The sequence below is a fragment of the Nerophis lumbriciformis genome, linkage group LG08 (assembly GCF_033978685.3).
Source record: "Nerophis lumbriciformis linkage group LG08, RoL_Nlum_v2.1, whole genome shotgun sequence".
Lineage (NCBI taxonomy): Eukaryota > Metazoa > Chordata > Actinopteri > Syngnathiformes > Syngnathidae > Nerophis > Nerophis lumbriciformis.
The window spans coordinates 8,346,589-8,418,677 of NC_084555.2; the positions used below are offsets into that span (position 1 = coordinate 8,346,589).

At 40.2% G+C, this 72,089-nt stretch overlaps 2 protein-coding genes across 2 annotated transcripts; both read right to left on the minus strand.

The window, feature by feature from the left end:
• Nucleotides 1-631: 631 nt before the first annotated feature.
• e2f2 (E2F transcription factor 2) lies at nucleotides 632-36,963 on the minus strand. The gene is made up of 7 exons (XM_061967930.2): nucleotides 36,395-36,963; nucleotides 13,374-13,464; nucleotides 13,071-13,290; nucleotides 10,630-10,793; nucleotides 10,438-10,550; nucleotides 2,091-2,262; nucleotides 632-1,892 (listed from the first exon to the last, which is right to left on the minus strand). Exons 1-7 carry the CDS (start codon nucleotides 36,656-36,658, stop codon nucleotides 1,612-1,614), a joined length of 1,305 nt encoding a protein of 434 aa, XP_061823914.2. The 5' UTR covers nucleotides 36,659-36,963; the 3' UTR covers nucleotides 632-1,611.
• Nucleotides 36,964-43,349: 6,386 nt separating this feature from the next.
• On the minus strand, nucleotides 43,350-46,424 carry id3 (inhibitor of DNA binding 3). The gene is made up of 3 exons (XM_061968197.2): nucleotides 46,010-46,424; nucleotides 45,851-45,918; nucleotides 43,350-43,860 (listed from the first exon to the last, which is right to left on the minus strand). Exons 1-2 carry the CDS (start codon nucleotides 46,298-46,300, stop codon nucleotides 45,865-45,867), a joined length of 345 nt encoding a protein of 114 aa, XP_061824181.1. The 5' UTR covers nucleotides 46,301-46,424; the 3' UTR covers nucleotides 43,350-43,860; nucleotides 45,851-45,864.
• Between the last annotated feature and the right edge of the window lie 25,665 nt (nucleotides 46,425-72,089).

Below are 72,089 nucleotides of genomic sequence, written 5' to 3' on the forward strand. Positions count from 1 at the left end.
ATAATAAAGACATCATAACATACATCCATAAACGCATGTGAAAAAGTGCAATATATTTATCTGTACAGTAATCTATTTATTTATATATATTTATTCATTTTATATATATATTTATATATTATTTATTTATATATGCACCTTATTGCTTTTTTTATCCTGCACTACCATGAGCTGATGTAACGAAATTTCGTTCTTATCTGTGCTGTAAAGTTCAAATTTGAATGACAATAAAAACTATTGAAAAATAAACGAAGTCACAAACTGCTTGCCGTCATGTCAGTCCTTGGTGGTCCATGGAACCCCGACAGCGAGAGACTGTCACAATGTGATTCCAATATTCCAGTAGTGCGTAAATGTGTTCCTGTATAGTATTTCTCCAGCAATGGTCACGTGGTGACATCAATTATGGTATTTTGAGAGGTACTTATTGAAGTTGGACATCACTGAAGGCCTAGGTGGGAAACGCACGGTCCGCCACTGAGTTATACCAATGACATCAAAAGCTTAACAAAAAAGTGTTACAGTCGGTTTGCATGTGTAATGCATGGTTTCTGTGTTTATTTAAAAGTTTCAAAACACAATATTACAAAAATATTAAGTGCTGCAGGTCATACAAAAAAAAAGTCTTGTATGAAAACAAATCAGCAAAAATAATATAAATACAAAATCACTTATGTACAAATACCAAAAGAAAAACCAAACAATGCTTACTCAAATAACTATATGAATTCACATTTCCAAATCTAAATGATAAAAAAGTTAAACAGTAAAACACACGCACACACACACACACACACACACCTATAAAATCTATGAACTCATGCTGTCAAACTCACACCCAAACTTTCAAGTTTTTATGTTAGGACAGGACTGTTAGCTTATCTCCAACAGCTGAGGGGGGGGGGGAAGCCCATTGAATATCAATCACGTCATCAACTTTCCGTTTCCCAGGTGTGACAACGTCTCGGGATAACTCTGAACAGCTCAAATGGTTTCTTTTAAAAGTTGAACTAACCCCACATGTGGCAAAAGGGGAACAAACAAACAAACATAACACGACAATTTCAGAAATACAATACAATAGTAATTGTGCATTACTAAATCATTTAAAGCAATTATTAAACTACCACTGTGATTTGAAATCAAGGATTCCAAAGGGTAAGTGATCCTTTGCTGGGTCACGGCTTGTTCGGCGAGGACTCGCACGGTCCTGAACGCTGGTCAAAATGACAACAGACTGAAATAACTTCACGTAGTTAATAAACTACCGCAGGTGGCACGTGTTGTGTGCTCAGTGCTGGTATGGCTTGGAGTTTACTTCCTTCCAGTGATTGGTTTAAACCTGTAAAAGCTGCACGGCCATGGCTTTTAAAGCTGCCAGTAGAATGCTGCCCCCTATTGGCAAAGACATAATTCCTGAGTTCAACGCACTATAAACACGGTCTGCCCTATGTCATCACTCCTATGACCAGTTGATTTTGTTTCCTAGGGGGATTTGCAGCCAAATCCTATGAAGATGTGGGGGGGGGGGGGGGGGGGGGGGGTAAAACAACTCACAGCGGCATTAAAACGAGCATCATAGTGTGTACTTCCTAAATGTCCCATCACCTCTTACAAGAGATCGTTGAGGTCGTACGTGTCGAAGAAGTCGGACACTCCCTCGCCGTCCTCCAGGCTCCACAGGTAGCTGTGGTCCAAATGCGGGGAGAAGCTAACAAAGGGGGTGTTGGGGTCGGCCGTAAAGGACGTGCCGGGCAGCTGGTCCTCGGTGATCTGGAGCAGGCTGGGGGGCAGACCCAGAAGACCCTCCACATCCAGCAGAGAAGAGCCCGGTGCCGCGGTGGTGGAGGGGGAAGAAGAGGAAGAAGCTGGGGCTGGTGTCGAGCAATTTTCTGTAGGGAGTTCAAAAACAAACAAAACATATCTAAATCAAGGCTCCTTAGCGTTAAATATTGTTGCTTGTATATTTTTCTTTTTGGAATAACCCCCAATTATAAGAAATGTCTCATTGTGCAGGGTCCGGGAATGTATACTTGTAAACCAGCAGGTGGCGCCAAACGGCTTCAACCCAGCTTTTTTCTTCTGCTAACCTTCGACAGGTTCTTCTTTGATGCAGAGGTCTAAGGGCTGCACTGGCGTCGTCAACGGCTTTTCGGGTGTGACCGAGCACTTGACAGGACTGGCGTCTTCAAGGCCCTCCTCCGGACACAGGTACACCTCTATAGGGCCATTCTTGCTCTTTAGATAGATTTGTAATGACCCCTGGCATAGAAGAGAGGAAACATTTAGTCTTTGATGGACTCAAGGGCATTGTTTCCTACTTATTCCAAAGACAACAATTGTATAGAAACAGGAGCGCAGAACGTCCGTTTTTCACACAGAGATCCTGCAAAAGGGCCATAACAGTAAATCCTGTGACTTTTACACAGAACCTAACGAAAGCAGAATATTGCGGTGACTTTGTGCAGTTTCACACAGTGCACCGCCTCTGAAGTCAGAACATTGGATGGTAGACTTAGTCCCCTTCTCTAGGCCACCGTTAGCCAATGTTTATCTCTAGGAATTTCCCAATAGACATTTTTGGCTTCCGATCCGATTTTTTTTGGCCTCAAATCCAATCCGGTCGGTTGAAAATAAATTAGAGAACTGAAAATGTTTCATACCAAGTAACTAAAGTAATAACAGATTTTTAGAAAGCTTACATTATCTTATTACATTCAGAATTTGCTAGTATTGTTAAATATTAATTTCTGTGGTATTGAATGTAGGGCTGGTCGATTATGGCAAAAATAATATTCACTAATATTTTGATTGATTTTGTAATCACGATTAATTACACGATTATTCATCATTTAAATATAGTTTTTAAAAAAATGAAATAATTCAGTAACAATTAAACCACAAGTTAAATAATAATCATAGCAATAACAAATCATTAAAATAATAATATAATATATATATAATATAAAAAATAAAATCACGTTTTTGCATTTAATTTTTTTTATTTCGTTTTTTTTTATAGCTTTTATACTTATTCTACCACCATCAAATGTGTGCTTTTTGTGTCAAATAAAATGTTTGTTAATTAAATGCAAAAATCCTCACATTATTTGGTGCAATACATCTTTAGACAATTTTGACTAGTATTTAAGGTGAAAGCATAAGAATTGTGTAAATGTATCAGTAAGTTATTATGGTTGTGTAAGGTACTTTTTTGAAACTTTTATTTTGTCAGTGCAGTCATATCGGATGTGGCGAACCACGCTTTTATTGTGAAGGGGGAATTGTGCTGTGCTGTTGTTGAATAACACAATTTCACTCACATGCATGTCAATTTCCATGATATTCCGCATTTAACAGCGGGTTTCGTCCAACTATGTGACTTCTTCCAATGTTACGTAAACGAGGAAATCATATTGACATACTTTTTTTTGTTGAGTTTAGTGATTATTGATTAGGCATAAAATTGGCAACCATGGTGACATTTCAAACTTCTAGTAGACGTGGTCTTTTTTTCACTCCTTCACTGCACATCAATGTTACCGTTACAAACTACGGAATTTGCATGCCCATTCATCTTTTTTTTTCTCGATTATTATATTTTCATAATTGTGAGAAGCAAAAAAAAATCTAAACCAAAATGCGATTAATTGTCCAGCCCTAATAGAATGTTACGAACAATTATTTTAACAAAATAAAACGTTAAGTGCACAATAGCTAAACAAAAACAAAAACTACTATTGGCTCCCATTTACCGTATTTTTCGGAGTATAAATCGCACCGGAGTATAAGTCGCACCTGCCGAAAATGCATAGTATAAAAGGAAAGTTGCACTGGAGCCCGGCCAAACTATGAAAAAAACTGCGACTTATAGTCCGAAAAATACGGTAAATATTTTGGATTTTGCGGTCAAAGCCTTCCTGTATCTGAGACTTACTTATTATCTCTGTAGAGTAAACAATACAAAAATGACCAAAAATATTTTGTAATAACAATAAGAAAAATATCAACCAAATCACTTTAGTATTGTTTGTATACTGATACTATACTAAGTATCAATAGTACCGACATCTGGATCGATCACCCCTACTTTACACCAACGCTATAGCATGTAGCTTAGGGCTGGGCGATACGGCTGAAAACTGTATCACAATATACGTTTTTTTATATTGGTCGATATTGCTAATTATTGATATTTGTATGACCTATGGAAAATATGGACCATGAGAAAAATTTTACAAATGTTAACATTCTTTATTTCAAATGTAACCTTCCTCCGATTATAACCCCCTCAGCTATCAAAGCAGAAAGGAAAGAAAATGTCAACACAACCATGGAAAACACTCAAACAATGTAAACGAAATTCTAAAAATCCCCACAAACACAATAACCTGATTAGATCAAGGTGTAAAAATAAGGAATATGTAAGAAATGCTTGATAAAGTGTATCAAAATAGTGTAAATTGAAAAAAATGTTTTTTTTGCAGGTTTACTGGCAGAGAGTTACCGTATTTTCCGCACTGTAAGGTGCACCTAAAAACCTCCAATTTTCTCAAAAGCTGACAGTGCGCCTTATAATCCGGTGCGCCTTATATATGGACCAATATTGAGCCACAACAGGTCTCGCAACTATGGGATGCATAATGTAACCCCAGCCTCTACTGTAGCGTCTATTCTATGCGCCTTATAATGTGGTGCGCCTTATATATGAACAAAGTTTTAAAATAGGCCATTCATTGAAGGTGCGCCTTATAATCCGGTGCGCCTTATAGTGCGGAAAATACGGTACCGTATTTTCCGCACTATAAGGCGCACCGGATTATTAGCCGCACCTTCAATGAATGGCATATTTCATAACTTTGTCCACCAATAAGCCGCCCCGGACTATAAGTCGCGCCTACGCTGCGCTAAAGGGAATGTCAAAAAAACAGTCAGATAGGTCAGTCAAACTTTAATAATATATTAAAAACCAGCGTTCTAACAACTCTGTTCACTCCCAAAATGTACGCAAATGTGCAATCACAAACATAGTAAAATTCAAAATAGTGCAGAGCAATAGCAACATAATGTTGCTCGAACGTTAATGTCACAACACACAAAATAAACATAGCGCTCACTTTCTGAAGTTATTCTTCATTCATAAATCCTTCGTCTTCGGTGTCCGAAGTGAAAAGTTGGGCAAATTTACGATCCACTGGCAGATGTTGGCGTCGTCTGGCGCTGCCTCCTCGTCTTAGTGAAGGTGTGTTCGCCTTCTGTCCTCCATTGTTCCCACGCAGTTAGCAGTCTAGCTTCGAATGCCCTGTTGACACCAATATCTAGCGGCTGGAGGTCTTTTGTCAATCCACCCGGAATGACGGCGAGTATTGAATTAAGCGCGTAAGCGTGTCTCTCAATGTGCTGTTATGAGCTAGCAAATATAACAACTACACTACCCAGCATGCAACGATAGTTACGAGCATGCGCGGTAGCCCTGAGAAGCGTTGTTGTATGCTGGGAGTTAGAATGTGGTTATGAGCACGCTGTGAGTAAACGTTGAGAACTCAGTTAACACGCCTCGTCTGCATTATTTATAATTAGACAGACAACACACTTAATAGGAGCCATTTTGGGGTCTTTACATAAACACACAAATGGAAATGAAACGTCACATATCCCAGCATGCACGGCGCGCTTCTTCTACGGGGAAAAAAGATGGCGGCTGTTTACCGTAGTTGCGAGACCTAAACTTTATGAAAATGAATCTTAATATTTATCCATATATAAAGCGCACCGGGTTATAAGGCGCACTGTCAGCTTTTGAGAAAATTTGTGGTTTTTAGGTGCGCCTTATAGTGCGGAAAATACGGTACATAGCCTGTCTAATATTGAATTTTGTCTGTTATTCTCATTTCGGTATGAAAATGTATTTGTTATGCACTGCAGTAATGAATATTTAAATATTATTGCATCAAATTATTATTTTAAATTAGCAAATGTGTTACTTTTGTTAATTATTTAAGTTTTACAGTCCTGCACTTTTAGTTCCTAACTGTTGTTTCCGTACATCTGAAAAGGGAACGGACGAGGGTTAAAAAGAAAAGATGAGCGCGGCGAAGGACTGCGGTCCATTTGAAAAAATCAAAAAAACTGCCATATGGTCGAGGTGACTTTATTATTATTTTTTTAAATCGACAATTTCTTTGCTCTCTGCAGCACTCTTCTTTACTTTCTCTTCACAACCAAACGTGATATTTGATATTGTAACACGATTGGCTGTTTAGTGTGTCCCTCTCATTGCTCACTGACCACTTCCTGTTTTGCCAGTTTACCAGCGTGCGAGTGCCTTGTTCATGCAACAAACCATGCCTCATCCTTTTCGGTTTCTTTTGACTAAAAATATATATACAGTCGCGATCAAAAGTTTACATACACTTGTAAAGAACATAATGTCATGGCTGTTTTGAGTTTCCAATAATTTCTACAAGTCTTATTTTTTTGTGATAGAGTGATTGGAGCACATACTTGTTGGTCCAAAAAACATTCATGAAGTTTGGTTCTTTTATGAATTTATTATGGGTCTACTGAAAATGTGACCAAATCTGCTGGGTCAAAAGTATACATACAGCCAACGTTCCCTCTAAGGTGCGCGCCTGTGCAAATGCGCAGTGCTCAAGCGTCCTCTGCGCACAGCAAATATATGCCGCGCACCAAATCAAATCCCATCTGAATTCTAAACAAAATAAACACATTTGTTCTGTGTAATTTTGCAACGCAACTCTGAGTGACAGTGACAACAAGCGGCACTAACGGTGTTCGTCAACACCGTTCAATTATTGTAACGTCTATCGAGATGCTTCGAGGCCAGGAATTATATCGATCACTTTATTGTTTATACTGTTTATATTTGGCCATAACCACACCAAAAACATGAGTAAAAAACTTCTATCTCGAAAAACTAGTAATTTTCTGCCGTACAAACCAGGGCAAAACCAACTTGTCATCTGTCACCAACACGCATAGCACTAAGCCACTGGTGCGTTTATGGCTACACAAAAAGTCGGACAACTCAAACGCCACACAAAGTTACACTATGACTCCTCAGTCATACGTGTGCTTTTTCTACTGTCATTTATTATTAATGTTAATTTATTGATATTAATCATGGAATGCTGTTACTAGAGAAAGTTACAGGAATGCACACTTCATCCTATGCTTACATTTCATTGTGCAACATGAGGATGTTTAAGGGCAACTAAATGTGATCTCTGAAAGGGGCACAAATGATTTCCAAAGCAGGACCCCCACCCAGACATATTGTACAATACTAATCCATAGCTTATGAAAAACAAGATTTCTTTTATTTTCATTACAAGTGGGACAAATCACTAATATTACAAAATAATCTCATGAAAATGACTCCTCTCATTTGAGTGTTATTATAAAAGATTGGTTTGAGACAGGTGTGCTGCTGGTATTGCCACGTGTGCTCCATTGAATGCTCAGGGAGTTTTTGTGTTTGCTCAGACACATGAACAATTAGAGGGAACATTGCATACAGCAATGTTAATATTTGGTTACATGTCCTTTGGCGCGTTTCACTGCAATAAGGCGCTTTTGGTAGCCATCCACACGCTTCTGGTTTAATTTTTGACCACTCCTCTTGACCAAACTAATGAAAAGTACCGGTCCGCCACCGGATCTACACCCAGCATCCACTGTAATGATACCAAGTACAGGAGCGTATCTAGTCGATACTACTATGATTACGTCAATATTTTTTGGCATCACAACATCTTCTTTCGTTTTTTTAAAATGTATATTATGTTTGTAAACTCAAGAAATATGTCCCTGAACACATGAGGACTTTGAATATGACCAATGTATGATCCTGTAACTACTTGGTATCCGATTGATACCCAAATTTGTGGTATCATCCAAAACTAATGTAAAGTATCAAACAACAGAAGAATAAATGATTATTACATTTTAACAGAAGTGTAGATAGAACATGTTAAAAGAGAAAGTACCGTATTTTCCGCACCATAAGGCGCCCTGGGTTAAAAGCCGCGCCTTCAATGAACGGCATATTTCAAAACTTTGTCCACCTATAAGCCGCCCGGTGTTGTAAGCCGCATCTAACTGCGCTAAAGGAATGTCAAAAAAACAGTCAGATAGGTCAGTCAAACTTTAATAATATATTAAAAACCAGCGTTCTAACAACTCTGTTCACTCCCAAAATGTACGCAAATGTGCAATCACAAACATAGTAAAATTCAAAATAGTGCAGAGCAATAGCAACATAATGTTGCTCGAACGTTAATGTCACAACACACAAAATAAACATAACGCTCACTTTCTGAAGTTATTCTTCATTCATAAATCCCTCGAATTATTCTCCTTCGTTGTCCGAATTGAAAAGTTGGGCGAATGTGGGATCCAAAATGTCGTCTGGCGCTGTCTCCCTGTCTCCCTGTCTTGGTGAACGTCACGTGTGTTCGCCTTCTGTCATCCACTGTTCCCACGCAGTTAGCAGTCTAGCTTCGAATGCCCTGTTGACACCAATATCTAGCGGCTGGAGGTCTTTTGTCAATCCACCCGGAATGACGGCGAGTATTGAATTAAGCGCGTAAGCGTGTCTCTTAATGTGCTGTTATGAGCTAGCAAATATAACAACTACACTACCCAGCATGCAACGATAGTGACGAGCATGCGCGGTAGCCCTGAGAAGCGTTGTTGTATGCTGGCAGTTAGAATGTGGTTATGAGCACGCTGTGAGTAAACGTTGAGAACTCAGTTAACACGCCTCGTCTGCATTATTTATAATTAGACAGACAACACACTTAATAGGAGCCATTTTGGGGTGTTTACATAAACACACAAATGGAAATGAAACGTCACATATCCCAGCATGCACCGCGTGCTTCTTCTACGGGGAAAAAAGATGGCGGCTGTTTACCGAAGTTGCGAGACCGATACTTTATGAAAATGAATCTTAATATTTATCCATATATAAAGCGCACCGGGTTATAAGGCGCACTGTCAGCTTTTGAGAAAATTTGTGGTTTTTAGGTGCGCCTTATAGTGCGGAAAATACGGTAAGCAGATATTAACAGTAAATGAATAAGTAGATTAATAATTAATTTTCTACCATTTGTCCTTAATGTTGACAAAATAATAGAATGGAAAATGACACAATACGTTACTGCCTATGTCAGGGGTCGGCAACGCGCGGCTCCGGAGCCGCATGCGGCTCTTTGATCACTCTGATGCGGCTCAGATGCATACTTGCCGACCCCCCCGATTTTCTCGGGAGACTTCCGGATTTCAGTGCCTCTCGCAGAAAAGTCCCGGGATTAATATTCTCAGATTTTCACCCTTTACAATAATAATAATAAGGGCGTGCCATGATGGTACAGTATTTAGCCCCTCTACAATCTGTATTAACAGCGTGCCAGCCCAGCCTCTTGTTGTATGCATCTTCTGCTTGCACACGGAAGTGACAGCAACGCATACTCGGTCAACAGCCACACAGGTTACACTGACGGTGGCCATATAAAACAACTTTAACACTCTTACTAATAATGCGCCACACTTTGAACCAAAACCAAACAAGAATGACAAACACATTTCGGGAGAACATCTGCACCTTAACACAACATAAACACAACAGAACAAATACCCAGAATCCCATGCAGCCCTGACTCTTCCGGGCTACATTATACACCCCTGCTACCACCAAACCTGCTCCCTCACACATCAACCCGCTGGTTGTAGTGGGGGCTAAATGCTGTACCATCACGGCACGTTCGAGAGAACAGTTGCCTTGAAATACGTAGTCTGCCGGAAAAATCGGGAGGGTTGGCAAATATGACGCTGTCAAGCACCATTCATATAAAACCCGCGGGTCGCACTAACATTCAATTTTCATATTAAGGTGTGGGTCGCGTGTCTGAGACCCTTGGTTTATACATAGCACAAAGCAAGAAAAAAAACTTTGTATGCAGTGTTATTTCATTTTAAATTTCAAAAGATTTTTGTGGCTCCCATTGTTTTCTTTCATTTGTGAAACTGGTCAAAATGGCTCTTTGACTGGTAAAGGTTGCCGACCCCTGGCCTATGTCATCAGACTAAATTAGGAGCGTTTGTTTGCTTACTTACTGATAAAAGACAAGTTGTCTTGTATGGTCACTATTTCATTTAAGGACAAACTTGCAATAAGAAACATATGTTTAATGTACCCTAAGATTTTTTGTTAAAATAAAGAAAATGCAATTTTTTGTGGTCCCCTTTATTTAGAAAAGTATCGAAAAGTATCGAAAAGTACTGAAAAGTGTCGAAATAATTTTGGTATCAGTACCGGTACTAAAATATTGGTATCGGGACAACACGAGAGGCCAATAAATGCAGGATCTCCGTGTGAAAGAGGGGGAGGTGTGTCCAAAGAAGCGTGCTCACCTCGGCCGTGTCTGGCACCTCCAGCTTTGTCTCGGAGGGAGCCTTGACGGCGACGACCGTCTGGTCTCTGAGGCTGCCAATGGACCTGATGTCTTGATACGTCACATAACCCAATGTAAAGGGGAGGGGTCAAGGTTCACAACCATCTAGATACTTGACAGACATCTTTATTGATGCATGTATGTAAAGGATATTTCTGATTGTCTTTGTGCTCAGTGAGCTGTTTGAGATGTGCGGTGCTGGAGTGGATGAGCTCGTCCAGGGATTGCTCCGCTCTTTCCAGGTCTCCCAGCTCTTTCCTCAAAGCTCGAGCCTTCTCTCCTCCGCTGGCACCGCCTTCGAACACATCTCCCACCCTGCAGGAAACAAGAGAACTGAGTTTTTGTCCAAAGAAAATGTGTTTATTTTTAATACATGCAGACCTTTAGGAGATCAGGCCCTTAATATCCTCCAATAAACACACAAGACTGGTCTTTTTCGAGTATTGTAGTGAAGTCATTTTCAAAAAGGTAAATAATGGCAGGGTATAGACTACTGGGAGCTAACAATTAAACAACAGCTCAGCACAAAATAGCACACATGCTAGATATATGTAATAAGTGTCCTTAATTCAACAATATTGCAGTTTAAAACAACATTTGCAAATATAAACAAGAATCAAAATAATTATATTTGCATAGTACTTATACATACAAAGTCTAAGGCCAAAAGTGTCCCTGTCATTTAATTTACTGCGTCATGAGCTTAACTTAAAAGGGAAACTGCACTTTTTTGGGTGAATTCTGCCTATCGTTCACAATCATTATGAAAGACATGACGACGGATGGATTTACAGGCCTACTGAAACCCACTACGACCGACCACGCAGTCTGATAGTTTATAAATCAATGATGAAATCTAAACATTGCAACACATACCAGCTAACTAAAGTGCAATTTTAAATTCCGCGCGAAATATCCTGCTGAAAACGTCTCGGTATGATGACGCCGGCACGTGACGTCACGGATTGTAGAGGACATTTTGGGACAGCATGGTGGCCAGCTATTAAGTCGTCTGTTTTCATCGCAAAATTCCACAGTATTCTGGACATCTGTGTTGGTGAATCTTTTGCAATTTGTTCAATGAACAATGGAGACAGCAAAGAAGAAAGCTGTAGGTGGGAAGCGGTGTATTGCGGCAGGTGTTGTGCCGGATAACGCACCCCCACCGTAGAATGCACCCCCTGACTGTTGTGCCGGATAACACAGCCGGTGTTTCATTGTTTACATTCCCGGAAGATGACAGTCAAGCTTTACCATTGGCCTGTGGAGAACTGGGACAACAGAGACTCTTACCAGCAGGACTTTGAGTTGGATACGCAGATGCGGTACCGTGAGTACACATGCAGCTGCAGCTTCCAAACATTTGATCGATTGCCCGTACGTGCGTGCCGCTATGTGCATGTCACGTACGTAACTTTGGGGACTTTGGGGAAATATATGTGCTGTATGAACTTTGGGGAGGTGAACGGTACTTTGGGCTGTGGGATTGAGTGTGTTGTGCAGGTGTTTGAGTTGTATTGGCGGGTTATATGGACGGGAGGGGGGAGGTGTTTGTTATGCGGGATTAATTTGTGGCATATTAAATATAAGCCTGGTTGTGTTGTGGCTAATAGAGTATATATATGTCTTGTGTTTATTTACTGTTTTAGTCATTCCCAGCTGAATATCAGGTCCCACCCGCCTCTCACAGCATCTTCCCTATCTGAATCGCTCCCACTGCCCTCTAGTCCTTCACCCTCACTTTCCTCATCCACAAATCTTTCATCCTCGCTCAAATTAATGGGGAAATGGTCGCTTTCTCGGTCCGAATCGCTCTCGCTGCTGGTGGCCATGATTGTAAACAATGTGCGGATATGAGGAGCTCCACAACCTGTGACGTCACGCTACTCGTCTGCTACTTCCGGTACAGGCAAGGCTTTTTTATCAGCGACCAAAAGTTGCGAACTTTATCGTCGATGTTCTCTACTAAATCCTTTCAGCAAAAATATGGCAATATCGCGGAATGATCAAGTATGACACACAGAATGGACCTGCTATCCCCGTTTAAATAAGAAAATCGCATTTCAGTAGGCCTTTAAAGCATTCTAAATATGGAATAAACGTAAATAAAAGTCCGCTTACAGGAGCTATCTCACCCTCTGAGAAGTTTTAATAAAGTTTTCCAATGTTGTAAAAATGCGTAGAATAAATATTACATTTCAACATTTCTGTTAACGAAGATTTGCGTCAGCCTGTGACACAGTCATTTTGATAGTAGGCTAATTAAGCTAATACAGACACTTACATCATGTGTTGCCTTCATTATAACACGTATATACCGTATTTTTCGGACTATAAGTCGCAGTTTTTTTCATAGTGCGACTTATATATGTTTTTTTTCCCTTCTTTATTATGCATTTTCGGCATGTGCGACTTATACTCCGGTGCGACTTATACTCCGAAAAATACGGTAAGTCTTTACATTTTTTGAGGCTCCAGGCAGATTACTTTTTTCTATTTTTGGTCCAATGTGGTTCTTTCAACATTTTGGGTTGCCGACCCCTGGCCCATCCCTACCTAGAGGGCAGATTGCTTCTAGGCTCTTGCACTTACAACCACTGGATGTTGTTCTTCGACTTTTTCCGGATGAGTTGAACTCCCTCCAGGACGTTGGTGATGTCATAAATTCTTCTCTTTTGAACCTCCAGGACATCAGTGGCCCAGTTCAGGTCCAAAACTCCGTCTGGAGACTCGGCAATGAGGCCCACAAATTTTTTAGTCAGCAGGCCCAGCGAGGTGTCGTATCTTGTCCGCTCTCCTGGCGACTTTGGAGCTGAAGGCAACGACCAGACTTTTCTTACACAACAGTAACTTTGTTTTAAAGTGATGATATTAATAAAAAAGTCATGTTCTCACTTCTTGGACTTGCTGCAATGCTGCCTTTGCCTTTAGGGGTGCGGAACTCAGGGAGGAAAATCGGATCTTCAAGATCCAGCTTCCTTTTAGCCTAAAAGAAGCAGAGACATGCGTATTGTTTTAATAATACACGTTTATTGTCACAATCAGACAAGAGTACACCCGTTGCCTTCAAGACCAGGCGTCCTTCATTTACTCTGAAAACATTCAAGCATAAAACGGAGGCAACAAAAGTGCTAAAGGAAGGCTGGAAAGTTGCCCCCTCAGTCATAAATGTGCCAACAGCCCTCAAGTGCAAGAACAAAGCATCCCCTTACACTTTCCCAAGCAATTCAACAGGGCAGCGTGTAGGTGGGGGGGGGGGGAGTAATCACCTCTCAACCCACCGCCTGCACAACGCCAGGAAATCCTCAGAATGAACCCACCCCCTCAAGCCTTTCCACGGCTCCTTCGTGGCTTTTCTTCTACATTGACGGCACACCATGAATACAAAGATTATTAACTGTAACTCGACACACACTGGCAGCATGGAGAAAAACCACACACGTCATTAAAACTTTTTTAAACAGTGTGACTGACGTTGACCTCAGGGGTGTAAAAAAAAGGAATATATAAATCTTATTTGTAAGGATTCTTATTTGATTAAAAAAAAAATCAGAAATCGATTTAAAAAAAAAAAAAGTTTAAATCTGTTTTGTCCAGTCACTCAGGCAAATAGATAGATAGATAGATAGATAGATAGATAGATAGATAGATAGTACTTTATTAATTCCTTCAGGAAAATTTAAATTCCAGCAGCAGTGTACAGAATTGAGATCGAATTTAAAAAGTAAAAAGTAAATAATGGGGGTATAAATGGAAATAAAATAGAAAATATTACAATAAGAATAAAAATAAAACGCAATAAGTACAAAAATATAACGGGAAAAATAAGAATATAACAAAAAGGAACTAGGCAGTAGTGACCATGTTATGAAAATGTATTGCACTGTTAATTGCAAATCATATTGTTGATTAGGGCTGCGAATCTTTGGGTGACCCACGATTCGATTTAATATTGATTCTTGGGGTCAAGATTTGATTATAAATCGATTTTTTCGATTCAACACGATTCTCGATTCCAAAAACGATATTTTTCCGATTCAAAACGATTCTCTATTCATTCAATACATAGGATTTCAGCAGGATCTAGCCCAGTCTGCTGACATGCAAGCAGTGTAGTAGATTTTTGTAAAAAGCTTTTATAATTGTAAAGGACAATGTTTTATCAACTGATTGCAATAATGTAAATTAGTTTTAACTATTAAATGAACCAAAAATAGGACTTATTTTATCTTTGAGAAAATATTGGAAACAGTGTGTTGTCAAGCTTATGAGAGTAAGCCACTGTGACACAATTGTTATTTTTTATTTTTTTTTATAAATGTCTAATGATAATGTCAATGGGGGATTTTTAATCACTGCTATGTTGAAATTGTAACTAAAATTCATACTGTTGTTGATGATATTCATTTTTGTTTCACTACTTTTGGTTTGTTCTGTGTCGTGTTTGTGTCTCCTCTCAATTGCTCTGTTTATTGCAGTTCTGAGTGTTGCCTGGTCGGGTTTGGTTTTGGAATTGGATTTCAGTGTTATGGTATTGCTGTGTATTGTTTTGTTGGATTGATTAATAAAAAATAAAAAAATAAAAAAAAAATTAAAAAAAATAAAAAATAAAAAATAAAAAAAATAAAATAAAAAATAAATAAAAGAAAATCAATTTTTCCCAAGAATCAAATCGTGTGGTGCTTAAAGATTCACAGCCCTCGTCGAAATAACAAAAACCTGCTCATTTACTTGTGACTTTCACCAGAGACTTAAGGAGAATGGGCAGCTTGTTGCCATCGTTTCCCTCCATTTAAACATGAGCATCATTTACATTTACAGTCTTTCTTTTTCACGATAATTTATACTCTTGTCTAACAGAGCTAAATTCTTTGTAGGTCTTGACCACATTGACAATAAAGCTTTCATTCATGCCATATGCCTTATTCACACTGCAAGTCAATTCAGATTTTTTTTTGCCCATATTAGACCTGCATCAAATGTTTCATGTCAATGTGAACTAGGGCTGGATGACTATGGCAAAACAAATAATCAGGATTATTTTGAATTATATTGTAATCACGATAAATTATAACAATATAACATTTTGAAGATAAATATTGTAAATATTACGCATATATTTTATAATCGCTATATTTAGTGTATTGTCCTTTCCATCCTTACACTTTCCATCATTGTAACTGAGCTACTGTGTGGAACAAGTTCCCTTGTGGATCATTAAAGTTTGTCTAAGTCTAAGTCTAAGTCTAAATTACAAAATTATTTATGAACTTGACAACACGAGTATTTATTGTGCCACCAAAACTCAACTTTAAAAATAGTTTTAAAAACAACTGGCTATAAATTAGTAACAAAAAAACACCAACAAGTAAAATAATAATAGCAATAAGAATATATTCAAATCACAATAGCAATAAAAAGAACAATAAAATTCAGTTTTTCTATTTTGTTTTTTTTATACCTTTTACACTTATTTTTACCACCATATATAAATAAAATGTAATAAATAGTTTGTTGATTATATGCAAAAATACTCACATTTATTGGTGTCAGACACATCTTTGGACAATTCTGACCAGTATTTTAGGTTTAAAGCCTAATAATTGTGTAAATGTATCAATAAGTGCTTTAAGTACATTATCAGAATCAGAATCAGAATCAGAATCAGCTTTATTGTCATTACGCAAGGTAACGAGATTGAGGCCATTCCATACAGTGCGATGTGTGCATGCTAGAAAAACAATGTGCAAATATATAGAAATATAAAAAATGTAGAAGTGCAATGAATATGGTGTGAAATGAATATATACATGAAAAAACAAAACAAAAACAGGGTGGTTGGTGGAATGGGTTATTGCACCGAAGAGAAGGCAGTTATGAGCGACAATGGGGCAGTCCGTTCAGGATGGTTATGGCCCTGGGGAAGAAGCTGTTCTTTAGCCTGTTTGTTTTGGTTTTAATGCACCTGTAGCGCTTCCCAGAGGGCAGCAGGTGGAACAGGTCAGAGCCAGGGTGGGTGCTGTCCTTGATGATGGCACTGGCTCTGTTGAGGCAGCGGGAGGTGTAGATGTCCGTCAGAGAGGGGAGAGGGCGGCCGATGATCTTCTGAGCCGTCTTGACCACTCTTTGCAGCCTCTCCCTGTCTGCTGCAGTGCAGCTGCCGTACCATACCGTAATACAGTAGGTCAGCAGGCTCTCGATGGACGAGCGGTAGAAGGTCAGCAGCAGGTCAGGCTTCAGGTTGTACTTCCCGAGGACTCTAAGGAAGTGTAGCCGCTGCTGAGCCTTCTTGATGATTGATGTGGTGTTGACTGTCCAGGAGAAGTCAGTAGAGATGTGGACTGCAAGGTACCTGAAGGTGTGGACCCTCTCTACACGCTCGCCGTTGATGTAGAGGGGGGCAGGGTCGGTGCTGCTCCTCCTGAAGTCGACGACGATCTCTCTGGTCTTGCTGGTGTTGAGAGCGAGGTTGTTCTCCGAAGACCAGGCCGTCAGCTTCAGGACCTCCTCTCTGTAGGCAGCCTCGTCACCCCTGGAGATGAGCCCGACCACTGTGGTATCGTCGGCGAACTTGACGGTAAGGTTGTCACTGTGGGCCGGACTGCAGTCATGGGTGTAAAGGCAGTAGAGGAGGGGGCTCAGCACACAGCCATGTGGGGAGCCGATGCTCAGCGTGCGGGAGGATGAGAGGTGCGGGCCAAGTCTCACATTCTGGGGTCGGTCCGTTAGGAAGTCCCTTATCCAGGCGTTTGTGAGAGGGGGGAGGCCAAGAGTGTCCAGTTTATTGCAGAGTCTGTCCGGGATTATTGTATTGAAGGCAGAGCTATAGTCACATTTGCATCCAGTGCAAATCTTAATATTCTGGAACAAGGTGATGTTCATGCACGGTTCATTTTGTGCACCAGTAAAAAAAAAACATACAACTTTGTCTTGAATTTTTAAAAATATATATAATAATATTTTTCACTAAAGAAGGGTTCGGTGAATGCACATTTGAAACAGGTGGGGTTCGGTACCTCCAACAAGGTTAAGAACCACTGGTCTAGTCTCTTACGTGAATGAGCTAAATAATATTATTTGATATTTTACGGTAATGTGTTAATAATTTCACACATAAGTCGCTCCTGAGTACCGGTATAAGTCGCACCCCCGGCCAAACTATGAAAAAAACTGCGACTTATAGTCCGAAAAATACGGTACCCAATCTACTGTTACTGTCTGTCACTTTTTCCACACCATAAGTGTTCCCCCCCCAGATTAATGTAGTCATTTTTCATAGCCAGCAAACCTGTGTGACAGGTTATATGTTGCTATTGAGCATTGCACTTATATTACCCTAAATAAATGCCTGGGGCAGTGAAACAACTAGCTGGAGGTTTTGGAACACACCCCAGACTGGAAGCAGCAAAACCCTAAAAGACATCAGATATGGTAAATATAAAAAAGGTATTTAAAAAAAAAAGGCTTTTTATTTTTACTACCGTATTTTCCGCACTATAAGGCGCACCGGATTATTAGCCGCACCTTCAATGAATGGCATATTTCATAACTTTGTCCACCAATAAGCCGCCCCGGACTATAAGCCGCGCCTACGCTGCGCTAAAGGGAATGTCAAAAAAACAGTCAGATAGGTCAGTCAAACTTTAATAATATATTAAAAACCAGCGTTCTAACAACTCTGTTCACTCCCAAAATGTACGCAAATGTGCAATCACAAACATAGTAAAATTCAAAATAGTGCAGAGCAATAGCAACATAATGTTGCTCGAACGTTAATGTCACAACACACAAAATAAACATAGCGCTCACTTTCTGAAGTTATTCTTCATTCGTAAATCCTTCGTCTTCGGTGTCCGAAGTGAAAAGTTGGGCAAATTTACGATCCACTGGCAGATGTTGGCGTCGTCTGGCGCTGCCTCCTCGTCTTAGTGAAGGTGTGTTCGCCTTCTGTCATCCATTGTTCCCACGCAGTTAGCAGTCTAGCTTCGAATGCCCTGTTGACACCAATATCTAGCGGCTGGAGGTCTTTTGTCAATCCACCCGGAATGACGGCGAGTATTGAATTAAGCGCGTAAGCGTGTCTCTCAATGTGCTGTTATGAGCTAGCAAATATAACAACTACACTACCCAGCATGCAACGATAGTTACGAACATGCGCAGTAGCCCTGAGAAGCGTTGTTGTATGCTGGCAGTTAGAATGTGGTTATGAGCACGCTGTGAGTAAACGTTGAGAACTCAGTTAACACGCCTCGTCTGCATTATTTATAATTAGACAGACAACACACTTAATAGGAGCCATTTTGGGGTCTTTACATAAACACACAAATGGAAATGAAACGTCACATATCCCAGCATGCACCGCGCGCTTCTTCGTCATCCACTGTTCCCACGCAGTTAGCAGTCTAGCTTCGAATGCCCTGTTGACACCAATATCTAGCGGCTGGAGGTCTTTTGTCAATCCACCCGGAATGACGGCGAGTATTGAATTAAGCGCGTAAGCGTGTCTCTTAATGTGATGTTATGAGCTAGCAAATATAACAACTACACTACCCAGCATGCAACGATAGTTACGAGCATGCGCGGTAGCCCTGAGAAGCGTTGTTGTATGCTGGGAGTTAGAATGTGGTTATGAGCACGCTGTGAGTAAACGTTGAGAACTCAGTTAACACGCCTCGTCTGCATTATTTATAATTAGACAGACAACACACTTAATAGGAGCCATTTTGGGGTCTTTACATAAACACACAAATGGAAATGAAACGTCACATATCCCAGCATGCACCGCGCGCTTCTTCTACGGGGAAAAAAGATGGCGGCTGTTTACCGTAGTTGCGAGACCTAAACTTTATGAAAATGAATCTTAATATTTATCCATATATAAAGCGCACCGGGTTATAAGGCGCACTGTCAGCTTTTGAGAAAATTTGTGGTTTTTAGGTGCGCCTTATAGTGCGGAAAATACGGTACCCTAAATAAATGCCTGGGGCAGTGAAACAACTAGCTGGAGGTTTTGGAACACACCCCAGACTGGAAGCAGCAAAACCCTAAAAGACATCAGATATGGTAAATATAAAAAAGGTATTTTAAAAAAAAAAGGCTTTTTATTTTTACTAATTAGCATTTTCATGTTTCAAAATGGCAGACAGGCATCTACATGTGTTTCCATGACATGGCTACAACACTGAAAAAGCTACTTACAGCTCAGAAGGCATATTTAAAAACAGCTGACAATCTCAGCAGGAGGAGGAAAAAAAAGTGTTGAGTCCTCTTGTTGGATAGTGAAAGCTGCCATTGTGCGACATGTCCACCTGTTGTAGGCGACATCTGGAGCTACACAAAATATACAAGTAAGGATTTTTAACCCTACATTGGAACGGCTTTGGACATACAAGACGACTTAATGTAAACAAAATGGTGACTGTTAGCTAATCACTAATCATAATCTTATGTTAATGTCAAACAAGATCATTAAGAACAAAAAAGTGCACAGTAAGCACCACAAAAGGGCAACAACTAAAAGATGTAAAAACTGCTTAAAAAGGTGCTTAAAACAGCATTAGTTGCTTTCTAGGTTAGCTATCATTATGGAGTCACTTTATTATTAAATGCCTACTGAAACCCACTACTACCGACCACACAGTCTGATAGTTTATGTATCAATGATGAAATCTTAACATTGCAACACATGCCAATACGGCCGGGTTAGCTTACTAAAGTGCAATTTTAAATTTCGTGCGAAATATCCTGCTGAAAACGTCTCGGTATGATGACGTCAGCGCGTGACGTCACGGATTGTAGAGGACATTTTGGGACAGCATGGTGGCCAGCTATTAAGTCGTCTGTTTTCATCGCAAAATTCCACAGTATTCTGGACATCTGTGTTGGTGAATCTTTTGCAATTTGTTCAATGAACAATGGAGACAGCAAAGAAGAAAGCTGTAGGTGGGAAGCGGTGTATTGCGGCAGGTGTTGTGCCGGATAACGCACCCCCGCCGTAGAATGCACCCCCTGACTGTTGTGCCGGATAACACAGCCGGTGTTTCATTGTTTACATTCCCGGAAGATGACAGTCAAGCTTTACCATTGGCCTGTGGAGAACTGGGGCAACAAAGACTCTTACCAGGAGGACTTTGAGTTGGATACGCAGACGCAGTTGCGGCTTCCAAACATTTGATCGCTTGCCCGTACGTGCGTGCCGCTATGTGCATGTCACGTACGTAACTTTGGGGACTTTGGGGAAATATATGTGCTGTATGAACTTTGGGGAGGTGAACGGTACTTTGGGCTGTGGGATTGAGTGTGTTGTGCAGGTGTTTGAGTTGTATTGGCGGGTTATATGGACGGGTTAGGGGAGGTGTTTGTTATGCGGGATTAATTTGTGGCATATTAAATATAAGCCTGGTTGTGTCGTGGCTAATAGAGTATATATATGTCTTGTGTTTATTTACTGTTTTAGTCATTCCCAGCTGAATATCAGGTCCCACCCGCCTCTCACAGCATCTTCCCTATCTGAATCGCTCCCACTGCCCTCTAGTCCTTCACTCTCTCTTTCCTCATCCACAAATCTTTCATCCTCGCTCAAATTAATGGGGAAATGGTCGCTTTCTCGGTCCGAATCGCTCTCGCTGCTGGTGGCCATGATTGTAAACAATGTGCGGATGTGAGGAGCTCCACAACCTGTGACGTCACGCTACTCGTCTGCTACTTCCGGTACAGGCAAGGCTTTTTTATCAGCGACCAAAAGTTGCGAACTTTATCGTCGATGTTCTCTACTAAATCCTTTCAGCAAAAATATGGCAATATCACGAAATGATCAAGTATGACACATAGAATGGACCTGCTATCCCCGTTTAAATAAGAAAATCGCATTTCAGTAGGCCTTTAAGTCATGGTTTCTGGTACAAATTACAATACATTTTTAATCTGAGAAAGAAAAAAAAAAGTTATCTACGGTGGCCGAGAAAGGTCAAAACAATTGCAAACGCCACAACACAAGACCCATCAGCCACAACAAAAATGCAAAAGCAACAACAAAATAATTTTAAGCCACAACGGAAGTGACATTAAAGTGTTCCAGTTCCATTCACACATTTAAAAAAAAACTTTACGACCAATGTCTTAGAAAAATGGATCGCTCTTGAATCAACACCAGTAGTTAACACGATTAACTCCTATAACAATCGGGGTGAACATAACAGAAGATCTATGCTGGGACATTAACACTGCTTCTACAATCGGAAAGGCCCAACAACGTCTTTTTTTTTTTTTTGAGGAAACTAAAATGCGCAAACATTCCGCAGAAATCAATGGTCAACTTTTACAACTGTGCCATCAGCAGTGTCCTCACTTACGGATTTTTAGTGTGGTTTGCTAGCTGCACTAAAGCGAACCAACAGGCCCTCCAGCGAGTGGTTAAAGCGGCGGGGAAAATTACAAGGACGATACTCCCAGAGATGAGTGCCATGTACACAACTCGCTGCCTAAAGCGAGTACACAACATCCTGAAAGACAGATACCACCCAGCACATGGCCTCTTCAACCTGCTACCCTCTGGAAAGAGGTATAGATCGATTCGCGCCAGGACCACCAGAATGTCTCACAGTCTGTATCCCCAGGCTGTGAGACTGCTAAATGAACAGCCTGCCCCTTTGCTGCCCCGGACCATCTTATTACCTCACTCTTCACCACCTCAATAATTGTGCTCTGGACATTGCATTGCTGCAACATCAACGTAACACCCATCAGACATCTGACTGTTCCCACCCCCACGTCCCTCTATTCGCCATCTTCCTGACAATGCTAAAATGTAAACTATTGTCAACCTGCACATCAATGCAGTTTCTATGCCGCTGGACAAAGCTCAAACAAAATCTCGTTGTTCATGTATGACTTAAGTGTTACGTGGTGGAAGTCGCATTTGTAGTGGCTTTATGTTGTTGTAGCGTGGTGTAAAGTTACTGTGGCTTTTGCAATGGTGTTGTAGCTTTATGTTGTTGTAGAGTGGTGTAAAGTTGCTGTGGATTTTACAAATGTGTTGTGGCGTTTGAATTTGTAGTGGATTTTTGCAATCGTGCGTTATTGAGTTGCGGCATTTACATTGGTTGTAGCGTTACGGTGTTGAGTCGCAACGCTACGTGGTTGAGTTGTGGTGTCTGCATTTATTGTGACCCTTCTCGGCATTCGTAGAATCCTAACATTTGTATTGCTGCGAAGTTAAAAACAACATTCCAAAGTGTGTCACAGTGCCACTGAGCAAACTCCACGCCTCTATCTGCAAGACTAGCAGAATCGCAGCGTTCACGTTCTGCACTGTGACCTCACCCTGCCTGGGAGCTCGGCATCACAAGTTTCCCACCCAGTCGGTCATGCTTGACTGATTGGAGCGGTTGAGTCGTTGTCAGGTGAAAAAATGCACATCAAACCTTTCCTGTCTGGCTTGTGTGAGGCTCCGGATTCCAACTAAGCCAAGGGCAAGTTACAGTATGCCTGCAAAGAGTGTCTACTCCTCGGTACACATCACCTGCTTTCCCTACCACACCCTAGTTATAGTAGAAGGAAAACAATGGCTGTTCTGCTGATGAGCAACAAGTAGTAGGGTGGATCTGTCATTTAGTGTTTGTTTTTAGCTTTGGTGGGGGTTGACTTTTAAAAGACATTCCATATTGTGAGACAGAGGCGTAAAAGATGTATTTTCACTGGTATGGCATTGTGAGATGTGCTTTCGCACAGACAACATCCCACCTCGGTTATGTCCCTGACAAAAAGAACATTTTTGGGTTGATGTCACCCCCAATCTGTGCCTGTGCTGTTCACACATAATAGGTCCCTTATCTATCATGTTCCTGCTTGTTCTAACTGTACTGATGTTTCAATTGTGTGGCATCTCTGTCAAAAATGTGCTTTTTCCCCTCCAAAAGGGCTGGAATTGTGGGTGTGCTTTTAAGCAGACACCATCAAGCCTCCAAAGCCGGAAAATGGGTGGGTTGACTTTGACACCCCCATTGCGTGTTGCAGTGACGTGCGGTGAGGTTCATGACTGGTGAGGCACTGACTTCATCACAGTCAGATTTACAAACATATGAACCCTAAAGAGTATCTTATTCACCATTTGATTGGCAGCAGTTAACGGGTTATGTTTAAAAGCTCATACCAGCATTCTTCCCTGCTTGGCACTCAGCATCAAGGGTTGGAATTGGGGGTTAAATCACCAAAAATGATTCCCGGGCGCGGCGCCGCTGCTGCCCACTGCTCCCCTCACCTCCCAGGGGGTGATCAAGGGGATGGGTCAAATGCAGAGAACAAATTTCACCACACCTAGTGTGTGTGTGACAATCATTGGTACTTTAACTTAACTTTAACTTTACACATACAAACTGTAGCACACAAAAAGCACATTTAATAAAAAAAACAACTTTATTATGGTCTTACCTTTACTTATAAGTGCGGGAACAGTGGTGTTCGTGTTGGAGGAGTTGTGAATGAATGAAATATGAAATCCGTGCTGCAGTCTGCAGGTGTACCTAATGTTGTGTCCCTGCAGTCGTTCACGGCTCCTCCGGCGCGAGCATTGTTGTTTTTGCACTTTTTGGCTTCTTGTTAACTGACTCTTTTTGGGTGGATTCGGTCTTGCACGTGGAGGGTTTGGGTGTGGGCTTTGGTTGGTGTGGCGCTCCCGTCGGGGGGTGCATTCTGCGGCGGGGGTGCATTAACCGGCACCAGGAGGCGGGATTACTGCGAGCCTCACACAGTGCGTCTTCGCAACAGTTTTATGATTGCTCAGCACAAGAAATACGTTACACACATACAGTTGTTGACAAAATACACTGTACATTATATACCTCAGCTAACTAAACTATGGAAATGTATAATATAGTTCATATAGCAATACGGTCTCACTGCACAGCAGGCCAGCAGTTAGCCGAGTCACTGTGCAATCCATGTTGAGGCACAACTGAGTGACGTGCCTCAACTGGCTGCTGATCACCGCACCGTCTCTTCTCAGTATTTGAACGGCAAATGTGAAAATTCAGCGATTTTGAATAAAAATACTCTAAAACTGGTGAAGTTAAATGGAAAATAACGTTATAGTATAATCACTGGATACATATAACAATTTAATTTTTTTAAATTTAAAAAAAAAAAAAATTTCTTTCCATTATGGGGCCTCACCTGTCTCCAGTGACTGCACGTCACTGGCGTGTTGGTGCCGTTCACACAGAACAGGAAAACAGTCAAAAGTCAGAAATAGTAGTCTTTAGAAGACAAATAGGTGCAACTTTGCAGGATTTCTGCAGGAAAGGAGTATTTTTTTACGAGACGGCATAGCGCGATCTACTTTCACAGACGCTGAACCCCTTTTCTGATACTACCTCTAAAACCGACTTCAACAACTCACTATGTTCACACAGAACACCACCAAGGCAAAAAAAAAAAAAACGTGGAAAAAGCGGTTTTAAGGACAACTCTATTGTTACAGCAAGATTGTCATCTTTCTGTGAGAAAACGGCCTATTATTTTCATTGGAATGCTTCCACACATGCGCCATCCCACTTCCGAGGCTGGAATATTCGGTGGATGACTTTGGTGCTTTTCACTCTAAACCAGGACTTTAGGTGGAATAGCTGCAAGAAATAATCGGCTCGTGTGAAAAGGACTCTGAGTGGTTCAGGGTCAGCTTTGGTCAAAGACTTTATTGCCAAAAAGGTGACTATTTCTCCAGAGAGGAAAAGTTAAATTGACTTGGTATTTGTGTTTTTAACTGTCAAAACCAAAACAAGGTAATTGATTCACGCCATGTTCCTTTTGGCACCTCTATGTTTCAGCTTTATAGCTCCTGGGATCGGATAGGGGGGTCCTATATTTGCCTTTTTTTCATTGATCAGCAATCGGCAGCCGATCTTTACCACAGCTGCTGTGCCCCAGTGTTAACATGCTAAAAATTGTACTTACGTGAAAGATTCCTTCAAAAAGGGATGCACACACAGCAAAACACAATGACAGTGCATTTTCATAGTCCTCGTTTATGCAGGAGTTGCATGAATTCCAGGAAGGTGCATATCTCGCCACAACACCGACTCCAGTTTACTTAGTGCAAGCTACAACGAACGTGTAGTCTATTCCACATTGTGAAGCCACTTCTAAACAAATCAAAGTTTATTTACACAGCCCTTGATCACAAATGACTCAAAGAGCTTCACAAACCACAACGACATCCTTCCAAGATACTAATCGTCCCCACGGAAAATAAACTAAGTTTCTAACAAGTACCATTATTACTGGAAGACTAGATAGATAGATAAATAGATAGTACTTTATTGATTCCTTCAGGAGAGTTCCCTCATGAAAATTAAAAGGAATAGGAGTACCGTATTTTTCGGAGTATAAGTCGCTCCTGAGTATAAGTCGCACCGGCCGAAAATGCATAATAAAGAAGCAAAAAAACCCATAAATAAGTTGCATTTTTTGAGGAAATGTATTTGACAAAACCCAACACCAAGAATAGACATTTGAAAGGCAATTTAAAATAAATAAAGAACAGTGAACAATAGGCTGCATAAGTGTACGTTATATGAGGCATAAATAACCAACTGAGAATGTGCCTGGTATGTTAACATATTATGGTAAGAGTCATTCAAATAACTATAACATATAGAACATGCTATACATTTACCAAACAATCTGTCACTCCTAATCGCTAAATCCGATGACATCTTATACGTCTAGTCTCTTACGTGAATGAGCTAAATAATATTATTTGATATTTTACGGTAATGTGTTAATAATTTCACACATAAGTCGCTCCTGAGTATAAGTCGCACCCCCGGCCAAACAATGAAAAAAACTGCAACTTATAGTCCGGAAAATACGGTACCCAATCTACTGTTACTGTCTGTCACTTTTTCCACACCATAATGATTCACCCCAGATTAATGTAGTCATTTTTCATAGCCAGCAAACCTGTGTGACAGGTTATATGTTGCACTAATTGTAAGTGTATCTTGTGTTTTTTTATGTTGATTTAATTAAAAAAAAAAAATTAAAAATTAAAATTAAAATTAAAAAAAGATACCGATAACAAAAAAAACTATACCGATAATTTCTGATATTACATTTTAACGCATTTATCGGCCCATCTCTAATAAAAATAGATTCTGTTGTCGAGATTGTGATACATATCGTAGGACAGGGGGTACAGATTATGGATGTATGCCACATGTTAAACAACATTGCAACACAGCACAGGTTGCAGAGCATGGTAACATGAATGTGGAGGGAAATGAGTGTCTCCATGGTGACAGCCGGGACAGTCAAGTAGGCGCAAAATCCTCATTTAAAAATAGGGCGGTCTGCACCACATTTGTTATTAATTTTCTTGGTAGCCACTAATTTATTGAATTTTATAGTTTGCACACGCTGTTTAGCCCTTGTTACCGTATTTTCCGCACCATAAGGCGCCCTGGGTTAAAAGCCGCGCCTTCAATGAACGGCATATTTCAAAACTTTGTCCACCTATAAGCCGCCCGGTGTTGTAAGCCGCATCTAACTGCGCTAAAGGAATGTCAAAAAAACAGTCAGATAGGTCAGTCAAACTTTAATAATATATTAAAAACCAGCGTTCTAACAACTCTGTTCACTCCCAAAATGTACGCAAATGTGCAATCACAAACATAGTAAAATTCAAAATAGTGCAGAGCAATAGCAACATAATGTTGCTCGAACGTTAATGTCACAACACACAAAATAAACATAACGCTCACTTTCTGAAGTTATTCTTCATTCATAAATCCCTCGAATTATTCTCCTTCGTTGTCCGAATTGAAAGGTTGGGCGAATGTGGGATCCAAAATGTCGTCTGGCGCTGTCTCCCTGTCTCCCTGTCTTGGTGAACGTCACGTGTGTTCGCCTTCTGTCATCCACTGTTCCCACGCAGTTAGCAGTCTAGCTTCGAATGCCCTGTTGACACCAATATCTAGCGGCTGGAGGTCTTTTGTCAATCCACCCGGAATGACGGCGAGTATTGAATTAAGCGCGTAAGCGTGTCTCTTAATGTGATGTTATGAGCTAGCAAATATAACAACTACACTACCCAGCATGCAACGATAGTGACGAGCATGCGCGGTAGCCCTGAGAAGCGTTGTTGTATGCTGGCAGTTAGAATGTGGTTATGAGCACGCTGTGAGAAAACGTTGAGAACTCAGTTAACACGCCTCGTCTGCATTATTTATAATTAGACAGACAACACACTTAATAGGAGCCATTTTGGGGTCTTTACATAAACACACAAATGGAAATGAAACGTCACATATCCCAGCATGCACCGCGCGCTTCTTCTACGGGGAAAAAAGATGGCGGCTGTTTACCGAAGTTGCGAGACCGAAACTTTATGAAAATGAATCTTAATATTTATCCATATATAAAGCGCACCGGGTTATAAGGCGCACTGTCAGCTTTTGAGAAAATGTGTGGTTTTTAGGTGCGCCTTATAGTGCGGAAAATACGGTACTTAAATCTTGGTACCGTATTTTCCGCACTATAAGCCGCCCCGGGTTATTAGCCGCACCTTCAATGAATGGCATATTTCAAAACTTTGTCCACCTATAAGCCGCCCCGGACTATAAGCCGCGCCTACGCTGCGCTAAAGGGAATGTCAAAAAAACAGTCAGATAGGTCAGACAAACTTTAATAATATATTAAAAACCAGCGTTCTAACAACTCTGTCCCAAAATGTACGCAAATGTGCAATCACAAACATAGTAAAATTCAAACTAGTGCAGAGCAATAGCAACATAATGTTGCTCGAACGTTAATGTCACAACACACAAAATAAACATAGCGCTCACCTTCTGAAGTTATTCTTCATTCGTAAATCCTTCGAATTCTTCGTCTTCGGTGTCCGAATTGAAAAGTTGGGCAAATGTGGGATCCAAAATGGCCGGTTCCGTCTCGTCGAAGTCATCGGAGTCAGTGTCACTGTTGTCCAGCAGTTGCTGTGAAATAGTGGTCCGTGTGCGGATGGAGAGATTGCGTCTTTTCATGAACCGGAAACACCAAGAAGCACCACCTTTAAAATCATCCAGGTGAAGTTCGCTTGCTAGCGTTGTTGCCTTCATTCGAATAGTGATGGTGCTGACACTTCTGCTTGCTGCTCTCTGCTCAACAACCCACTGTTCGAGTTTGTCCTCCAACAGTTGCCATCTTGCTTTGTTCCCTCGGAAACTCTGTTTTGTCTTCTTTACCTGGCACAGGTCATCTTCTTGCTTCCTCCACCTACGCACCATTGATTCATTTATGTTATATTCTCTTGCTGCTGCTCTATTTCCGTGTTCTTCGGCATGACTTATTGCCTTAAGTTTAAATTCTGCGTTATACGCGTGTCGCTTAGTAGGAGCCATTTTGTGGTCTGGTCTTTACAGATGTAAACACACAAAGGAAATGAAACGAAAATCCGCGCGCTTCTTCTTCTTCCGGGGGCGGGTGGTTGCTTACAGTAGAAGAAGAAGCGCTTCCTGTTCTATGGGGGCGGGTGCTTACCTTGGCGGTTGCTTGCGTAGAAGAAGAAGCGCTTCCTGTTCTACCGGGAAAAAAGATGGCGGCTGTTTACCGAAGTTGCGAGACCTAAACTTTATGAAAATGAATCTTAATATTTATCCATATATAAAGCGCACCGGGTTAAAAGCCGCACTGTCAGCTTTTGAGTAAATTTGTGGTTTTTAGGTGCGGCTAATGGTGCGGAAAATACGGTATTTTGGGTCCAAAGAATATACCGTATTTTTCGGAGTGTAAGTCGCACCGGAGTATAAGTCGCACCTGCCGAAAATGCATAATAAAGAAGAAAAAAAAGATATATAAGTTGCACTGGAGTATAAGTCACATTTTTTGGGGACATTTATTTGATAAAACCCAACATTTGAAAGGCAATTTAAAATAAATAAAGAATAGTGAACAACTGAATAAGTGTACGTTATATGGTGCATAAATAACCAACTGAGAACGTGCCTGGTATGTTAACGTTACATATTATGGTAAGAGTCATTCAAATAACTATAACATATAGAACATGCTATACGTTTACCAAACAATCTGTCACTCCTCATCGCTAAATCCCATGAAATCTTATACGTCTAGTCTCTTACGTGAATGAGCTAAATAATATTATTTGATATTTTACGGTAATGTGTTAATAATTTCACACATAAGTCGCTCCTGAGTATAAGTCGCACCACCGGCCAAACAATAAAAAAAAACTGCGACTTATAGTCCGAAAAATACGGCAATCAACAAGATAATCTTTATCATAATGTGTTATTGTAGTAACTTGCAAAAAGGTTTTCACCTATATAATCTGTCAAAGTAACAAATCAGAACCTGAGATCCCTAAAAATCGGAACGGGATCAGAAACCGACAATGTTGATCGAGTCATCCCGAGTTTTGAAACCTGAAAAACGATTTGATTGGAAAACAGTGTCTCAGGGTGGAGTTAAAATTCTTACGCATGTTAAAACTGCCTGTTAGAGCACTGTGCAATCATGTCGGAACACATCAACAATAGTAATAGTAGCTTTATAGCTTATAACATTTCTTTGATCAAATGTACCACAAAATGAACCCAAGTTTGACATCACCAACTATAGGCCTGGCATGCACATTACGGCCTTTTTCAGTTGTTTTTGCACGTCAATTCTGATCGTCTTGACTGGGTTGTTGTGGTGTAAACGTGCCCGACATCCAGTTGGCAACGAGGCCAGCGTCACACCCTGAAGGTGACAGCGTCCCTGGGGGAGCGCGACAGAAGACCGTTTACGGTGGTCATTGCTTATGCGTGCACTACAAGCGCCGCATTTTATGGAGAACGTATGTGATAAACAGTGCCTGCTGTGTCCCTGCCATGCAACTCTATTGTACGTGGGAGTGAAAGTGAAAACAGTTTTACATTTGTTTTACAAAAGAAAGCCTTGGACTTTGGAAGGTTTTCTTTATACGTGTAAAACATTTACACCACTGTCACCGTGGAAGTACATGGTTTATAACACGGATTGTTTATTTTTTTACACTTAGCGTGATTTAAAAGGAGCTTTAAAGGGGAACATTATCACAATTTCAGAAGGGTTGAAACCATTAAAAATCAGTTCCCAGTGGCTTATTTAATTTTTCGAAGTGTTTTTCAAAATTTTACCCATCACGCAATATCCCTAAAAAAAAGCTTCAAAGTGCCTGATTTTAACCATCGTTATAAACACCCGTCCATTTTCCTGTGATGTCACACGGTGATGCCAACACAAACAAACATGGCGCATAGAACAGCAAGGTATAGCGACATTAGCTCGGATTCAGACTCGGATTTCAGCGGCTTAAGCGATTCAACAGATTACGCATGTATTGAAACGGATGGTTGTACTGTGGAGGCAGGTAGCGAAAACGAAATTGAAGAAGAAACTGAAGCTATTGAGCCATATCGGTTTGAACCGTATGCAAGCGAAAACGACGAAAACGACACGACAGCCAGCGACACGGGAGAAAGCGAGGACGAATTCGGCGATCGCCTTCTAACCAACGATTGGTATGTGTTTGTTTGGCATTAAAGGAAACTAACAACTATGAACTAGGTTTACAGCATATTAAATACATTTGGCAACATGCACTTTGAGAGTGCAGCCAGCCCAGTTTTCATCAATTAATATATTCTGTAGACATACCCTCATCCGCTCTCTTTTCCTGAAAGCTGATATGTCTAGTCCAGTTGGAAATGCATCTGCTTTGAGTGTCGCAGGATATCCGCACATTCTTGCCATCTCTGTCGTAGCATAGCTTTCGTCGGTAAAGTGTGCGGAACAAACGTCCAATTTCTTGCCACTTTCGCATCTTTGGGCCACTGGTGCAACTTGAAACCGTCCCTGTTCGTGTTGTTACACCCTCCGACAACACACCGACGAGGCATGATGTCTCCAAGGTACGGAAAACAGTCGAAAAAACGGAAAATAACAGAGCTGATCTGACTCGGTGTTGGTAATGTGTTTGAGAAAATGGCGGATTGCTTCCCGATGTGACGTCACGTTGTGACGTCATCGCTCCGAGAGCGAATAATAGAAAGGTGTTTAATTCGCCAAAATTCACCCATTTAGAGTTCGGAAATCGGTTAAAAAAATATATGGTCTTTTTTCTGCAACATCAAGGTATATATTGACGCTTACATAGGACTGGTGATAATGTTCTCCTTTAATAACACATCAAGTCTTTATGGCATTTTGTCACTTGGAAAAGGGCCATTATTGAGCGTCACTTTGTTCTTTTACTCGAAAACTATACCCATAACAACATTCATAACTTAAATGTGGTTCCTGGGTGTTCTTGGCATTGTGCAGACGTGTCAAATGAGGACACTATCTTTGAAGCTAAAGAGGAATTGAACAACGGGCTATGTTGCAAGAGACCAGTGTTCCTTCCCTTACATGAAAAATGTGATGAAGATGCCACGTTAAAAGTTGCGATATTTTATTTGAAAAAATAATAATGAAAACACCAATTTAAAAAGGGAAATATATTTGGACAAGCTGTAGAAAATGGATGGATATATAAGAATATCAATAATTATGGGCATCAACCTAAATAAAACACCTATGTTGCAATACAGTTTTCACTAATTTTGCCTCGCCCTAGCTTGTACATATTTTAGATGGCCGTACATACGCAGTATTGCTTCATAATATCAAACATCGATATTCCAAAGTTCTGTGCACTTTCCATGAATTACATTCTTCCGATTAGTGAACACACCTCTACAGTTAAATGTTAAAGGGGAACATTATCACAATTTCAGAAGGGTTAAAACCATTAAAAATCAGTTCCCAGTGGCTTATTTTATTTTTCGACGTTTTTTTAAAAATTTTACCCATCACGCAATATCCCTAAAAAAAGCTTCAAAGTGCCTGATTTTAACCATCGTTATATACACCTGTCCATTTTCCTGTGATGTCACATAGTGATGCCAACACAAACAAACATGGCGCATAGAACAGCAAGCTATAGCGACATTAGCTCGGATTCAGACTCGGATTTCAGCGGCTTAAGCGATTCAACAGATTACGCATGTATTGAAACGGATGGTTGTAGTGTGGAGGCAGGTAGCCAAAACGAAACAGAAGAAGAAACTGAAGCTATTGAGCCATATCGGTTTGAACCGTATGCAAGCGAAACCGACGAAAACGACACGGGAGAAAGCGAGGACGAATTCGGCGATCGCCTTCTAACCAACGATTGGTATGTGTTTGTTTGGCATTAAAGGAAACTATCAACTATGAACTAGGTTTACAGCATATGAAATACATTTGGCAACAACATGCACTTTGAGAGTGCAGACAGCCCAATTTTCATCAATTAATATATTCTGTACACATACCCTCATCCGCTCTCTTTTCCTGAAAGCTGATCTGTCCAGTTTTGGAGTTGATGTCAGCAGGCCAGGGAAGCTAGGGTCGATATTCTTCTCTTGATCATCTTCGGTGGCATAAGGGACGGTGTGAGCCAAGACATCCAGGGGGTTTAGCTCGCTCGTCTGCGGGAACAAACTGCCGCCATTGCTTGCCGTGCTACCGAGGTCCTTTGTCCCTGAATTGCTCACACACTCCGGCAGATTCAATGGGGGTCTGGCGGCAGATTTCTTTGACTTTATCGTTGGAAATGCATCTGCTTTGAGTGTCGCAGGAGATCCACACATTCTTGCCATCTCTGTCGTAGCATAGCTTTCGTCGGTAAAGTGTGCGGAACAAACGTCCAATTTCTTGCCACTTTGGCATCTTTGGGCCACTGGTGCAACTTGAATCCGTCCCTGTTCGTGTTGTTACACCCTCCGACAACACACCGACGAGGCATGATGTCTCCAAGGTACGGAAAACAGTCGAAAAAACGGAAAATAACAGAGCTGATTTGACTCGGTGTTTGAGAAAATGGCGGATTGCTTCCCATCGCTCCGAGAGTGAATATTAGAAAGGCGTTTAATTCGCCAAAATTCACCCATTTAGAGTTCGGAAATCGGTTAAAAAAATATATGGTCTTTTTTCTGCAACATCAAGGTATATATTGACGCTTACATAGGTCTGGTGATAATGTTCCCCTTTAAAAGGGCTACCTGTTGCTTTTGCCATACTATTGAATAGAATATTAAAGCAACAACATATTGTTTGTTACACTTTTATTGCCAATAGCCTGCTGGTATTCCACTTCTGACGCCAACTAGTGAATATAAATAGCATTGTCACAACAATATCCCATCGCTTTTTAAAATGCCATCAGGGTCGTTGGTGTACATTTACGGTGATTATCACCAGGTGGGGTCACAGTGTGTGTGTGTAGTGAAATAAATGTACACAGAATGCTACACACACACACACACAGACATTGTAGGAGGGGCAAAGACCATATACTATCAGTGTGAAAACATGTCGAGTATATGACGTCTTTATCAGCACTTCTGATAGACCGCCCAGTAAAGACTCTCAAGCTAGTGCAGGGTTGCGAATGTTATAGTACCACTCTTTGGGGAGTACCTGAACGCATCATCCGACTATAGCATTAATGACCGCATGTCCACCTTAGCGTACGATTAGCCAGGCGATTTACGTTACGTACTAATCCTCTTGCGGTAGTTAATAGCCAACGCAGGCCTCATGGCATAGAGGGCGGCGGGGTTAACATGAGATTTGCGGCAGGACCCTAACCCACTGGTGTCACCCGAACTTAACCTTTGCAGCTTTGGCGGCCTGCAATACGACAAACAACAGCTGCTGGCGACGAGTGTAGGGATCCAACACTTTGCTGCATTCGAATATGCTAAAGAGCAATCTAATGTAGGTCAATATAAGCAAATTAGTGTAATATCTATTAACCTTTGTGTAATGTTCATATTGTTGTTACTCAGCCAGCGTTTGTGAACATTAGTAAACATTTTAACACTTTTATGTTAAAATACTGAACAGATGTTTATTGGGATAAGATAAACATAAAAGTGTTAAAATGTTTATCCCAATAAACATCTATTCAGTATTTTAAGTGTTTTTTAAGTGTTTGATTGTGAGGCATTAAAAGCCACAAAATGCAACGGGTCCATCAGACCCACAAACGCCAGCTGAGTAACAACAATATGAACGTTGCACGGAAAATTGCTCTGCCAGTTTCTGCATCCCACAGGGATACTTCTTTTGTGTTTCTGCACCTGCGGTTCCCACACAAGGTTGCAACATTGTTTGTCAACACGGTCTGCTCTCATTTTCTCGCACATTTGGTAAATGGTAAATGGGTCGTACTTGTATAACGCTTTTCTACCTTTTTAAGGAACTCAAAGCGCTTTGACACTATTTTCCACATTCACCCATTCACGCGCACACATTCACACACTGATGGCATTTGACCCTCTGATGTTCTGTGTACCTACACTCTGTCCTCCTCCTGTCTAGGACTGCTGTGTGTGTGTGTGCGTGGGTGGGTGTGGTACACAGAACATCAATTTCCACACTTCTTTTTAAGAAACTCAAAGCACTTTGACACTATTTTCTACATTCACCCATTCACACACACACATTCACACACTGATGGCATTTAAATGATAAATGATAAATGGGTTGTACTTGTATAGCGCTTTTCTACCTTCAAGGTACTCAAAGCGCTTTGACACTACTTCCACATTTACCCATTCACACACACATTCACACACTGATGGAGGGAGCTGCCATGCAAGGCGCTAACCAGCACCCATCAGGAGCAAGGGTGAAGTGTCTTGCTCAGGACATGACGAGGTTGGTACTAGGTGGGGATTGAACCAGGGACCCTCGGGTTGTGCACGGCCACTCTCCCACTGCGCCACGCCGTCCCATTTGACCCTCTGATGTTCTGTGTACCTACACTCTGTCCTCCTCCTGTCTAGGACTGCTGTGTGTGTGTGCGTGGGTGGGTGTGGTACACAGAACATCAATGTCCACACTTCTTTTTAAGAAACTCAAAGCACTTTGACACTATTTTCTACATTCACACACACACATTCACACACTGATGGCATTTGACCCTCTGATGTTCTGTGTACCTACACTCTGTCCTCCTCCTGTCTAGGACTGCTGTGTGTGTGTGTGCGTGGGTGGGTGTGGTACACAGAACGTCAATTTCCACACTTCTATTAACCCCGGGTCCAGTGGACCCGGACATCTTATATGTAATAGAAATGTGTAAGGGGGGGGGGGGGGGGGGGGTGTATAGTGTGTGGTCATTAAATATGTATTCTGATATATGTTCTTCACAAAAAATGAGCCAAAGTCAGTGAGTCTCAGTTTGAAAAATTAATTAATTGTATCATTTTTCTTTTAATAAAAAATGAAAACGGGTCCCACAGACCCGAACACCACACAAGGGTTAATATATATACCCTATTTTTTGGACTATAAGTCACAGTTTTTTTTCATAGTTTGGTAGGGCTCTAATGCGATTTATATATGTTTTTTTCCTTCTTTGTAATGCATTTTCGGCTGGTGCGACTTATACTCTGAAAAATACGGTAGTATGTCTTTAGAACGTGCCAAGGGTCAAACAACACACTGCAGGCCCACTTCTGACACCGTGGGATTATCAATTTTATACACCAAGTATACCACCATGTTGGCTACTACTAGTTCTTGTCTTTTTGTCACACCAGTTGTTTATGACCTTTGACCTCACATGGCCGCAACAGAGGCGGACAGGTGGGACAGTGGTAAGTCACATCCTTTAAATGAACAACTTTCTGGTGACAGAAAACACAAAAGTGAAAACTTTTGCACAACAATGGACACAAACTAACGTCGCGTTTGCGTCAAAGCCCATTAAAACACGCACATATAATCGTTATTATTATTCCACCCACACAAGCCACACAAAGCGCCGTTGTTCGAGTCCTTACCGGTAGCCGTCCGGTGGTTGATCTGGCCGGCTTAGCTTCGGGTCCGTGGGGGGTTAAGTAGAGGCTGTGCGCTCTTTGTTCCACCATGGCGGTGTTGGAGCAGATCTGGCTGAAGTAGCCCATCGGTACCGTGCTCAATGGCGGACTGGACAGACCGGTGTTGAAGAAGTCCGCTTTAGCAGGGAAGCTAGCGAGAACCTTCATCTTGGGCTGGCTGGCCGGCCGTACGGACGCCGGGGAGACGCCTCTGGGCAGCCGCATCATTGTAGATCCGTCAACAATCGTGTTGGATTTCAAGGCTAAAACGGCTCTAGAGGCGTGAAAGAACTAAATGCATGAGTAAAACATGCAACAAAACACCAAATGGTGACGTCAGCAGAAAACAAAAAAAAGTGTACACAAACTCGCCCTAAAGTGATAAAAACATGGCTTAAAGTGTACACAACTTGCACAAAAAAGACGACGGACGGCGCACAGAGTCCAGCTTCCGGTTTTTTTGTGTGTGTCCGTGTGTGTGTGCGTGTAAGGCAAGCTCCTCAAGTCTATATCTCCATTCAACAAGGAGAACAACTCAGCGCTTTTTAGCGCCAAACTTCGTCGCGCGAAATTTAGATCTCCCGCGGTTGGAGCTCGAATCTGATTGGCCCGCGGCACGCTCGGCTTGTCAGTATTTACATAAGGCAGTTGAGTAGCCAGGCGAGGAGGGGGCGGGTGTTGGTGTTCTTAAAGATACAGGAGCCCCCTTTTCTTTTCTTTTTGTTTCCACTGAGGCCATATTGTTCTTAAAGAAAACCTAAGTTTAAGGAACCAAATAATCAAAAATAACTTTAAAAGTAATGAATGTTAGGAATGCCAAACGTTTTTTTTTTTTTAATAAAACGGTAACGTACAGATAAATAAATATAAAAATGAAAGAAATACTGTAGATAGATAGATAGTACTTTATTGATTCTTTCAGGAGAGTTCCCTCAGAAAAAATTAAATTCCAGCAGCGGTGTACAAAATTGAGATCGAATTTAAAAAGTAAATAAAATGGAAACAAAATAGAAAAATATTACAATAGAATAAAAATAAAAAGCAACAATGAGAATAAAAATATAACAGTAAAATAAGAATATAACAAGAGAAACTAAGCAGTAGTAACCATGTTATGAAAAAGTATTGCACTGCTATTGTTTTGCATCCCCATTTACTATCCTAGTACCCCCCCTCCCCCCCAGAGAGGAGTTGTACAGTCTAATGGCGTGTGGGACAAAGGAGTTTTTCAGTCTATTAGTCCTGCACTTGGGATGAAGCAGTCTAGCACTGAACAGGCTCCTCTGGCTAATCCAATCCACTTTATTCATATAGCACATTTAAACAACAAAATGTTTCCAAAGTGCTGCACAACAATATTAAACACAATTAAAAACAATATAAAATAAATATGATTAAAAACAATTTCAAAGGGTAAAACCAATTAAAACAGTAAATAGAAAGCAACATTTTAAAAACACAGAGGACAACAGAGGACCACACAACTCACGTAGTGTTAAAAGCCAGAGAATAAAAGTGGGTCTTAAGACGAGACTTAAAACACTCCACTGTGGGAGCAGTTCGAACATGGAGGGGCAGAGTGTTCCAGAGCTTAGGTTCGACCACAGAGAAGGCCCTGTCTCCCCTGGTTTTAAGTCTCGTCTTGGACACCACGAGCTGGAGCTGGCTCTCGGACCTCAGAGCGCGCGCAGGATTGTAAGTTTGGATGAGGTCCGAGATATACTGAGGTGCCAGTCCATGTAAAGCTTTAAAAACAAACAGCAAGGTTTTAAAATCAATTCTAAAATGAACAGGGAGCCAGTGCAAACTCTCAAGGATTGGGGTTATATGCTGGGCTACTGGCTACTGATAACGGTATGCAGAGGGTGCCTGGCATCATCCAGGATGCTCACTAGTTTTTCCACAGTCCTCTTCTCTGCCACCGTCACCAGTGAGTCCAGTTTTATTCCGATCGTAGAACCGGCCTGCCTGATCAGTTTCTCCGGTCTGGAGCTGTTCTTCTTAGATGTACTGCCCCCCCAGCACACTACGGTGTATTCGAAATATGTGATAGTATGTGTAGTCTCTTAACCTATACATCAAATATGATATAAAGTAAAATATTGTTCATTAGTGTGCACTGTCCCGAATACAAAAATAAAAATAAACCATACATGGAAATGTATTTACAGTAATATCCCTATCTATTTAAATTCAACATATTTTATTACCATTTGATGGTCGCCCCCCCTACCCTACCCCTGTCCTACTTCTTCCCTGCTATTATGCTATTCTAATATTCTCTTCAAATTTCACACACTTAAAATGAGCAACATATACAACCATCGAACACAGAAAACATACACTGTAGGACATTGAGTTTATGACTATATATTCGGCTTTAATAGTGCCCGTAGTGGTCTTTGGCTTTGTGTGTGGAGGAAAAAAAAGGTCATCGCACACAAAGGCTATTGTGGACTATATAGGCGAGGGGAGTTTGTGTGTGGTAATTGGATTCATCCAGTAACACTCTTGCTTATTGGCTCAGGGAAGATATTGAAAGACAACAGCCCCTCCCCCCACACCAAGCCAGATGACATGACCCCCCTTGCCCCCCTTCCCTCCTTCCACTGGTTGGCTGAGACATCCCTTTGAGAGTCTTTTGTATATTATAATCATCAATATTCCCTTTTTTTTTTTTTTTACTGTCCATTCTACTTTAACTAGTTATTTAATAAACATCATCATTTTAATACTATGATTTATTTGTTCTTATAGCCATACAATAAGTCATCACTACTCTAATGTTAAATGTTGTTTGAAATCAAACAACAACAATGAATAGTGATATTATTGGTTAAAGCTTGATACATGTTTATGTCTGTTTATGGTATTTAGTAAAACTTGACATTGGTGCAGATATATGTTTGTGACCGCTGAATACATGTTTTAGTATTTCCATTTGCCTGCAAGTTTGAAGTATCTTCGTTTCACATCGTCATCTTGTGGTATTTTTTGGTACCTGCAGTTCGTGTATCTTTTTGTGTTCCTATATCATTTTAGTTTCTTTACGTAACATTCATCCATTTATTTACTTCTTTCTTTATTTATTTAGTTTATTTCGAACATGAAGACACTTACAGTATAATACATCACACAGTTTCATATCATTTCACTTTGCATCATGTCCCGAAAAGGAGTAGGAAGAAGCAAAGCTTATTTAATCCTACCCCTTTCCCACTTCAGAGCGTTTACAAATGTATAGAATCATTTACTGACCTTTTTATAATAAAATAACATATGTGAATTAGTATATACAACAGTTTTGTAATATGTAATTAATTAATTCAGTCATTATTAACATACTGAGATGAAGAATATCTTATTTTCAATAAGGTTGAAAGTGTTTTTCATAATTCTTCTTCTTTGTACTTTCTAAGCACCATTAATTTGAACAACCTCTTAAACTGGATCATATCAGTACAATGTTTAACTTCATTACTTAATCCATTCCATAATTTGATTCCACATACTGATATGCTAAAGGTTCTAAGTGTTGTACGTGCATACAAATGTTTTAAATTAGATTTTCCTCCAAGATTATATTTCTCCTCTTTAGTTGAGAAGAATTGTTGTACATTCTTTGGTAGCAGGTTATAGTTTGCTTTGTACATCATTTTAGCTGTTTGCAATTTTACCAAATCACCAAACTTTAATATTTTTGACTCAATAAATAAAGGGTTTGTATGTTCTCTATATTCAACATTATGTATTATTCTAATTGATCTTTTTTGTAACATGGTTAGCGAATGTAGTGCACATTTTTAGTTATTTCCCCATATTTCTGCACAATAACTCAGATATGGTAACACTAGCGAGCAGTATAGAATATGAAGTGTTTTTTGGCCCAGGACGTATTTTGCTTTATTCATTATTGAAATGTTTTTTGCCACCTTAAGTTGTATGTTTTGTTTATGAGATTTCCAGTTCAGAAATCTTAGTTAAAAAACTAAATAAAATACAATTTTTAACGACATATAGTAATATCCTTACTATTAGTGTGCAAATATATTTCTAATGCAATAAAAATGTATCAGATTCCCTATAATACTATATTCTCTTTTCATTTTTCTTAAAAAAAAAATAAATCATAAATTTATTAAAATAAATGATAGATAATTAAAAAAAACATATCCTTATTCTGATTTGTATTATTATGTATGTATATTCCTAATGCACTAAAAAAGTATCGGCATAAATCCATCATTTACAAAAAAAAGTGTCATATTAACACTCAAAGTTAATTTTGTCTACTAAATATTAGGATGTGGGGCGAAACACTGTCCTCTTGTGGCATATTTTCGTACAAGCTTAAATGTATTTCCGTATTTTTTTATATAAAATATATATTTTATATTATATTTTCATCTTCAGCCAACATTGTCACCGTGTGGATGCACTATTTTATTTATATTATAAAACTATTTTCCCCTGTATTTTAATACCAAAAATGTGTGCAAATGTAAATAAAAAAAAATAATCCATGTAATTTGCTTGCAAAAAAAAATCATATGTGTCATTAGTGATTTGTTAAAAAATTATTATAACAACAATGCAAGATTCTTGTTTAAAAAACAAGAATGGGGTGGACATAGGACCGGAAGACACGATCGGTCCACGCATGCGCGAAGACCAACGTCACTTCCTAGACTTGCAATTTTTTTTTTTTTTTTACGACGGAGTTTCTGCGCAGACTTCTTATTATATGAAGTCACGTGATTATCGTTATTGGAATTCTTAAATGTCTGTATTATACTCTTAATAAAATAAAGTTTTGGAAAAATACAAAAACAAAAAAACTTCTGCGACGTCACGTTCAGGTTTATGTACGGATCTGTATGGCTTTAAAAAAAAGTACTATTTTCTTAAGTAACGTTTGTTTTGTTGTCATCTTTTTATATGACATTGTTATTCAAATAAATATTAGAAAAAAGCAAACCACGGTAACTGTGACGGCATGCACGAACATACCCTTATTCTGATTCTTATTATTTGTATTTATATTCCCAATGCACTAAAGAGGTGTCGGCATAAATCCATCATTTACAAAAAAAAGTGTCATATTAACATTCATAGTTAATTGTGTCTATTAAATATTAGGATGTGGGGCGAAACACTGTCCTCTTGTGGTATATTTTCGTACATGCTTAAATGTCTTTCGGTATTTTGCATCCAAAAGTCATTAATATATCTTCAGCCAACATTGTCACCGTGTGGATGCACTATTTTACTTCTATTATTAAACTATTTCCCCCTGTATATTAATTTAGAAAAAAATGTATGCAAATGTAAAAAAAAAATAATCAATGTAATTTGTTTGCAAAAAAAAAAAAATCACAAGTGTCATTAGTGATTTATTACAAAACAATGCAAGATTATTGTTTAAAATGTATTGCATTGGCCCGGGTGGACATAGGACCGAAAGACACGATCGGTCCACGCATGTGCGAAGGCTAACGTCACTTCCTGGACTTGCAATTTTTTTTTTTTTACGACGGAGCTTCTGCGCAGATTTCTTATTATATGAAATCACGTGATTATCGTTATTGGAATTTTTAAATGTCTGTATTATACTCTTAATAAAATAAAAGTTTTGGAAAAATACAAAAACAAAAAAATTCTGCGACGTCACGTTCTGTGAAATGTGTAACAAAAAACTAGCTTATCCGAAAGTAAAAGGGAACAAGAATATAAACATGAACAAGGGTTAGATTGGAAAAAAATATATATATATAATACTTTTAGATTACCAATATTGTGAATTCATGTATTTGATGTAACTAAAGTAGTTTAAAAAAAAAGATTTATTTATTTGCCATTTAAGGCCGCTGAGCACATCGTTCAGGTTTCAGTACGGAGCTGTGTGGTTTCAAAATAAATACTTTTACTTTTCTTAAGTAACGTTTGTTTTGTTTTGCATGTAATCTTTTATATGACGTTGTTATTCGAATAAATATAACAAAAAAGCAAACCATGACGGCATGCACGAACATAACTATAAACCAAATAAACAGGAAGTGACGTTGTGTCCTCGTGTAGTGCAAGTCATCACGTTTTTTTTTTTAAAACAAGCTGGATTGGAATCAATCGCTGTCTTTTACCCCTAGAGTAGTATAGTAGTAAACAGGTTGGTGTCAGTACTTGCTTTTCACCACTAGATCGCAGTATACAGATTGTAATCAATAGCTGTATTTTGCCACTAAGAAGGAAGTTTACGGTTTAGCGTCAGTAGCTGTCTTTAACCGCTAGAGGGCAGCTGCTTTCTACCACTAATGGCATTTTACAGATTGGTGTCAGTTGCTGCTTTTTGCCACTAGATGGCAATGTCATTCCACAATTTAAGCAACACTGAGCGTTAACTGCATTATGTTGAGCATGAATTAGGGCTAATTAATTCAGCATTTTTACAACTTTTAGACTAATGAGGATATTAAAACATTGTAATCCAGTCTACAGACAGGATTTTAGTAAAGTGCGTCGATTTGTGGGTAGTAATTCCGCAAAAGAGCTGTGTCCGCACTTTTGTCACACTCCAGTCCCTACAACATTGAGGAGAAAGTGTTTTTAATGACTTATAATATGTCGTTTAATGCTATGGTAAATCCAAGTAAACAGTTTGAGTGTGTCGATATCATTAAATGTAATTAAACAAACACCTGGAGTATAATGCAACGTATGTTATGATGTTATGGTGGAACTATTTTTTTTAAAATAAATGTATCCAATTCAACATTTCAATAAGCTAGATTCTGAAATAACACTGCTTTTAATATTTAAAGCAAACAGGAAACCCCCCCATATTGATTTTCCACTCAAGTTAAAGCATACAAAAAATACATCCTGTGGTAGAGACATCGCACCAAGCATGAAACCAAATACCTTTGGTTGTTGAACGTTTTATTTTCAATAACATAAGCACACAAACTTTACTATAAAGAGTTTATAAAACTCACTCAATAGTGTCTGTGGAAATAACACAATCCCCACAGACATTTACAAGTAACTCTATTATAGAGTTTGGATTAGAATAAAAAAAACAACAACTATTTGGCCCAGAAATAAAACTAAATAAAAACCTCACATACACCCCCAAAAAGTAGATATGTGCACATTTTGTAAGGCGCTGCAGAGGGATGTCACGTAAGAGTGAACGTGTTTACAATTTGGAATGCAATGCAGAAAAAAAAAAAATAGATTCAAATGCAAAGGATGTTTCCAAATGGAGGTTTTGGTGTTTTGTGTCCATCCAGGAGCAAAAAAAAAAATTCCTCTCGGAAAAGAGTCAGCTCTTTCCATCTTTTCTCCTCCACTCTCCCACATACCTATCCCACCCTTTCTGCCCCTCTTGTCCTCTTGCCTGGAGTGAAGTGGAGACATGTGTTTCCCTGCACCTGCATGGAGGAAAAAAAAAAAGAGGGGGGGGTTTAGCGAAAGGAAGAAAAGTGAAGTCAGATCTCTCACCCCTGCCTCCCCTCCCCTCCCTCTCTGTGGAGCGCAGCAGACAGAGTGGCGCCGAGCATGGAACTTTCATTAACCTCGGGCAGATAGCGATGAATCCGCTTACACATTGGCCCTGCTCGCCTAATTTGCCTCATCAATGTTAGCCTTATCCCTTTTTTTATTGCGGTGTCTCATTTTCATGTGATTTCACTCAAAAACAAGAAACACTCTCTGCTTATTGACTCTCCCATTGCAGATAAGACAAATTACATTGGCTTGTCATTGAGCGCTTTATTTACCTTTAAGTATAGGCCTAAACTACATTTGGACATTTTTAACCTACAAATGTCAGACCAATCTGATGAGTTTAAATGCCTAATTCAGAATTACATTACAATTATTTTCGACTGGATCAGAAGTGATGAGCTTGTGTTGCCATTCAAAATGTAGAACTTTCCTCAGTTTAAGCAATGGTTAGACACATCATAGCCGTGTGTGTCTGTTCATAATCTCACTATACGTCAACTGTTAACAATAGTTAATATTAGTGGACATTGACGGACTCGTGTCTCCATTCAAAACCGCATTAGTCTTCTGTTGGACTTAAGCAACCACTAAACAAGGCCTAAACGGTGACTTTATGTTGACGCTTTTGCGGAGCCATTCAAAATCTCTGTAGGATTTTGCTCCATTTAAGCAACTGTTACACAAACTTGCCATATAAATCAGTGGTCTCCAACCACCGGTCCGGGGACTGGTACCGGGCCGCACAGAAACATTACCGTATTTTTCGGAGTATAAGTCGCACCGGCCGAAAATGCATAATAAGGAGGAAAAAAACATATAAGTCGCACTGGAGTATAAGTCGCATTTTTTGGGGGAAATTTATTTGATAAAACCCAACACCAAGAATAGACATTTCAAAGGCAATTTTAAAATAAATAAAGAATAGTGAACAACAGGCTGAATAAGTGTACGTTATAAGACGCATAAATAACCAACTGAGAACGTGCCTGGTATGTTAACGTAACATATTATGGTAAAATAACTATAACAAATAGAACATGCTATACGTTTACCAAACAATCTGTCACTCCTGATTGCTAAATCCGACAAAATCTTATACTTCTAGTCTCTTACGTGAATGAGCTAAATAATATTATTGGATATTTTACGGTAATGTGTTAATAATTTCACACATAAGTCGCTCCTGAGTATAAGTCGCAATGAAAAAAACTGCGACTTTTTACATTATTTATAAACTAGAAGAAGAAAGATTTATATCTTCCGCCTGTCCCACTAAAACACACCAATAAGCTTCTTAATTGATGTATATTACAACTATTTTATTATCGTACACGGGACAATGCACATTAACGGACATATAAAATGTTAATGTGCCAGATTGTAGCCAAAGGCTCATTTTTTTATTTATTTTTTTGCTGTTGTTATATGCCACGGTCTGTGAAAATAACGGATATATTAAACCGGTCCCTGGTGGGGAAAAAAAAGGTTGGGGAACTCTGATACAAAAGGCCATTCAAATATGTCTGCAGAATTAAATAAATAAATGATAATTGTGTGTAAAAAAACAAAAAAAAACTTCAAATGTCTCGTTCAAAACCACATTGGGTTGTTCAATTGTTTTAAAGGGACTAAGACTACTCACAAGTGTCATTCAGAATCTCAGTAACTTTTTTTGCTCTATTTAAGTCAGTCTGGTGCCTCCATTCAAAATCCCATTAGAAACTTTGTTCGATTTGAGCGTCGGTTAAATAAACTTTGCCAAACTTTGTTGGTTGTCTTGTGACTCCATTCAAAACGTCATTTGGCTTTTGTCCACCAATTTTAAACCTCATTAAAAAAAAAAAAGTGCAGTTGGCCTTTGCCCCTACTTTGTGATTTAAAAGGGCGTTTAGTCGTCAAAGGAGCGGTACGTACCATTATGACACATCCTAATGGCACACACGTCCCTCGTCTTTGGAGAAAGTTCTGGTCAGGTCAGCAGTCTAGAAGAACCAAGAAGATGAGGTTTGAACATGGAATGGTGTTTATTGTGACGTCACAGCTAGGTTTAAAACAAATAAATACGTTCTTTACCTTTATGGCCAAAAGCATCTGTGGTTCTTCCGCCTCCAGGGCGATTTGTAGATCGAAGATGTAGTCGATGACGTGCTGCAGGATCTCCACCTGGCTCACCGTCTGGTTCTGAGGGATGCTGGGAACGAGCGCCTTCAGGCGGGAGTAGCAGTCGTTCATGTCGCACAGGGCGCCGGACGGCTCGTCCACACAGGCGTGCTTATTCCGGCTAATGGCCACGCTGTGCTCCGATATGCAGCACACGGCCTTGTAGCAGCTCCTCGCCGAGCGGACGGGACTGATTGCCTTCATGGCGGACCTTTTTTTTTTTTTTTTTTTTTAAAAAAAAGAAGCGATACAAAAACAGAAAAAGCGAAAGCGAGCCTGACTTCCGTGTTCGCTGAGTAGTGCCGTCGACGCTGTCAAGGAACTAGGCTACAGTACGCTTTTATCCCACAGGAGCCAGGCCGCGCCTTCCTTTTACTCGTCCCCTCCGTCTGATTGGATGATGGGATACTAGCGGGTTTCTCATTGGCTATGAGTGGACAGGGGGCGGGGAAGAATAAGGAAATAGGACGATAGCGTCTCAAGGGACTGTCAATCAATTACATCTTCTAAATTTAGCGAAAAACAAAACATTTGGTAACACTTTAATATGGGCATACTTGCCAACCTTGAGACCTCCGATTTCGGGAGGCGGGGGGGGGGGGGCGTGGTTAAGAGGGTAGGAGTATATTTACAGCTAGAATTCACCAAGTCAAGTATTTCATATATATATATATATATATATAAGAAATACTTGACTTTCAGTGAATTCTAGCTATATATATATATATATATATATATATATATATATGGCAGCACGGTGGAAGAGGGGTTAGTGCATCTGCCTCACAATACGAAGGTCCTGAGTAGTCGTGAGTTCAATCCCTCGGGATCTTTCTGTGTGGAGTTTGCATGTTCTCCCCGTGACTGCGTGGGTTCCCTCCGGGTACTCCGGCTTCCTCCCACCTCCAAAGACATGCACCTGGGGATAGGTTGATTGGCAACACTAAATTGGCCCTAGTGTGTGAATGTGAGTGTGAATGTTGTCTGTCTATCTGTGTTGGCCCTGCGATGAGGTGGCGACTTGTCCAGGGTGTACCCCGCCTTCCGCCCGATTGTAGCTGAGATAGGCTCCAGCGCCCCCCGCGACCCCAAAGGGATTAAGCGGTAGAAAATGGATGGATGGATATATAAATATATATATATATATATATATATATATATATGTCTTAATAAGGTTATCCAAAAAATAGTGCTCGATACCGTAGTAGAGCGCAATATATGTATGTGTGGGAAAAAATCACAAGACTATTTCATCTCTACAGGCCTGTTTCATGAGGGGGGGGTACCCTCAATCGTCAGGAGATTTTAATGGGAGCATTCGCATACCATGGTTTATATAGGGCACAGAGTGGGTGGGTACAGGCTGGCCTAGGGGCGTGGTGATTGGCTCATGTGTTACCTAGGAGGTGTTTCCGTCTATGGCGGCATGCTGTTACAATTTCGCTGCGCTTGTTGAGGGATGACAGGTCTGGACGGTAAATAATAAACAGTTTCTCTTTCAAGCATAGGTTGCATCTTTTATTACCACTATTGTAAGGTGTGCTGGATGCAAGAATTTGCCATGTTATTGAATATTCAACATTATTGTCTTTGAGGTCCCAAATGTGTTTGCTGGGTTCTGTGGTAATTCGCAGGTTTTTGTTCCTGAAAGAGGCCTTGTGATTGTTCCATCTGGTTTTGAATTCTCCCTCGGTTAATCCTACATATGTGTCGGATGTGTTAATGTCCTTGCGTATTACCTTAGATTGGTAGACAACTGATGTTTGTAAGCACCCCCCGTTGAGAGGGCAATCAGGTTTCTTTCGACAATTACATCCTTTGTTGGTTTTGGAGTCGCTCTGTCTGAGGGCCGGCGGCTCATTTGCAATTGTTTTGTTGTGGTTTGAGATGATTTGTCGTATATTGTTCATGCAGCTGTAGCTCAATTTAATGTTGTTCTTGTTGAATACTTTTCTTAGGATGTTGTCTTTGGGAAAGTGTTTGTCAATCAGATTGAGGAATTTGTGTCCAATGTTCGTTGAGACGTTTTTGCTGTATGCTGTATATATATATATATATATATATTTATTTATTTTTATTTTTTTATTATATATATATAAATATATACATATATATATATATATATAAATAAGAGAAATACTTGAATTTCAGTGTTCATTTATTTACACATATACACACACATAACACTCATCTACTCATTGTTGTTGAGTTAAGGCATACTTGCCAACCCTCCCGAATTTTCCGGGAGACTCCCGAAATTCAGCGCCTCTCCCAAAAACCTCCCGGGACAAATATTCTCCCGAAAAACTCCCGATTTTCAGCCGGAGCTGGAGGCCACGCCCCCTCCAGCTCCATGCGGACCTGAGTGAGGACAGCCTTTTGGGAAGACAACAGGGTGACAAGAACTAAGTCATCCATACTAGAGATAAATTGTATTATTATGTTTATCTTACCTAAAAATAAATATATTTACTAATTAAAAAAAACAAAAAACGAAATACCTTTTTACTATATTTTGCTAAAAACATCAAAATTAATTGTATTTTTATTTGTATTTTTTCTGATTCCTTATTACATCCAGCCATAGAATTATACATTAAAATTAACATATTTGAAATAATTAATTTTAAATGATCATAATTCATTTAAAATGACCATATTTAATTATTAAAATAATTGCTTGTTTATCAACAATTTTAGCATTTTATTCATTACATTTTGAAGCTCTCAGAAGCCAAGTTATGTTATATTCCTTAAGATTTATTTATGCAAGTTTGAAGTATCAATGATCTAAACACACTTTTGTTTGCATATTTTCAGGATGTATATATATATATATATATATATATATATATATATATATATATATATATATATGTGAGTGTGAATGTTGTCTGTCTATCTGTGTTGGCCCTGCGATGAGGTGGCGACTTGTCCAGGGTGTACCCCGCCTTCCGCCCGATTGTAGCTGAGATAGGCTCCAGCGCCCCCCGCGACCCCAAAGGGAATAAGCGGTAGAAAATGGATGGATATATATATATATATATATATATATATTTATGTATGAAATACTTGACTTGGTGAGTTCTAGCTGTCAATATACTCCTCCCCTCTTAACCACGCCCCGCCACACCCCAGACCACGTCCCCCGCCCCCCACCTCCCGAAATCGGAGGTCTCAAGGTTGGCAAGTATGCCCCAGCCACTTCGTCCAGCTCTTCCTGTGGGACCCCGAGGCGTTCCCAGGCCAGCCGGGAGACATAGTCTTCCCAACGTGTCCTGGGTCTTCCCCGTGGCCTCCTACCGGTCAGACGTGCCCTAAACACCTCCCTAGGGAGGCGTTCGGGTGGCATCCTGACCAGATGCCCGAACCACCTCATCTGGCTCCTCTCGATGTGGAGGAGCAGCGGCTTTACTTTGAGCTCCTCCCGGATGGCAGAGCTTCTCACCCTATCTCTAAGGGAGAGCCCCGCCACCCGGCGGAGGAAACTCATTTCGGCCGCTTGTACCCGTGATCTTGTCCTTTCGGTCATAACCCAAAGCTCATGACCATAGGTGAGGATGGGAACGTAGATCGACCGGTAAATTGAGAGCTATGCCTTCCGGCTCAGCTCCTTCTTCACCACAACGGATCGATACAGCGTCCGCATTTCTGAAGACGCCGTACCGATCCGCCTGTCGATCTCACGATCCACTCTTCCCTCACTCGTGAACAAGACTCCGAGGTACTTGAATCAATCAATCAATCAATGTTTATTTATATAGCCCTAAATCACAAGTGTCTCAAAGGGCTGCACAAGCCACAACGACATCCTCGGTACAAAGCCCACATAAGGGCAAGGAAAAACTCACCCCAGTGGGACGTCGATGTGAATGACTATGAGAAACCTTGGAGAGGACCGCATATGTGGGTAACCCCCCCCCCCCTCTAGGGGAGACCGAATGCAATGGATGTCGAGTGGGTCTGACATAATATTGTGAGAGTCCAGTCCATAGTGGATCCAACATAATAGTAAGAGTCCAGTCCATAGTGGGGCCAGCAGGACACCATCCCGAGCGGAGACGGGTCAGCAGCGCAGAGATGTTCCCAGCCGATGCACAGGCGAGCGGTCCACCCCGGGTCCCGACTCTGGACAGCCAGCACTTCATCCATGGCCACCGGACCTGTGCGCCCCACCCCCCTCCACAAGGAAGAGGGGAGCAGAGGAGAAAAGAAAAGAAACGGCAGATCAACTGGTCTAAAAGTTATACATACATATATATATATATATATATATATATATATATATATATATATATATATATATATATATATATATATATATATATATACAGGTAAAAGCCAGTAAATTAGAATATTTTGAAAAACTTGATTTATTTCAGTAATTGCATTCAAAAGGTGTAACTTGTACATTATATTTATTCATTGCACACAGACTGATGCATTCAAATGTTTATTTCATTTAATTTTGATGATTTGAAGTGGCAACAAATGAAAATCCAAAATTCCGTGTGTCACAAAATTAGAATATTACTTAAGGCTAATACAAAAAAGGGATTTTTAGAAATGTTGGCCAACTGAAAAGTATGAAAATGAAAAATATGAGCATGTACAATACTCAATACTTGGTTGGAGCTCCTTTTGCCTCAATTACTGCGTTAATGCGGCGTGGCATGGAGTCGATGAGTTTCTGGCACTGCTCAGGTGTTATGAGAGCCCAGGTTGCTCTGATAGTGGCCTTCAACTCTTCTGCGTTTTTGGGTCTGGCATTCTGCATCTTCCTTTTCACAATACCCCACAGATTTTCTATGGGGCTAAGGTCAGGGGAGTTGGCGGGCCAATTTAGAACAGAAATACCATGGTCCGTAAACCAGGCACGGGTAGATTTTGCGCTGTGTGCAGGCGCCAAGTCCTGTTGGAACTTGAAATCTCCATCTCCATAGAGCAGGTCAGCAGCAGGAAGCATGAAGTGCTCTAAAACTTGCTGGTAGACGGCTGCGTTGACCCTGGATCTCAGGAAACAGAGTGGACCGACACCAGCAGATGACATGGCACCCCAAACCATCACTGATGGTGGAAACTTTACACTAGACTTCAGGCAACGTGGATCCTGTGCCTCTCCTGTCTTCCTCCAGACTCTGGGACCTCGATTTCCAAAGGAAATGCAAAATTTGCATGGTTGGGTGATGGTTTGGGGTGCCATGCCATCTGCTGGTGTCGGTCCACTCTGTTTCCTGAGATCCAGGGTCAACGCAGCCGTCTACCAGCAAGTTTTAGAGCACTTTATGCTTCCTGCTGCTGACCTGCTCTATGGAGATGGAGATTTCAAGTTCCAACAGGACTTGGCGCCTGCACACAGCGCAAAATCTACCCGTGCCTGGTTTACGGACCATGGTATTTCTGTTCTAAATTGGCCCGCCAACTCCCCTGACCTTAGCCCCATAGAAAATCTGTGGGGTATTGTGAAAAGGAAGATGCAGAATGCCAGACCCAAAAACGCAGAAGAGTTGAAGGCCACTATCAGAGCAACCTGGGCTCTCATAACACCTGAGCAGTGCCAGAAACTCATCGACTCCATGCCACGCCGCATTAACGCAGTAATTGAGGCAAAAGGAGCTCCAACCAAATATTGAGTATTGTACATGCTCATATTTTTCATTTTCATACTTTTCAGTTGGCCAACATTTCTAAAAATCCCTTTTTTGTATTAGCCTTAAGTAATATTCTAATTTTGTGACACACGGAATTTTGGATTTTCATTTGTTGCCACTTCAAATCATCAAAATTAAATGAAATAAACATTTGAATGCATCAGTCTGTGTGCAATGAATAAATATAATGTACAAGTTACACCTTTTGAATGCAATTACTGAAATAAATCAAGTTTTTCAAAATATTCTAATTTACTGGCTTTTACCTGTATATATATGTATATATATATATATATATATATATATATATATATATATATATATATATATATATATATATATATATATAAAATACTTGACTTTCAGTGAATTCTAGCTATATATATATATATATATATATATATATATATATATATATATATATATATATATATATATATATATTTATTTATTTTATTATATATATATACATATATATATATATATAGATATATATATATATATAAATAAGAGAAATACTTGAATTTCAGTGTTCATTTATTTACACATATACACACACAAAACACTCATCTACTCATTGTTGAGTTAAGGGTTGAATTGTCCATCCTTGTTCTATTCTCTGTCACTATTTTTCTAACCATGCTGAACACCCTCTCTGATGATGCATTCTGATTCGTCTCCTTGTTGTGTGCGCAGTTGTGCACTGCACTCTCTAAAAGCCGTAGATGTTATCGTCACATATGCATGTACAGTAGATGGCAGTATTGCCCTGTTTAAAGGGGAACATTATCACAATTTCAGAAGGGTTAAAACCATTAAAAACCAGTTCCCAGTGGCTTATTTTATTTTTCGAAGTTTTTTTCAAAAGTTTACCCATCACGCAATATCCCTAAAAAAAGCTTAAAAGTGCCTGATTTTAACCATCGTTATATACACCCGTCCATTTTCCTGTGACGTCACATAGTGATGCCAATACAAACAAACATGGCGGATAGAACAGCAAGTTTATAGCGACATTAGCTCGGATTCAGACTCGGATTTCAGCGGCTTAAGCGATTCAACAGATTACGCATGTATTGAAACGGATGGTTGTGGTGTGGAGGCAGGTGGCGAAAACGAAATTGAAGAAGAAACTGAAGCTATTGAGCCATATCGGTTTGAACCGTATGCAAGCGAAACCGACGAAAACGACACGACAGCCAGCGACACGGGAGAAAGCGAGGACGAATTTGGCGATCGCCTTCTAACCAACGATTGGTATGTGTTTGTTTGGCATTAAAGGAAACTAACAACTATGAACTAGGTTTACAGCATATGAAATACATTTGGCAACAACATGCACTTTCAGAGTGTAGACAGCCCAGTTTTCATCAATTAATATATTCTGTAGACATACCCTCACCCGCTCTCTTTTCCTGGGGGTCTGGCGGCAGATTTCTTTGACTTTATCGTTGGAAATGCATCTGCTTTGAGTGTCGCAGGATATCCACACATTCTTGCCATCTCTGTCGTAGCATAGCTTTCGTCGGTAAAGTGTGTGGAACAAACGTCCAATTGCTTGCCACTTTTGCATCTTTGGGCCACTGGTGCAACTTGAATCCGTCCCTGTTCGTGTTGTTACACCCTCGGACAACACACCGACGAGGCATGATGTCTCCAAGGTACGGAAAACAGTCGAAAAAACGGAAAATAACAGAGCTGATTTGACTCGTTGTTTGTAATGTGTTTGAGAAAATGGCGGATTGCTTCCCGATGTGACGTCACAACGTCCGAGAGCGAATAATAGAAAGGCGTTTAATTCGCCAAAATTCACCCATTTAGAGTTCGGAAATCGGTTAAAAAAATATATGGTCTTTATTCTGCAACATCAAGGTATATATTGACGCTTACATAGGTCTGGTGATAATGTTCCCCTTTAAGAGTGTCACAACATTGCTGTTTACGGCAGACGAACTGCTTTACGGCAGACGAACTGCTTTACAGTAGACGAAAACGTGACTGCTATTGTTGTGTGTTGTTGCCGTGCTGGGAGGACGTTAATGAAACTGCCTAACAATAAACCCGCATAAGAAACCAAGAACTCACCCTCCATCATTCTACAGTTATAACGTCATTGAGCAGGCACGCTGTTTTATTGTGGGAAAGCGGACGTTAAAACAGGCTGTCGACACGTCACTCAGGTCCGCCTGAATTCGGGAGAAAATTTGTCCCGGGAGGTTTTCGGGAGAGGCGCTGAATTTCGGGAGTCTCCCGGAAAATCCGGGAGGGTTGGCAAGTATGAGTATGGGGAACATATTATAAGTAACAAAGACTTAATCAAGACACTAGGGCAGGGGTAGGGAACCTATGGCTCTCGAGCCAGATGTGGCTCTTTTGATGACTGCATCTGGCTCTCACATAAATCAAAGCTGACATTGCTTAACACGATAAATAATGAATAATTCCGCTGGTAGACTTAGACTTAGACTTAGACTTCCTTTCTATTGTCATTCAAATTTGAACTTTACAGCACAGATAATAACGAAATTTCGTTACATGAGCTCATGGTAGTGCAGGATAAAAAAGCAATAAGGTGCATATATAAATAAATAAATATATATAAATAATATATAAATATATATGTAAAATAAATAATTATGTATAAATAAATAAATAAATAAATAGATTACTGTACAGATAAATATATTGCACTTTTTATATTGTCTTTTTTATTCCAGCGAGTTAATCCATTTTGGGGGGAGTTGAGGGGATAATTTAATTATGATGCGTTCAAGAGTCTTACGGCTTGAGTGAAGAAGCTGTTACAGAACCTGGAGGTTCTGCTTCGGAAGCTGCGGAACCTCTTTCTAGAGTCCAGCAGTGAAAACAGTCCTTGGTGGGGGTGGGAGGAGTCTTTGCAGATTTTCTGAGCCCTGGTCAGGCAGCGGCTTTTTGCGATCTCCTGGATAGGAGGAAGAGGAGTCCTGATGATCTTTTCCGCCGTCTTCACCACTCTCTGGAGAGACTTCCAGTCTGAGGCATTGCAGGCTCCAGTCCAGACAGACAGAGGTAATCAGTGTTGAAAATAACGTTCAAAATATAAAACATTCTCATGCATTTTAATCCAGCCATCCGTTTTCTACCGCACCTGTTCAAGAAGTATTTTATTAATTATTGGTTATTAAAAAGAATAAGAGACTTATTACACTCTAAAAATGTTGGTCTTACTTAAAAATGCATGCATTTAGTTGTATTCAGTGTTAAAAAAATATTATATGGCTCTCACGGAAATACATGTTAAAATATTTGACTTTCATGGCTCTCTCAGCCAAAAAGGTTCCCGACCCCTGCACTAGGGGAACATATTCTAAGTAACAATGACTTAATTTAGAGTAATTTGGTTAAAAGGTAAAGTTAAAGTTCCAATGATTGTCACGTAAAATTATTCTCTGCATTTGACCCATCACCCTTGATCACCCCCTGGGAGGTGAGGGGAGCAGTGAGCAGCAGCGGTGGCCCACATTTTTGGTGATTTAACCCACAATTCCAACCTTTCATGCTGAGTGCCAAGTAGGGAGGTAATGGGTCCCATTTTTATAGTCTTTGGTATAACTCGGCCGGGGTTTGCACTCACAACCTACCCATCTCAGGGCGGACACTCTAACCTCTAGACCACTGAGTAGTTGAGGTTAGTGTTAGACATCACGGTGGAACAGGGGTTAGTGCATGTGCCTCACAATACGAAGGTCCTGAGTTCAATCCCGGGCTCGGGATCTTTCTGTGTGGAGTTTGCATGTTCTCCCCGTGACTGCGTGGGTTCCCTCCGGGTACTCCGGCTTCCTCCCACCTCCAAAGACATGCACCTAGGGATAGGTTGATTGGCAACACTAAATTGGCCCTAGTGTGTGAATGTGAGTGTGAATGTTGTCTGTCTATCTGTGTTGGCCCTGCGATGAGGTGGCTACTTGTCCAGGGTGTACCCCGCCTTCCGCCCGATAGTAGCTGAGATAGGCTCCAGCACCCTCCGCGACCCCGAAAGGGACAAGCGGTAGAAAATGGTTGGATGGATGGATGGTTAGGGTTAGGGTTAGGGTTAGGGTTAGGGTTAGGGTTAGGGTTAGGGTTGTACTGGTTGTATAATAAGGCCATGCAGAATATGTTAAGTTAAAGTTAAAGTACCAATGATTGTCACACACACACTAGGTGTGGCGAAATTATTCTCTGCATTTGACCCATCACCCTTGTTCACCCCCTGGGAGGTGAGGGGAGCAGTGGGCAGCAGCGGTGGCCGCGCCCGGGAACCATTTTTGGTGATTTAACCCCCAATTCCAACCCTTGATGCTGAGTGCCAAGGCATTAATAAGTACTTAATAATGACTAATTAAGAGCCAATATGTTACTAATTTGCATGTTAATAAGCACTAATTAATGGTGAAGATGTTCCCCATACTAAAGCTTTACCAAACATTTATTTACATTTTTAATTCTTACACCACTCATTATGTATTTCTATTATTTATTTATATTTATTGTTTTAATTGGTTTTACCCTTTAAAATCGATTTTAATCATATTTATTTTTATATTGTTTTTATTTTAGCTTTATATTCATTGGTGGAGCGAAGGATAGTATTTGAATCTTGTTTTTAATATTTATGTGCAGCACTTTGGAAACATGTTTGTTGTTTATATGTGCTATATCAGTGATTCTCAAACTTTTTTTGTCATCCCCCACTTTGGACAAGGGGGAGTTTTCAAGCCCCACCTGCCCCCATCACCCCAACAGAGCTTTAACATTTTCAAATTTATTGAACATCAAGTTGTATACATTCAAACTCAATAACATAAAATAACATCAAGTTCAATGATAAATAAAATAACTGTGCAGCTGTGGTACAACTTGCATCAAGTTCAATAATAAATAAAATAACTTCCATCAAGTTCAATAATAAATAAAACAAAAGTGTTATAACGTGCATCAAGTTCAATAATAAATCAAAAAAAGTGTTATAACTTGCATCACATTCAATAATAAATCAAAAAAAGTGTTATAACTTGCATCAAGTTCAATAATAAATCAAAAAAAGTGTTATAACTTGCATCAAGTTCAATAATAAATAAAACAAAAGTGTTATAACTTGCATCAAGTTCAATAATAAATCAAAGTGTTATAACTTGCATCAAGTTCAATAATAAATCAAAAAAAGTGTTATAACTTGCATCAAGTTCAATAATGAATAAAACAAAAGTGTTATAACTTGCATCAAGTTCAATAATAAATCAAATAACTTGCATCAAGTTCAATAATAAATCAACAAAAGTGTTATAACTTGCATCAAGTTCAATAATAAATCAAAAAAAGTGTTATAACTTGCATCACGTTCAATAATAAAAAAAAAAAGTGTTATAACTTGCATCAAGTTCAATAATAAATCAAATAAAAGTGTTATAACTTGCATCAAGTTCAATAATAAATCAAAAAAAGTGTTATAACTTGCATCAAGTTCAATAATAAATTTAAAAAAGTGTTATAACTTGCATCAAGTTCAATAATAAATCAAAAAAAGTGTTATAACTTGCATCACGTTCAATAATAAATCAAAAAAAGTGTTATAACTTGCATCAAGTTCAATAATAAATCAAATAAAAGTGTTATAACTTGCATCAAGTTCAATAATAAATCAAATAACTTGCATCAAGTTCAATAATAAATCAACAAAAGTGTTATAACTTGCATCAAGTTCAATAATAAATAAAACAAAAGTGTTATAACTTGCATCAAGTTCAATAATAAATCAAAAAAAGTGTTATAACTTGCATCAAGTTCAATAATAAATCAAATAACTTGCATCAAGTTCAATAATAAATACAATAAAAGTGCCACTTTGCAATCTTTGCAAAAAAAAAAAAGGAGGAGCTATGCATTTGGCAAGACAGGGCAAGTGACAGCACTTTTCCCCGGGAGAGCCACCTTGCTTCACTGTGAAACAGCACGGCTCCCATTTCCTCATACAGTGCAGAGAACAGTCGCACTTTCAGTGGTCGTGTTTTGATCAAATTTACCGCGCTCACAACATCTGTTAAAACATCAATGAGTTCGGGGCTGAGCTGCCTTGACGCGAGTGCTTCCCGGTGAATGACACAGTGTGTGCTCGTCAGATTTTTGTTTCTCTGCAGGCGCTGGCTCTGGCTCGACGACCTTTGAGGTGCGAGTCACAAATTTATATATTTGTGTAATTGTGGTCCACACATTAGCCTGCTACCCATCCGCGCGAAAGTTTGTTCCGCTTAGCCCCGCCCCCATTAGTTACTGTTGCTATGTCTGTCAAACTTTCGCTCGTACCGAGAAATATAAAGCCTACAGTAAAAATAAGTACCGGTAATTTCCATTTATTTATATAGCGGATTTCACAGACAGAATCACAAAGTGATTTACAGTGTGTATAGAAAATGAAAGCATAGTAAAAAAAATAATCTAAGAATATAATAATAAAATAAAAAATTTAAGTGAAATTTCCTCCCGTTCCTCGCGCCCCACCTGTCATGTCTCTATTCCCCACCAGTGGGGCGCGCCCCACACTTTGAGAAACGCTGTGCTATATAAATAAAGTGGATTGGATTGGATGTGTATGGTTTGGCATGGTTTTATGTATGATTGATTCCTGAAATGTAATCATAATGGCTTTGACTGATCCAAGAGTATTCTTCTTGTTTCTGAAAACACTGCAACAAATGCATGTATTTATTTGACTCACAATTAACAGCAATGGTTACATTTTACAATCTATTTTATGTTGATATGGACCTATGTACCAGCAATAAAGTTTATAATATACACATCTAAGTAATCTAAGCCCTTTTTTTTTGGGAACAATTAAAAAAATACACACATCCAAAAGTGAATTCTGCATAATATACGTTTAAATAATACTATATTTGTTTCATAGGCCAATAATTCTCAATACACATTTAAATAATACAATGTAAGTCAAAAATCAATAAATCAAAGTTTATTTATAAAGCCCTAAATCACGAGTGTCTCAAAGGGCTGTATCCTCGGCTCAGATCCCACATCAGGGCAAGGAAAAACTCAACCCAATGGGATACAATGACAAACCTTGGAGGGGACCGCATCTGTTTTTAGTGCTGAATATGACAACACACTTTGTTTTATTTTAGCTGTTCCTTTTTTGCAACTTCCCTAATATGAGCAGTTGTGAAATAAACAGTGAGGGCTGTTTCAACACTGTCTACCACTTTTGCAATAAGTTTCCTTCCGTGCAAACTCAGCAAATAAAAATAATTAAAAAAAAAAAATCCTTCAGATAATTTATGTACATGCCCCATGAGCAAAGTCTTTCCTGGTTTAATAGTTAGGCAACAGGGTTGTTATAATGAAGGTAAAAGTTCATCTATTTATCTGCACATCTGTCTCTTGTAAAAAATAAAATAAAAAAATAATAAAAAAAGTGTAGTGAAACAATTGGAAAGTCCTATGACATGGAAGCACGTCCCGTTCTGCTCCTATATTTGTGTCTTATTTTTCCCCCCTCTTCTTTTTTTTCCCTCACAATCCTGTTTTGTAGAGGAATGCAGGCCCAAGCCAGCTGTGTGTCCTATCCCGGCCCAGCTGTGTTGATCTAACGCGCCAGTCCCAGACATGCTGGCGCCAGCCTCCTGACGTCACCCATTCACCCCGACGCTCACTCCCCTCTCTCTCCGGCAGACCGCCCCGCAGTCCCGCCCTCCCCGCGGAGGCGCTCAGCCTTCTGATTGGCTCGCTCGGACTGCCAATCAACGAGGCTGCAGGCTAAAGTGGTTCATATGATCCAAACAGAGCCATTATGTGAGGATAAAAAAAAACACGTATCGAAAATCAGTGTCGTCATCAATCAAATATTTATGGGGCAGTTTAGTCATTTGGTTCAGGGGGGTCCAAACTGTTAAAATCAAAGCTTGCAGGGCCCATATAAATACTTATATATATATATGTACACGTTAGGTCAGGAAAAAACACTGAGGCTATTTCATCCCTACAAGCATGTTTTGCGGGTTTTCCTGCTCTTCAGGAAATTTGAAGAAGAGCAGGGAAACCTGCGAAACAGGCTTGCAGGGATGAAATAGCCTCTGTGTTTTTTCCTGACCTAACGTATATTCCGCTCTACCCTGGTATTGAGCACTGTATAACGGATAAACCCTTATACAGTATATATATATATATATATATATATATATATATATATATATATATATATATATATATATATGTCTTAATAAGGTGACAGCAACCATCTACCCACCACCACGAAAAGAATACCTACCGGAATCAATAAAAGGCTATCGATGCTGTCATCTAGCAAAGCTGAATTTGACCAAGCAACCCCCCCGTACCAAAAAGCCCTTGATGAAAGCGGATACAATTTCACCCTCACCTATGAACCCACGCCAGGAAACCAGCCAAAAAAGAACAGAAAACGAAGCGGCATCATCTGGTACAACCCCCCATACAGCAAAAACGTCTCAACGAACATTGGACACAAATTCCTCAATCTGATTGACAAACACTTTCCCAAAGACAACAACCTAAGAAAAGTATTCAACAAGAACAACATCAAATTGAGCTACAGCTGCATGAACAATATACGACAAATCATCTCAAACCACAACAAAACAATTGCAAATGAGCCGTCGACCCCCAGTCAGAACGACTCCAAAACCAACAAAGCATGTAACTGTCGAAAGAAACCTGATTGCCCTCTCAACGGGGGGTGCTTACAAACATCAGTTGTCTACCAATCTAAGGTAATACGCAAGGACATTAACACATCCGACACATATGTAGGATTAACCGAGGGTGAATTCAAAACCAGATGGAACAACCACAAGGCTTCTTTCAGGAACAAAAAAACCTGCGAAATACCACAGAACTCAGCAAACACATTTGGGACCTCAAAGACAATAATGTTGAATATTCAATAACATGGCAAATTCTTGCATCCAGCACACCTTACAATAGTGGTAATAAAAGATGCAACCTATGCTTGAAAGAGAAACTGTTTATTATTTACCGTCCAGACCTGTCATCCCTCAACAAGCGCAGCGAAATTGTAACAACATGCTGCCATAGACGGAAACACCTCCTAGGTAACACATGAGCCAATCACCACGCCCCTAGGCCAGCCTGTACCCACCCACTCTGTGCCCTATATAAACCATGGTATGCGAATGCTACCATTAAAATCTCCTGACGATTGAGGGTACCCCCCCTCATGAAACAGGCCTGTAGAGATGAAATAGTCTTGTGATTTTTTTCCCCACACATACATATATATATATATATATATATATATATATATATATATATATATATATATATATATATATTCACTCCCCTAAAGTTTGCTCTCAGGGACCCGGAAGAGTCAGAGTCATAAAAATGTTAAAAATAAGTCCACCATAATTATTTTTTTAACGCTTAAATTTTTATGTTTAAAGCTCTTTTCGTTAAAGAAAACGGTAAAAATGGTAAAAACCTAAAAAAAATATGCAATATTTTCCCCATAAAATGTTCAAAGCGCAGTATTGGATGTGAATTAATTTTTAGCCTTATATAATTAAATAATCCATAAAAATATTGATTTTGATTCATTATGATTTGTCAGCAACGGCAGTTTTAAAAAATTAAATCAAAATTCCACAAACATTTTCAGGGATCCAAAAGTGTTAAAAATATGTCATACATTAAAACAATTTTTTTTTTTTAAACCTTCAACACTTAAATCTCTAGATCAACTTCAAATTTACCCGTCGATTGTAAGTTTTTATGATTCGTTTTTGTTTTTGTTTAATGCCCTTTTTGTCATTGAAACATTTTCATTTCTGGCAAACTCACAGCATATGCAATATTTATCCCCCCACCCCCACCCCCCCAAAAAAATATTTCAAAGTGGAATATTTGATGTGAAATAATTGGAGCCTTCAATAGGTCAAATAATTAATAACAACATTTATTAGAATTTATTATAATTTTTTGAGCAATGACATTTATAAAGAAAATGTTATTAGACTCAACATTGCAACTTTTTCCTCTTTATATTTCACCTGCTTGCTCGTTTATTACACTTTTTTATGTTTTTTTTTTTTTTTTTTATATTAGTATTTTTAGAATCCCCAAATGGCACCCGGGCCGCACTTTGAGCAGCCCTGATTTAGTTGCATGTCATACACAACTTCTTATGGCTGAGGACACAATGCAAACTTTGACCTTTAATATCTGAATAAATATTTCCCACATATTTCCCATACGGGCTGCTGGGAAAACACATTTCATGTTGGACTGAAATATTCCTAAATTAGTCTTTTATGGATGTTGTTAGTGGGGAGGAAAATAGAAGCGTTCTCTCAGCACACGTGCACGCCCACATGCACGCGGGATCAGGTGCTCGCCTGCAAAGAACACGGACACAATCGCCTCTCTCTTTCAATGGATGGGAGAATTCCGAGCCTGGCGTCAGTGAGTCTGCTTCTCTCCCTCCCTCCTCCGCCTCAGCCCTCTCCTCCCTCCTCCTCCTCCTCCATGCAGCTGGACGCAGACAATCAAGGCATCAACAATCGCCATGCATAATTACACCAGATACCCCCCCACCCCTTCCCACCCCAGGCCACTTTATCTCCTTTTGGCTCAATCCGATGTCCATAAGTCAATGCATTTCACCCGATGAGCTTGGAGATGACATTTTAAAGTGTTGTGCGGAATGAAGCGAAAAAGTCGTCTCCCTCACTGACCCAAGTCGCTCCGGTGTTGACGTCATCGACGTGTCATCGGGGAGGTCGCCATGCACGCCTCACATGTCGTATTGACCCACGTGTACGTTTATGTTGGAAAAGTTTCATGAGCGGATGACAAGGGAAATCACTCGCTTTTTGAAGCGCTTTTTCCAGTTTCCCCCCCAACCTTTATTATAGCCTGCTTTACACAGGTGTTAAAGCTTAATGGACAACTGTACAACCAGGGTCGAACCAAAACGGCAAAACAAAAGTGTGACCAACAGCTGGCAGCCTCCATGGTTGAGTCACACCACCCGCAGCTTGCTTTGGCCCATGTTTTTTTTTTTTTTAACGGCTTTCTGGGGGCCGCCGTTCCACCTGCTGTACATTTGCTATGCCTTCATTTGCGCCTCCTGCATGTCAAATATTCACGACCAAGGACAAGCGCAGGGTCACCTGACAACATGAGAGCATCAACGGCCTCGTTCTCACGCTGTTAAAAGGGAACATTATCACAGTTTCAGAATTGTTAAAACCATTAAAAATAATTTCCCAGTGGCTTATTATATTTTTCGAATTTTTTTTCAAATTTTTACCCATCACACAATATCCCTAAAAAAAGCTTCAAAGTGCCTGATTTTAACCACCCGTCCTTTTTCCTGTGACGTCACATAGTGAAGCCAACACAAACAAACATGGCGGACAGAACAGCAAGCTATAGCGACATTAGCTCGGATTCAGACTCGGATTTCAGCGGCTTAAGCGATTCAACAGATTACGAATGTATTGAAACGGATGGTTGTAGTGTGGAGGCAGGTAGCGAAAACGAAATTGAAGAAGAAACTGAAGCTATTGAGCCATATCGGTTTGAACCGTATGCAAGCGAAACCGACGAAAACGACACGACAGCCAGCGACACGGGAGAAAGCGAGGACGAATTCGGCGATCGCCTTCTAACCAACGATTGGTATGTGTTTGTTTGGCATTAAAGGAAACTAACAACTATGAACTAGGTTTACAGCATATGAAATACATTTGGCAACAACATGTACTTTGAGAGTGCAGACAGCCCAATTTTCATCAATTAATATATTCTGTAGACATACCCTCATCTGCGCTCTTTTCCTGAAAGCTGATCTGTCCAGTTTTGGAGTTGATGTCAGCAGGCCAGGGAAGCTAGGGTCGATAGGGGGTTTAGCTCGCTCGTCTGCGGGAACAAACTGCCGCCATGGCTTGCCCTGCTACCGAGGTCCTTTGTCCCTGACTTGCTCACACACTCCGGCAGATTCAATGGGGATCTGGCGGCAGATTTCTTTGACTTTATCGTTGAAAATGCATCTGCTTTGAGTGTCGCAGGATATCCACACATTCTTGCCATCTCTGTCGTAGCATAGCTTTCGTCGGTAAAGTGTGCGGAACAAACGTCCAATTTCTTGCCACTTTCGCATCTTTGGGCCACTGGTGCAACTTGAATCCGTCCCTTTTCGTGTTGTTACACCCTCCGACAACACACCGACGAGGCATGATGTCTCCAAGGTACGGAAAACAGTCGAAAAAACGGAAAATAACAGAGCTGATTTGACTCGGTGTTTGAGAAAATGGCGGATTGCTTCCCGATGTGACGCCACGTTGTGACGTCATCGCTCCGAGAGCGAATATTAGAAAGGCGTTTAATTCGCCAAAATTCACCCATTTAGAGTTCGGAAATCGGTTAAAAAAATATATGGTCTTTTTTCTGCAACATCAGGGTATATATTGACGCTTACATAGGTCTGGTGATAATGTTCCCCTTTAAGAATCACCAGCTTAGGTGGGACTTGACATTGCCATCGTCATGAATATGTCACTTTTTCTATTAATAACCGTAGGGATGGAGGGTAAAGTCCACAATTGCCAAGCACACAAGAAGAGTTTCACCAGTTTCAACCGTCGATACGTTTCCATCCACCAAATTAGTCCTATTTTTCAAATAATTTGCCTAACCATGGTAACTAGAGATGTCCAATAATGGCTTTTTTGCCGATATCCGATATTCCGATATTGTCCAACTCTTAATTACCGATTCCGATATCAACCGATACCGATATATACAGTTGTGGAATTAACACATTATTATGCCTAATTTTGTTGTGATGCCCCGCTGGATGCATTAAACAATGTAACAAGGTTTTACAAAATAAATCAACTCAAGTTATGGAAAAAAAATGCCAACATGGCACTGCCATATTTTATATTGAAGTCAGAAAGTGCATTATTTTTTTTAACATGCCTCAAAACAGCAGCTTGGAATTTGGGACATGCTCTCCCTGAGAGAGCATGAGGAGGTTGAGGTGGGGGGGGTTGTATTGTAGCATCCCGGAAGAGTCAGTGCCGCAAGGGGTTCTGGGTATTTGTTCTGTTGTGTTTATGTTGTGTTACGGTGCGGATGTTCTCCCGAAATGTGTTTGTCATTCTTGTTTGGTGTGGGTTCACAGTGTGGCGCATATTTGCAACAGTGTTAAAGTTGTTTATACGGCCACCCTCAGTGTGATAATGTTGTGTCGTTCGCGAACGATTCGTTCAAACGAACAAATCTTTTGAGTGAACGTACTGAACCGAATCACTTCATGAACTGATTCGTTCCTTTCTCAGTTCAGTTGAGCTCCGCCGCGACCATGCCGGTATGAGTGGATCTGGCGCATTCTGTGACTCACTGAACCCTCGACGTCGGCGAACGACGCAGCCAGCTACTCATCATGGGGGGCGGGGGGAGGGACTGAGCGAACGATTCGTTCACAGCGGATTAACGACATGAATCACTCAGTGAACGACAGAATCAGGACTCGCGAACCTACTGACACAGAGAACTGACTGTGTCGTGGAGGAGGACGTCACATTAAGGCTTTCGTTCAGTCACTGTGCGCGTCGTTCATTGGGTGCTGAGGGCTTGTGTCGTTCGCGAACTGACACACACCGAGATCTGCCGCTGGGGAAGCTGTTACTGACTGACTCATGATTCGCCGACCTGCACACAGAACTGCTGCTGCAGAAGTGATTCAGGTTCACGTACTGAACTGTGCTGACTGTGGCGCTGTGTCAGTCACTCACTGCCTGGTGTACTGCATGCACAGAGCTGTGTAGGGACTCGCGTTCACCCTATTTTCTGCTTCTCCCGCGAATTTCTGCACTGTACTGTACTACGCCCCCCCCCCCCCCCCCCCATTTTATCTTTTTGGGGGGGGGGGATTCGGTGAACACATTTTTTGAACGACTCAATTTAAGGAACTGATTCGAGTGATTCAGTACAGTCAAAAGAACTGCCAATCCCATCACTACAGTGTGACCTGTATGGCTGTTGACCATGTATGCCTTGCATTCACTTGTGTGTGTGAAAAGCCGTAGATATTGTGTGATTGGGCCGGCACGCAAAAGCAGTGCCTTTAAGGTTTATTGGCGCTCTGTACTTCTCCCTACGTCCGTGTACACAGCGGCGTTTTAAAAAGTCATACATTTTACTTTTTGAAACTGATACCGATAATTTTGAAACCGATACCGATATTTTCCGATATTACATTTTAAAGCATTTATCGGGCGATAATATCGGCAGTCCGATATTATCGGACATCTCTCGTCAATACGTTCCCATGCACTGAATTAGTCCTATTTCTCAAATAATTTGGCTGAGGTAACCATGAAATAATTCTAACCCATGGAAACACCTTAATCTGATTGTTTTGGGCATTTTGGAAAGTCAGACGTAACACACCAAGATTATAGTCGTTTTTACGACTGTAGGGACTTCCTATAACTTTTTTCGTTGTGTTCCGACTAGGTTTTAGTATTGTGCCGCGATACTAATGAATCATATTCGGTACTATACCGCCTCTAAAATGTACCGGTCCCCCAAGCCCCCGTCGTCGTCACGCCGTGTCGTTATTGATTTACGAGCAGACGAGCATGTTCGGCAGCGCACAATCACGGAGTACTTACAAGCAGACAATGCGTGCAGACGGAAAAGGGTGAACGGTGTTAATGTCACATGTCGGTGTTAAAATACAAAAGACAGAACTATTTGAAAAATCTGACTTATTAAGTGCATGGAAACGTAGTGATTGACTTACAGTATACAGTACATATACAGTATATATTTATTATACGGCATTCAATCATTTGTCCAGATCTACACTAAAATGTAACAGTTTCTTTCCTCCAGTTCCGTGGTTTTATCTTGAGTACCGTATTTTCCGCACTATAAGGCGCACCGGATTATTAGCCGCACCTTCTATGAATTACATATTTCATAATTTTGTCCACCAATAAGCCGCCCCGGACTATAAGCCGCGCCTACGCTGCGCTAAAGTGAATGTCAAAAAAACGCTGCGCTAAAGTGAATGTCAAAAAAACAGTCAGATAGTTCAGTCAAACTTTAATAATATATTGAAAACCAGCGTTCTAACAACTCTGTCCCAAAATGTACGCAAATGTGCAATCACAAACATAGTAAAATTCAAAATGGTGTAGAGCAATAGCAACATAATGTTGCTCGAACGTTAATGTCACAACACACAAAATAAACATAGCGCTCACCTTCTGAAGTTATTCTTCATTCGTAAATCCTTCGAATTCTTCGTCTTCGGTGTCCGAATTGAAAAGTTGCGCAAGCGTGGGATCCAAAAATGGCCGGCTCCGTCTCGTCGAAGTCATCGGATTCAGTGTCGCTGTTGTTGTGCAGCAGTTCTGTGAATCCTGCCTTCCGGAAAGCTCGGACCACAGTTGTGACCGAAATATCTGCCCAGGCATTTACGATCCACTGGCAAATGTTGGCGTATGTCGTCCGGCGCTGTCTGCCCGTCTTAGTGAAGGTGTGTTCGCCTTCGGAGCTGTGTGAAAAAAGCCACCCGGCCTCTTCGCGTAAACTTCCCTTAACCACTCGCTCATCTTTTCTTCATCCATCCATCCCTTCGAGTTAGCTTTTATGATGACGCCGGCTGGAAAGGTCTCTTTTGGCAAGGTCTTCCTTTTGAATATCACCATGGGTGGAAGTTAGCATGGCAAGCTAGAACCACAGTGAAGGATGACTTCTCATTCCCTGTGGTGCGAATAATCACCGTACGTGCTCCCGTTCCACAGTGCGGTTCACAGGAATATCAGTTGCTGTGAAATACGGTAGTAATCCGTGTGCGGATGGAGAGATTGCGTCTTTTTATGAACCGGATCCTTGTCGCGTAGTAGGAGCCATTTTGTGGTCTTTACAGATGTAAACAGGAAATGAAACGTACGGTGATATCCGCGCGTTTTTTCTTCTTCTTCCGGGGGCGGGTGGTTGCTTACAGTAGAAGAAGAAGCGCTTCCTGTTCTATGGGGGCGGGTGCTTTCCTTGGCGGTTGCTTGCGTAGAAGAAGAAGCGCTTCCTGTTCTACCGGGAAAAAAGATGGCGGCTGTTTACCGAAGTTGCGAGATCGAAACTTTATGAAAATGAATCGTAATAAAGCGCACCGGGTTATAAGGCGCACTGTCAGCTTTTGAGAAAAATTGTGGTTTTTAGGTGCGCCTTATAGTGCGGAAAATACGGTAGTCACAATTCAACAAAATGGCCAAAACAACACAATTGTAATACATTTCAAGTAAAAACTTAAGGAAATTGATCCGTAGTGTTTTATCACGGGTGGTTTATAGCCTAAGTGTATCAATAGATAAACACCTCCTTTCCTTGACAGAAATGACCAAATATACAATTCGAATCCGTTTTAAGTTAAACATTTGTGTATATTGATCAGTTAGCATGTTAGCATGGACAGCCATAGTAAAGGTATATCAACAAAGATAACCTCTGCCAAGGTAGGCTTTTAGGCCCCCTAACCATGTTGTGGCATAAACAAATACCTAAAACACCACAGTTCTTATCATTAGAAACTGAGGGAATAGAATAAAATTGACCTGTTAGCATATTAGCATTGCCGACCATAGTGAAGGTATATCAGCGGAGTGACCTCCACCAAGACAGAAGTTTCCAGGCTTTCGGGATTCTGTTGTCATGCAAACGAACGCCCGAAACTATCGTTTTCTAAGCTCTTTACAGCTAAACGATCTTCTGTAAATGATCCCTGCATCAGTTCATGTTAGCTCAGCTGAGGTAAGTAGGAAGGTGTTCAGGCTCCAAAATGGCAAGGTCATGTAAATGAATGGCTAAAACAACCCTTTTTGATCTGTTTTGTCTTTTCACAATCTTGTGTAAATGGCAAAATTTACACACCTAGTATCGAATCTCTTAAATGTATTTGACATGTAAATGAAGGGTCAGTACGACACAATTTGGACTCCTTTTGAGTTAAAAGAGTCTTGTATCAATTTGTATGTTAACATCGCTGACATTAGCATCAGTTAGCAATGTTGACATGGTCAACCGTAGCAAAGCTTGATCTGCAGATATCACCTCAGCCAGTGTATGTTATGATTTCAGACTCAAAAATGTAAATAAACGACCAAAAACGGCATTTTTAGGGGTGAGTTTTTCCTTGCCCTTATGTGGGCTCTGTACCGAGGATGTCGTTGTGGCTTGTGCAGCCCTTTGAGACACTTGTGATTTAGGGCTATATAAATAAACATTGATTGATTGATTGATCTGCAGATATCACCTCAGCCAGTGTAGGTTATGATTTCAGACTCAAAAATGCTATGTATCATGTAAATAAACGACCAAAAACGGCACCAATTTAGTTTAAATATAACTGAAAACTGTGTGCTAGCATATTAACTCAAGTTCTAACTCTAAAAACTTGACTTAGCATGTTAGCATGGATGACTATGGAAACGGACACTGCATCTGCTAAGGTATGTATTGGTATTTAGGCTGTCAAACGCAGCTGTCTTGTAAATGAAGAGCCAATCCGACACAATTTTAACTCATTTTTAGTTAAAAGAGTCTTGTGTTAACGACCCTGCATCAATTTGTATGTTAACATCGCTAACATTAGCATCAGTTAGCATGTTGACATGGTCAACCGTAGCAAAGCTCCATCTGCAGATATCACCTCAGCCAGTGTAGATTATGATTTTAGACTCAAAAATGCTATGTATCATGTAAATAAACGACCAAAAACGGCACCGATGTAGTTGAAATATAACTGAAAACTGTGTGCTAACATATTAACTCAAGTTCTAACTCTAAAAACTTGACTTAGCATGTTAGCATGGATGACTATGGAAACGGACACTACATCTGCTAAGGTATGTATTGGTATTTAGGCTGTCAAACGCAGCTGTCTTGTAAGTGAATGGGCAATCCGACACAATTTTAACTCGTTTTAGATAAAAGAGTCTTGTGTTAACGGCCCTGCATCAATTTGTATGTTAACATCGCTGACATTAGCATCAGTTAGCAATGTTGACATGGTCAACCGTAGCAAAGCTCCATCTGCAGATATTACCTCTGCCAGTGTAGGTTATGATTTCAGACTCAAAAATGCTATGTATCATGTAAATAAACGACCAAAAACGGCACCGATGTAGTTGAAATATAACTGAAAACTGTGTGCTAACATGTTAACTCAAGTCCTAACTCTCAGAACTTGACTTAGCATGTTAGCATGGATGACTATGGAAACGGACACTACATCTGCTAAGGTATGCATCAATTTGTATGTTAACATCGCTGACATTAGCATCAGTTAGCAATGTTGACATGGTCAACCGTAGCAAAGCTCCATCTGCAGATATTACCTCTGCCAGTGTAGGTTATGATTTCAGACTCAAAAATGCTATGTATCATGTAAATAAACGACCAAAAACGGCACCGATGTAGTTGAAATATAACTGAAAACTGTGTGCTAACATGTTAACTCAAGTCCTAACTCTCAGAACTTGACTTAGCATGTTAGCATGGATGACTATGGAAACGGACACTACATCTGCTAAGGTATGTATTAGTATTTAGGCTGTCAAATACAGCTGCCTTGTAAGTGAAGGGCCTATCCGACACAATTTTGACTAATTTTGAGTTAAAAGAGTCTTGTGTTAACGGCCCTGCATCAATTTGTATGTTAACTTTGCTAACATTAGCATCAGTTAGCATGTTAACATGGACAAACCCCACAAAGCTCTAACTGCAGATATCACCTCTGTCTTACGTTTTTTTAGGCTCCAAAATGTTGTTTATCATGTAATTAGTCCGAAACTACCGTATTTTTCGGACTATAAGTCGCTCCGGAGTATAAGTCGCACCGGCCGAAAATGCATACCGGTAATAAAGAAGGAAAAAAACATATATAAGTCGCACTGGAGTATAAGTCGTATTTTTTGGGGAAATTTATTTGATAAAACCCAACACCAAGAATAGACATTTGAAAGGCAATTTAAAATAAATAAAGAATAGTGAACAACAGGCTGAATAAGTGTACGTTATTTGACGCATAAATGTATCCGTGACGTCACGCGCTGACGTCATCATATCGAGACGTTTTCAGCAGGATATTTCGCGCAAAATTTAAAATTGCACTTTAGTAAGCTAACCCGGCCGTATTGGCATGTGTTGCAATGTTAAGATTTCATCATTGATATATAAACCATCAGACTGTGTGGTCGGTAGTAGTGGGTTTCAGTAGACCTTTAAAAGTTCTGCAACATCTCAAGGATGCTTAATTTAAGAATTGCAAGTTGTATAATGGTTGTTTTAGAAAAAAAACTAACTTATTTCTATCATATAAATCCTGCAAATGTTTAGATATGCAAGTCTTAATTTAGGATGTCTGACTATGTAAAGTTATCCGTCCACGGAGCTCGTAAATGTCACTCGTTTTTCAATTTTTTTTCTAAAATCTAGGATTTTTATCTTATATTTTGACAGCTGTTTTTTGCAGTAAAGGTATTTCGAAAGAGACTTGTGGGTTACATTTCCCAGCTCTAAAATCGTGTTATTGAGGAAACAATCAGCCAAAATGTCTGTTTTCCGTACAAAAAAACGACGTAAACAGGCCATTGAAACCCCCCACAGACCAATGCGGCTTGCCTATCTGCCAAGCAGGATTGATACACGGCTGGAGGGGGAGTCAGTTGACTGAACTCGCACTAAACGAGCCAACGATTGGATGACCATTCATGGAAGCGCAGCGGGCCCTAATCTCCCCAATGCTCTGTTTTCGGAAGGGCGAATAAACAGCAGAACGAGCGTGTGCAGACATGACAGAGGCAAGCTGGCCTTCCCCCGTCTCCGAGCCGAGGAGACGGATCCACATCCAGCTTGTGTGGTGTGCGACGGCCTCCGCTAATTACTTTTATGTCTGCAAATAATCTCGTCGAATTGCCTGTCTGCAGGAAGAACATGTGTGTTAACTTAAGTTGGGTAATTAATGAAGTGCCTGCCGTCACATGTGACAGATCCCACTCAGCACTGCGGCTTGTGTTAAATCACAGGACAGAGTGTACTTGAGGTCAGGCTTTAGCCGAAGTCATCAGTTAATAACAAAAAATAGTGAGAATAATGTGTGTCATTCCGGGAATCAGCTATCCACATTATAATTAGTCCAACACGCTGTAGTGAACAGAGAAATGTCATTAACAAGAGATTCACGTCGCCGTGTGCGAGTTGAGGTAGCCACCCGCGTAGCCCACATGAACCTAAGT

Coding starts and splice junctions, on each gene's coding strand:
- e2f2 (XM_061967930.2), bottom strand. CDS start 36,658: ATGATGCGGCTGCCCAGAGGCGTCTCCCCGGCGTCCGTACGGCCGGCC. Junction 10,794..13,070: donor AAGAACAACATCCAGTGGTT/GTAAGTGCAAGA, acceptor TGTTTCCTGCAG/GGTGGGAGATGTGTTCGAAG. Junction 2,263..10,437: donor AGGTGCCAGACACGGCCGAG/GTGAGCACGCTT, acceptor CTTCTATGCCAG/GGGTCATTACAAATCTATCT.
- id3 (XM_061968197.2), bottom strand. CDS start 46,300: ATGAAGGCAATCAGTCCCGTCCGCTCGGCGAGGAGCTGCTACAAGGCC. Junction 45,919..46,009: donor AGATGCTTTTGGCCATAAAG/GTAAAGAACGTA, acceptor TGGTTCTTCTAG/ACTGCTGACCTGACCAGAAC.